At 33.7% G+C, this 72,089-nt stretch overlaps 1 protein-coding gene across 1 annotated transcript; it reads left to right on the top strand.

The window, feature by feature from the left end:
- The first annotated feature begins 21,052 nt into the window (after window positions 1–21,052).
- Window positions 21,053–50,659, top strand: LOC116272873 (leucine zipper protein 2-like). The gene is made up of 3 exons (XM_031661724.1): window positions 21,053–22,444; window positions 47,822–47,899; window positions 48,727–50,659. The coding sequence occupies exons 1-3, from the start codon at window positions 22,190–22,192 to the stop codon at window positions 48,829–48,831; spliced, it is 438 nt and encodes a 145-aa protein (XP_031517584.1). The 5' UTR covers window positions 21,053–22,189; the 3' UTR covers window positions 48,832–50,659.
- The last annotated feature ends 21,430 nt before the right edge of the window (window positions 50,660–72,089 follow it).

Here is a 72,089-nt window from a genome sequence, read left to right as displayed (position 1 = left end):
GTGCAATAAACACATGATCAAGGTTCTAGACTCTTGAAAATTTAACATATTTTCTAAAGTTTATCATTTTAACATATAAAAATGAGAATGACTCCACAGTAAGCTCCACAGTAACCTTCAGAAAGTCACAGAAAGGAGCAATAACAAAAAAAAAAGAATGATTTGACTTTGGGGAAAATTATGGTCTAATACCACATATATTATTTTGTCTAGTGCTACTGATATCATTTGCTAGACCTTTTTTTATAAGAAATTTCTGGCCGGGCGCGGTGGCTCACGCCTGTAATCTCAGCACTTTGGGAGGCCGAGGCGGGCGGATCACAAGGTCAGGAGATCGAGACCACGGTGAAACTCCGTCTCTATTAAAAAATACAAAAAATTAGTCGGGTGCGGTGGCGGGCGCCTGTAGTCCCAGCTACTCAGGAGGCTGAGGCAGGAGAATGGCGTGAACCCCGGAGGCGGAGCTTGCAGTGAGCCGAGATCGTGCCACTGCACTCCAGCTTGGGCGACAGTGTGAGACTCCATCTCAAAAAAAAAAAAAAAAAAAAAAAAAAGTCTAAGAAAGACCATTTTCCATTTGACATATGTCCCACATTATAGCATCGTATAGAATTTATCTTCATTTTACATGACAGTAAACTGAATCTATCATATAGAATTCTATTACATGAATCTATCATATAGAATATCATACGTCATCTAACATATAGAATTTATCTTCATTTTACATGAGAGTTTACTAATACATTTAGATATTTACTAATAAGTTGTGATCATTCACCTCCCCATTTACCCTGTTGTCTTCCAGAAAGGCCAGCTACACCCTAGCCTATTTTGTGAAGCTGGACTTGTAGCTTATTGCAGCATGGACTGCATCTGAATGAAGATTTTAGGACAAAGTTCCATTCTTCTTAATTTGAGGAATCATTCATTCATTCTTGCAGCACTATGCATCCTCTTATGTTTCACTAGTCACATCTTTCTGTTGTCATTTTTGTAGAGTTATATTCTTGGTGTCATTGTATATAGCAATAAATTGATTCTATTCAGCTTTGATTCTACATTTAATCACCTGAAAACATTATTTTCTTTCCTGCTACTCTAGCACAAAATTATCTCTTAAGAATAATTTGAATTTTTAGATATTTTTTGATGCCTCATACATCTCTGTAAAATATTAGGGTCCTCTAATAAATAATTTTACTTGGGGTCTAATTTTAATAACTTTTAAAATTATTCTATTGATTGTATTCTGCTATCTATGATAGATAAAAGTTGTAATAGGCACATGATAATTTATATTCAACAGAATAATTTGAAAAGTTATTAAATTAGAAATATGACACACATTTTATAATTATGAGGGGACATTCTGAGTACAGCAGAACAGAAAGATGAAAAGTTCCTCCATTCTGGTGACATTGTTGAATTGCAAAATTAAACAACTCTAGAGCTCCTCTGCTTGAAAATTTTATATGTGAGATGATAAACACTTTGTGTTCAACCTCTTGTTAGTCGGGGCTGATACAACTTGCAGGTAAATAGTTTCTACCTGTTAGAGATGTTTTATCACAGTAGGAAAAACATAACTAAACTGATTAAAAATAAATGATAACCATGACAAAATCTATGAAAGCACAAAAGGTGAAGAGAATGTTGATGGGCGAGCATTCTAGGAGAGGCTTATTAATGCAGGTTATATTCAAATGGTGTTTTCAGGGATAATTGGGAATTTGTCAGAAAAAAAGAATGTTTTGGGAAGTAGAAGAGATAGTCATGCACAGAAAAACAAGATCAGGAAGAAACTGTTATAAGTAGTGCAGGACACAAAAATATTGTCCATGCATGTGCACACAGGGGTGTGTGTGTGTGTGTTTGTGTACACATGCAGGTGAGAAAGAATGAGAGGGAGAGGACGAGGTAGAAAAACACACACAGAGAAACATAGACAAAGACATAGGGACAGTAGGTGTTTGAGATCATGATTAGCATGTGTTTGAGGTGTTAATGGTGAGAAGAATAATTGAGCTACTGGGCAGGGATAGAAAGAGAGATTAAAGAGAAAGTTTTGAAACAGCTTCTGTTCCAAGACCCGGGAACTCATTCATGTTAATTGAATGTGGAAGGGAGCCAGTATAGGAAGAGTATCATGAACAGCTTTAGTTGTATCTTTTATTATGTTGTTCTGTCAGTGTTTGAAGAATGCAATGTAGGGGAATATCGAGAGTCTGTGAATGGCAGTGACAGAGAATGATGGAATTGGAGGCCATGGAGATCAGATATAAAGCTACTGCTCTCTAATGTGAATGACTCTGGGGTAGGACTAAAATTCAAAGTGAGGAGAGATGATTAAGGAGGCATTAATGAGACATTCATGTCTTCCACTCCAACTGTATTTTTCACCACCCTTCATCCTTCTCCAGGCATATTGCCGTCTTTTGGGTCATTAACTTTAGAAATGTTTCCCCTCCTCAGTCCAGAACCTATTCTTCTCTTTCATCCTGGAATGCTCTCCCTGGACTCCTTATCTGGGAAACAAATGCTTATCTACTGGGTCTCATTTTTAATGCCCTTGTTTGGGGGAACCTTGGCCCCAGGTGGGTCAGCTAACCGTATTAATATTCTGTGTCCTCAGAGTATTGTAAAATGTTCTTTCATTAGAATTATTCAAGTTGTATCTAAATAAAGCTTTGTGAACGTACCTCTTTTACATGTAGTTCATCCACTAGACTGGGTATTCCATGAATACAGGGACCATGTCTGTTTTGTCACCTGCCATGTTCTGACCATATCATGCTTACCCAATAAGTAGTTTGTGAAAAAGTAAACAAATAAATGTAACATTTGTTACTAGCCTGAAATGGAAAAGTATGTATAAAGCATTAGGGTTGTGGAAATACTTAAATAGGGAATGTGATTTACATCCATTGTCCTTCATCATTTGGGATTTTGCAGACTAATAATTTTATAAAAGCAATGCGATCCCTTCACCAAAAAAATCTGTAATTTAGTATCAGTTAACATCAGTTTAAGAAATCTCATTTTAAAGACTATTATTATTAGAAAATTATCCAATCATGTTTAGAGTGTAGGAAGATAAAAGTTATCTAGGAAATCTGTGTTCCTAAATAAATAGTACTGGACAGAGGATTACACATTCTCTATATTTCTATTAAAATAAGATGAGTGGCCCATTCAGTATGATATTGGCTGTGGGTTTGTCACAAATAGCTCTTATTATTTTGAGATATGTCCCATCAATACCTAGTTTATTGAGAGTTTTTAGCATGAAGGGCCGTTGAATTTTGTTGAAGGCCTTTTCTGTATCTATTGAGATAATCATGTGGTTTCTGTCTTTGTTTCTGTTTACATGATGGATTACGTTTATTGATTTGCACGTGTTGAACCAGGCTTGCATCCCAGGGATGAAGCCCACTTGATCGTGGTGGATAAGCTTTTTGATGTGCTGCTGGATTCGGTTTGCCAGTATTTTATTGAAGATATTTGCATCGATGTTCACAGGGATATTGGTCTAAAATTCTCTTTTTTTGTTGTGTCTCTGACAGGCTTTGGTAGCAGAATGATGCTGGCCTCATAAAATGAGTGAGGGAGGATTCCCTCTTTTTCTATTGATTGGAATAATTTCAGAAGGAATGGTACCAGCTCGTCTGTGAATCTGTCTAGTCCTGGATTTTTTTTTTTTTGGTTGGTAGGCTATTAATTATTGCCTCAATTTCAGAACCTGTTATTGGTCTATTCAGGGATTCAGCTTCTTCCTGGTTTAGTCTTGGGAAGGTGTATGTGTCCAGGAATTTATCGATTTCTTCTAGATTCTCTAGTTTATTTGCATAGAGGTGTTTATAGTATTCTCTGATAGTAATTTGTATTTCTGTGGGATTGGTGGTGATATCCCCTTTATCATTTTTTATTGCATCTATTTGATTCTTCTCTCTTTTCTTCTTTATTAATCTTGCTAGTGGTCTATCAATTTTGTTGATCTTTTAAAAAATCAACTCCTAGATTCATTGATTTTTTTGAAGGGTTTTTGGTGTCTCTGTCTCCTTCAGTTCTGCTCTGATCTTAGTTATGTCTTGCCTTCTGCTAGCTTTTGAATGTGTTTGCTCTTGCTTATCTAGCTCTTTTAATTGTGATGTTAGGGTGTCAATTTTAGATCTTTCCAGCTTTCTCTTGTGGGAATTTAGTGCTATAAATTTCCCTCTACACACTGCTTTAAATGTGTCCCAGAGATTCTGGTATGTTGTATCTTTGTTCTCACTGGTTTCAAAGAACATCTTTATTTCTGCCTTCATTTTATTATTATGTACCGAGTAGTCACTCAGGAGCAGGTTGTCCAGTTTCCATGTAGTTGAGCGGTTTTGAGTGAGTTTCTTAATCCGGAGTTCTAGTTTGATTGTGCTGTGGTCTGAGAGAGAGTTTGTTAAAATTTATGTTCTTTTACATTTGCTGAGGAGTGTTTTACTGCCAACTATGTGTTCAATTTTGGAATAAGTGTGATGTGGTACTGAAAAGAATTTATATTCTGTTGATTTGGGGTGAAGACTTCTGTAAATGCCTATTAGGTCCACTTGGTGCAGAGCGGAGTTCAATTCCCGGATATCCTTGTTAACTTTCCATCTCGTTGATCTGCATTTCCTTTGAAAACTGGCACAAGACAGGGATGCCCTCTCCCACCACTCCTATTCAACATACTGTTGGAAGTTCTGGCCAGGGCAATCAGGCAGGAGAAAGAAACAAAGGATATTCAGTTAGGAAAAGAGGAAGTCAAATTGTCCCTGTTTGCATATGACATGATTGTCTATTTAGAAAACCCCATTGTCTCAGCCCAAAATCTCCGTAAGCTGATAAGCAACTTCAGCAAAGTCTCAGCATACAAAATCAATGTGCAAAAATCATAAGCATTCTTATACACCAATAACAGACAGACAGAGAGCCAAATAATAGGTGAAATCCCATTCACAATTGCTTCAAAGAGATAAAATATCTAGGAATCCAGCTTACAAGGGATATAAAGGACCTCTTCAAGGAGAACTACAAACCACTGTTCAACAAAATAAAAGAGAACAAAAACAAATGGAAGAACATTCCATGCTCATGGATAGGAAAAATCAATATTGTGAAAATGTCCATACTGCCCAAGGTAATTTACAGATTCAATGCTATTCCCATCAAGCTACCAAGGTCTTTCTTCACAGAATCGGAAAAAAACTACTTTAAAGTTCACATGGAACCAAATAAGAGCCCACATTGCCAATACAATCCTAAGCCAAAAGAACAAAGCTGGAGGCATCATGCTACCTGACTTCAAACTATACTACAAGGCTACAGTAACCAAAACAGGATGGTACTGGTACAGGAACCAAAACAGAGATATAGATCAATGGAACAGAACAGAGCCCTCAGAAATAATACCACACATCTACAACCATCTGATCTTTGACAAACCTGACAAAAACAAGAAATGGAGAGAGGATTCCCTATTTAATGAATGGTGCTGGGAAAACTGGCTAACCATATGTAGAAAGCTGAAACTGGATCTCTTCCTTATACCTTATACAAAAATTAAATCAAGATGGATTAAAGACTTAAATGTTAGACCTAAAACCATAAAAACCCTAGAAGAAAACCTAGACAATACCATTCAGGTCATAGGCTTGGGCAAGGACTTCATGTCTAAAACACCAAAAGCAACGGCAACAAAAGCCAAAATTGACAAATGGGATCTAATTAAACCAAAGAGCTTCTGCACAGCAAAAGTAACTACCATCAGAGTGAACAGGCAACCTACAGAATGAGAGAAAATTTTTACAATCTACCCATCTGACAAAGGGCTAATATCCAGAATCTACAAATAATTTAAACAAATTTACAAGAAAAAAATCAAACAACCCCATCAAAAAGTGGGCAAAGGATATGAACAGACACTTCTCAAAAGAAGACATTTATGCAGCCAACAGACACATGAAAAAATGCTCGTCATCACTGGCCATCAGAGAAATGCAAATCAAAACCACAATGAGATACCATCTCACACCAATTAGATGGCAATCATTAAAAAGTCAGGAAACAACAGGTGCTGGAGAAGATGTGGAGAAATAGAAACACTTTTACACTGTTGGTGGAACTGTAAACTAGTTCAACCATTGTGGAAGACAGTGTTGCGATTCCTCAAGGATCTAGAACTAGAAATACCATTTGATCCAGCCATCCCATTACTGAGTATATACTGAAAGGATTTTAAATCATGCTGCTATAAACACACATGAACACATATATTTATTGCGGCACTATTCACAATAGCAAAGACTTGGAACCAATCCAAATGTCCATCAATGATGGACTGGCTTAAGACAATCTGGGACATATACACCATGGAATACTATGCAGCCATAAAAAAGGATAAGTTCGTGACTTTTGCAGGGACATGGATGAAGCTGGAAACCATCTTTCAGAGCAAACTTTTGGAAGGACAGAAAACCAAACACCGCATGTTCTCATGCATAGGTGGGAACTGAAAAATGAGAACACTTGGACACAGGGTGAACATCACACACCAGGGCCTGTCATGGTTTGGGAGGAGGGGGGAGGGATAGCATTAGGAGATATATCTAATGTAAATGACAAGTTAATGGGTGTTACATATGTAACAAACCTGCACGTTGTGTACGTGTGCCCTAGAACTTAAAGTATAATAAAAAATAAAAGTAAAGTTAAATAAGATGAGAGGCAATCACTTGAAGTTATAACAGAACATTTTAGAATATGTATGAAAATTGAATGCTTAACATTTGGTATTTACAAACTATCCTCTAGAGATAAATTATTACATTGTGAATACTGTTCTTTCTTATACGCTTCATAGATGCTGTGTTTGGAAAGTAGAGTGTAAGAAATGTAGGTTAAAAGAACCTTATTGCCTTAAAATGTGATTTTTTTTTCTAATTAATTTTTACCAATGTCCAATGTTAACATTGACTAATTAAGGGGTGATTATTTGAATGGGCTCTACTATTTACTTGCTTTGTTAAATTTGGACAAATTTCTTAAACTCTGGGTTGTAGTTCCCTCATTTTTAAAAGGTAGCATGATTGGTTGCTATGATACAGTGTACATAATGAACTTATATGTTTCTGACACATGACAAGAGTTCTGTATGTAACAGCTATCATTGCCATCTGCCCTATCCCCCGAGAAAAGGAGAAAAAGTAATTCAGAGGATTTTTTGTACTATTTCACCTTTTTAAACCAGTAAAATTTTGACCCTCTCCTAAATTAAATTCACTGTCCCAGATTTTAATTAAACATTTGCCTGTGTTCTTCCATTTGCAAATAATTCACCTATGAATACAGATCACAACTATCCACAAACATACTATCAACTGAGTTCCTTAATTATTATAGGATCTTAAGTTTTTTAACAATACCATTGTATACAAGCAATATATTTACTGATCATTTCTCAGAGATTATTAGCAAAAGAAAATAAATTATTGCTAAATTAGCTCCTGTAATGTAAGCAAGGATTTATGTTATTTTGAAATATTAATATATACATTTATTAATAATAGGGTAATTATTAATACAGCTTAATATAGTGATATTTATCTTCAAAACACTTTGGGAGTGCTAATATTCTATTTCTCATGATTAATTTAGAATAATTCTCCTCTTGAATAAATAATATGTGTCATCAGTTACATTACTTATACTTTATTTATTATCAACTTTATGTTAGTTAAAAATTAAGTTTAGAAGCACCCATGAAGTTCTTCATTGTTCTTTTCTCTGTCTTCATAGTTTTTATTTTTAGTCTATATAAAATTTTAACTGAATCATCTGGCAATTACTGAAGTTATCAGTATTAACTCTATAAGTTATTATTTCTATAGCTGTTGCAAAGTTAAAAATTAGCATTTAGGCTGGGCGCAGTGGCTTATGCCTGTAATCCCAGCACTTTGGAAAGCCAAGGCAGGTGGATCCCGAGGTCAGGAGTTCAAGATCAGCCTGACCAAGACGGTGAAAGCCCATCTCTACTAAAAAATACAAAAAATTAGCTGGGCATGGTGGTGGGTGCCTGCAATCCCAGCGACTCGGGAGGCTGAGGCAGAGAATTGCTTGAACCCAGGAGGCAGAGGTTGTAGTGAGCTGAGATCACGCCACTCACTCCAGCCTGGGCGATAGAACAAAATTCCGTCTCAAAAAAAAAAAAAAGTGTTTAGATTTAGGTACTATCAGTGTTTTCCATTGGTTAGTGGATAAAATCTAAGTTCCTCAGTTTGGAGGTCAAATCTATCAACTAGTGTTTGATATAATATACTTTCCTTCTATTGGAACTTGCTACTTGGAGAATATTCATATCCTAGTTTTAATTTTTAACTTATTTTTAATTATTTTTTAAATTTTTGGGTTCTAGTAGGTGTGTATACTTACAGGTTATATGAGACATTTTGATACAAGCATACAATGCTTAATAATCACATCAGGGTAAATGGAGTATTCATCATTTCAAGCATTTATCATTTCTTAGTGTTATTAACATTCAAGTTATACTCTTTCATTTATTTTTAAATGTCCAATAAATTATTGTCGACCATAATTACCCTGTTGTGCTGTCAATTACTAGCTCTTATTCATTATATCTGACTATATTGTTGTACCCATTACTCTTCCCCGCTCCCTCTGTCCATTACCCTTCCCTCCTTATGGTAACCATCATTCTGAGTGTCCATCAACAGACAAATGGATAAAGACAATGTGGTGTATATAATAATGAAGGATCATTCAGCCATAAAAAAGAATGAGATTTTTTTCATCTGTAACAACATAGAACTGAAGAATATTATATTAAGTGAAATAAGCTGGGCACAGAAAGACAAACTTTGCATGTTCTCATTTATTTCTGGGAGCTAATAATTAAAATAATTGAACTCTATGTGCTATTTTTAATTAAAAAGTAGAATCATGTACCATTTTTTTTAATTTCAGTAGAGTTATGTACCATTTTTAATTTACATGATTTTCTTTTTTTTTTTTTTTCCCACTTTCTCTCCATTTTATATTAAGTGAGATCTGTCTCATTTGAAAATCCAGTTCATCCATAAGATAGTCCTAGGGTCTAGTTTCTAGCCTCAATTCCTCTGTCATATTCCTAAATTTTTTCTTGACTAGAATTAGTCTTGTTCTTACACACAGTATTTTATATTTTTTAAATCATTTTTCTTATTTGGAAACAAACTATACCATATCAGGCAAAAACTAAACAAAAGGCAACAAAGAACTTAAAAGATCATTAAGTGAAATAAGCCAGGCAAGGAAAGACAAAGATCACATGTTCTCACATATTTGTGGGATCTAAAAATGAAACAATTGAACTCATGGACATAAGAGTAGAAAAATGGTTACCAGAGGCTGGGAAGGGTAATGGGGACTTGGGGAGTAGTTGGAGACGGTTAATGGCTACAAAAAGAAAATAGAAAAAATAAATAAGACCTTGTATTTGATAGCACAAGATGGTGACAATACTCAATCATAACTTAATTGTACATCTTTAAATAATAACTTAAAGAGTGTAAGGGGATTCTTTGTTATTCAAAAGATAAATGCTTGAGGAGATGGAAACCGCATTTGTCATGATGTGCTTAGTACACATTGCATACCTGAATCAAAACATCTCATCTACCCCATAAATGTGTACACCTACTATGTACTCACACAATTTTAAAAAATAAATTAAGAAGAAATAAAAAACAATACTTCAAATATGAACGCTTAAAATAAAAAGAAATAAAGAATGTATAATCGGCTGGGTGCAGAGGCTCACACGTGTAATCCCAGCACTTTGGGAGGAGAGGCAGGCAGATCACTAGAGATCAGTAGTTCGAAACCAGCCTGGCCAATATGGTGAAAGCCCATCTGTACTAAAATTACAAAAATTAGCCTTGCATGGTGCCGGGTACCTGTAATCCCACCTACTTGGGAGGCTGAGGCAGGAGAATCATTTGAACCCGGGAGGCAGAGGTTGCAGTGAGCCAAGATTTAGCCACTGCCTTCCAACCTGGATGACAGAGAGAGACTCTGTTAAAAAAAAAAAAAAAAAAAAAAAAAAAGAAGTATAATTATTTCAAGAAGGAAAAAAGTATCTTATATTTCATTTTTTCTCTCATAAAATTTGCTTTACATACACACATTTTTACAGGATACTATTGTGTATGTTGTTTTGTGATACATTTTATTTTATAGAAGTATAAATAATTGCCATTTTGTAACTACAAAGTATTTATTTTTTTTGTTGTTTTTATGTAAGGTGTGTACATAATACAATAATAAAACAAGCACACATAGATTTACCAACCAACACAACCCCGTTGGGGCATTACCAAGATTACTGACATTAGTTGGGAATTCATGCGAAATGCTTGTCCTAAATTTTGTGTTTATCATTCCCAACCCTTGTGTGTTTGTGTATTTGTGTGCATTTTCTCCCATGTACGTTTGTCTTTAAGAAATATAGCTAGTATTGATTATCCTGAATTTTATAGAATCAGTAATATTCTCTAATTTTTGGAACTCACATTTTTCACTGAATATTTATTTCAAGGATATCTTTGTTACTTGTAGTTGTAGTTCAATTAAGTCTCATTGACAAATTCAAGTATGAGATAATACTATAATTTATTTCTCTCTATTCTCCTATTGATAGAAAGGATAATTCAGCTTTTGCTCTTATTTACAAAGGAGCTAAAAGTGTTATATTTCATATCTCTACAGAGATAGCCTAGAATATATAACTAGAAGTGAGTTGTAAGATCAAAGACCATGTGTCTATCAATGTTAAGAAAATTGTCAATTTTTTTCCAAAAATATTTAAAATTTATCTATATAAATATTGTGGATGATCACTCTTATTCCATTCCACATGCTCAACAATACTTGTTATTTTAAGCCTTAAATTTTGCTTAATTTTGATCTGCTATAACATGGTAGCTCACTGGGTCTTAAGTTGCACGTTCTTAATTACATAAGAGATAAAGGTGGTGATTGCTCTGGGCAAATAGCATTGATAAAATTCATGATTATAGTCAGGAAAGAAAGCAAATTGGAAGAGAAATATCAAATTGAATAAAAGCACAGAAAGGATGGTATAGGGTTTATTCAGGAAATCATAAATTCCCATAGTTGGTTGCAAGGGGGCCTTATACAATACATTAATTTTTGATAATTTTGATGGTAATTATCTTACTATATACCACTATTTATCCTGAAGTTAGACCAAAGAAAAAATTGAGAAAAATCCAAGATTTTGCTAAGAATCAAGACAGCTATTCAACTTTTAGGGAATTATTTGTTGTATTTAGAAATAACTCTATTAGTGAGCTCATTAGGAGGTAAGGGGACACTGGCTTTTTGAATTTCCAGAGTCCTTGCTCTGACTATTTCACTTCTGGAACAACTGGTATTTCTTTAACTGTGGTGTAAATTGAATATAGTCAGTTGGCTTTATTTCTGGAACCTTTCATAGGGCTAAAGCTCTGTACAGAGTCTTTGTTGCTGAATTCTTGCTCTTGGTTTTGCAGGGAGTAGAATTAGTAAAGTGTTTTTTGGTGTTATATTTGGACTGTAATCAAATAGATGATACTTGAGAGCAATGGGTGGTTGATACGCTCTTAGCTGCACAGCGTCTTTGCATATCCTCGCATTCGCAGCTGTGTTCTGTGGTGTAAATGGGAGAGAGGTGACCCCCTCACCAGGTCCACTCCTTGGTCTTGAGGTTTGAGAAAGACACCTCTGGTCACTAGAAATGTGCTTGCAATTTTTGTTATTGTTGTTGTTAGGTTTTTCAGGCCATGGGGCTCCCTTGGGAATTGGACCTGAGCTGGTGGCCACAGCCCTGGGGTTCTAGGATCTGTTTGCAGCTCCCTTCTTTGGATACTTGAGGTTGAATTTTGGGTGTACTGGGGGATCCAAAGGGCTTTCAGGTTGCCAAAACGCAGTCAGGTGGAGCAAAGGACCCAGGGTATGCAGTTGAGGTTGCACTGTGTACATGCACCTTGGGATAGCCAAGCAGAGGCCCTAGGTGGTCCTGGTAGGCAGGTAGGCCTATAGGACTGATGGGCCCCAGTCCTGCAGGGAATCAGGCCCTATTTTACCCCTGGCAGTTAGCTGGGGCTAAAGCCTCTCAGAGGGAGATAGGAGCTCTGGTGGGAGGGGACTTATGGCCCAGCTCTGCCAGTGCTGACCCATACTGAAAGGTCCCCAAATCCATGTGTGCTGCAGCTCCATCTCTGTCTCATCTCTGGGGAGATCCCCCTGCCAGCTCACATGTCCATGGGGGTATGGAGACTCCTGCAATTAAGATCCTAGAGGTCCACAGTGAGGTGAATAGTCCCCCAGTTGCTTCACTCCTATCTTCCCGAGGCACCATTCAGAGTTGGAACAGTTTTTTGGTTTTTTGTTTGTTTGTTTGTTTTTGTTTTTTTGTAATTTAAAAAAAATTTTATTGTAGCAAATCTCTATTCCCTGAGAATAGAGAGACAGGTAGAGCAAGGACAAGTATTGTCCCTTTTTTTTCTTCAAACTCTGTAGGTCATTTTTGTCCAAAAAAAATATTTTTAGATATCACTACAGATGCTTTCTCTGATCACACTTTTTCTCACTTTATGTGCATGAATTAAAGTCAAAGAAGGGATGATTTTGGGAGGATCATGGGTGGACCACATTCATAACCCCTCTATATGACTTAATTTTATCTAGTAACAACCTATAAATATATAAAACTAACAGAAATTTCTAGAAGACCAAAATTAGTAAATCTATAGGAGAATCAAATAATATATTTGGCAAACTTAATTCGATAAATGCATATGAGCATTTGCATTCTCCACACAGGACTTGATTTTTCATGCCCATTAAATGTGTGTTTTATTTTCTCAAAGCAATTACTTACTTGGCCATAAAGCAAGCTTTAATAAAATTAAAGTATATGTTAGCAAACTGTACTCTATATGCATAGTTCTCTGTAGAGAGCCACTTTTCTTTCTTTTCCAATTTTTTTTTTTTTTTTTTTTTTTTTTCTGCTAATAGCACAGAATACCCCGGGGAAGTCATTACATAAATCTGATTTCAAGAGGGAACTTAGGGTGAACAGTAACAAATTCTGTCAACCACTTTCAGACAAGTAGAAAATCACAGTACCTGGTAAGGTGCAAGTCAAAGAACAAATAGATCGGAATCTGACAGCATGGGCTAAATAATTAGCTGTATAATCCAAATGCTATTTGATTTTCCTTACTCGGTGGACCTCTCAGTCTGTTTTTATACCCTGAATATGGAGCTAATAATACCTGTCTCATAGAGTTCAGTTGCAATATCCCAAGAGTTCTGTGATGTTTTAAGCATCTTCTTTTTGTCAGCCTTAATGCTCAATGTGATGAGTTGTAGAGATGTAAGGGGCATTGTCTTTGCCTTTAAAAAAGTTCATCATCTCATTTCTGTCAGGGCTCCAGGAAATTAAATGAAGTCAGTTAAACAAAATGACTATTCCAATCATTTCATTCATCTGCATGATCCTTACTATAGCCCATGGTTTGACTTCTGAAGAGTCCGTTCCATTTGTGGACTTTGGAAGAATTGTATTGCTACCAAAGTTGGTCTTTGGTACCCATCATTTCTCACTGTTTTAGCTCTTGACTGCCCTCATTCTGGCATCTAGTTGCTACAGGCTATGTGCCCTTCATTTGTGTCCTTTCTCTCTGGAACCACTATTCCTCCTTACCTGTTGTCAGTTTTCTTAATACCATCGTTTATATTTTGTTCATTTTTTTCATGGTTTCAGGTGAAACAGAACAGTAGTCTCTCCTTATCTGCAGGGGATATTTTCCAAGATCTCAACTGGATACCTGAAACTGGATAGTACTGAATCCTCTATACACTGTATTTTTTCTATACATACTTATGATAAAGTTTAACTTATAAATTAGGCACAATAAGATATTAACAGCAATAATTAATAATAAAATAGAACAATTAATATACTATAATAAAAGTTAAGTGAATGTGGTCTTTCTCCTTCTTTCTCTCTCTCTCTTAAAATATCTTAATATTTTCAAAACTTGGTTGACCTCAGGTAAATGAAATCATAAGAAGTGAAACCACATATAAAGGGTATTACTGTAAATGTGATTATTGTAACTTCATCTTGGTCAGAAATAGAATCCGTCTCATTCTGTTTTAAGACAATTAAATAAAATGTTGCATTTAAAGTGCTTACCAATCAGGTGAAATATACAAATTGATTATATATGTATATAAAGTGATATATATCTTATATATGTAATATGTATTGTTTTATACACACACACACACACACACACACACACACACTCACAATTTATTATCACTTTGAAGACCCCTGTGGGTCCAGGATCAAAAAATTTTTCTCTGTTAGCCGCTTTTACTCTCCTTGAGTATTCTTCAGTGCAGGGGTTCCCAGCCATGGACCAGTACTGTTTCGTGGCCTGTTAGGAAGCTGGCTGCGCAGCAAGAGGTGAGCAGCAGGTGAGCAAGCATTACCACCTGAGCTCTGCCTCCTGTCAGATCAGCGGCAGCATTAGATTCTCACAGGAGGGGAACCCCTATTGTGAACTGTACATGCAAGGGGTCTGGGTTATGTGCTTTTTATGAAAATCTAATTCCTAATGATGTGAAGTGGAACAGTTCCATCCCGAAATCATCGTCTCCCCGTTCATGGAAAAATCGTCTTCCACAAAACCAGTCCCTGGTGCCAAATGGTTGGGGACCACCACTTGAGTATATTTGCACCGCTAAGGAAAAAAAAACTTCATATATCAGTTTTTAAAAATGTCCCCATGTTATATATTAAAAATATGCACAGACTATAGAAAAAAATCAAGATAAATTAGAAAAAAAGCCACTTATGTAATATGCATGCTATTTTTTTTTTTTTAATGGCACAAGAAAAAGACTAATATATTTCATTTATTCTGGAATTCTGGATTTTACAGTTATCCTCTTAGGGATTTTTATTTCATCCATTTACAGAACAGTTAATTTAATTGAAGTTTTCATAGTGTTTAACGTGAATTCTGAGTACCATTTAAAAGATGTAGGCTTCAAACTTTTTATCAGAAAAGGTAAGAGAAAGTTTGGATATTTTAATGAGGGAATATTAAAGTATTTTGCCTTGTGTAGGATTATGAAATATAATCAAGAGCTAGGAAAATGAGTCTCTAGTACATTAGAAATTACTAGAAGAAGTAGTTGTTTTAGTTTTGTATTGCTATTGCAACAAATACCACAAACTTGCTGACTTAAAACAACGTAAATATTTTCTCTCACATATCTAAAGGCTAGAAATGTGAAATCTGGCAGGACTACACTTCCTCTAGAGGTTCTAGGGGATAATCCCTTCTATGCCTCTCACAGCTTCTGGTGGTTGTCTGGGGATACCTGGGCTTGTGGCTGTCTATATGTGCCCCATTACCACCTTGCCTTCTATTCCATGTTTCTGTGTGAAATCTCCCTCTTCTTCTGTCTTATAAGGACACTTGTGATAGCATTTAGGGCCAACATAATAATCCAGAATCCTATGGAGTAAAATCTGTTCTCCCAAAATTAATACGGTGAAGCGATAACCAACACGGTATAGGGCCTTTGTGAAAGTAATTAATGTTAAATGAAGTCATAATGGTGGGAGCATGATCTGGTAGAATTAGTGTTCTTGTAAGAAACTAAACCAGAGAACATATTTCCTCTGTGCTGTGGGGATAGTTCTAAGATGGCCATCTGCAGGCTCGGAGGAGAGTCTTCATGAGAAACTGATCCTGCTGGACCTCGATTCGGGGTTTCTAGCTTTCAGAACTGGGAGAAAATAGATTTCTGTTGTTTTAAGTCACCCCGTCTGATTTTTGTATGGTAGACCAAGCTGACTAATACAAAGGGTATTCTATTCATCTTAATAGCTTTAATGTCATCTATCCTTTGCCATATAAAGTAGAACATTGACATATCTTTTGGGGGCCTCCACATTCTACCATTTAACCCACTACAGTGGTCAATCTCTTTTTATCCACACCTCCCTAGAGTAGAGTCAAGTAAATGGTACATCTTCAAATGAAAGCTGTGTAACAGATGCCAGACACTACTTCATATTCAATTTCTCCCTTCCTAAAAACAAACAAACAAATAACAACAAAAGCAAAAAGCACTCTGCAATTTAGCTACTTTTTACATCATGTGACAGAGCTGCAGAAAACAGAGGTTCTGCAAATATATATATATCTCTCTCTGAGACAATGTATATATGTATAAATATATATATATATCAGACTGTATATAATATTTATCATGTGTATATATATTTTTCACATGATGTAAAAAGTACATAAATTGCAGTGTGCTTTTTGCTTTTGTTGTTGTTGTCATTTGATTGTTTTTGTAAAATGGGTTTCAGAGTATGTATATATGTATAGTCTATATATCAGATATATAGACAAAATATATGGTCAGAGATAAAATCCATCTCATTCTGTTTTAAGACAATTAAATAAAATGTTGCATTTAAAGTGCTTACCAATCAGCTGAAATATACAAATTGATTATATATGTATATAAAGTGATATATATCTTATATATGTAATATGTATTGTTTTATACACACACACAATTTATTATCACTTTGAAGACCCCTGTGGGTCCAGGATATATATGTATCAATATATATATTGTTGAGCCTATTATTGCTCTTTTGAGCTTTCCTAACTGGTTTAGGTTTTCCTTCTGGAAGGTTTTATGGTGAAACACTATCTCAGAACTTGTGTTGTCAGTTTCACTTTAGTGATTTGATTCCCTGTATCATCCAGGCCTCTGTGGTTATATACAAAAAATACTGATCTTTACCAATTTTAGTAAAGGGGATTTCTTGGTTGACCATCATAACTCACAGTATTAGCAAGAAGATGGGAGAAACAAGCCTGGGCACAGGCAGAAATAAACTTTGCTTCGTTAGATTGGGACACATGAATCACAAAAATAGTTTTATTGTAGAAACAGCCTGTAGAAGACACCCTGCTGAAATTAACAGATTATATATTAACAGTCTATATGTTTATATGTATAGTCTATATATCTCTGATATATAGATTAACAATCTATAGATCGGATATATAGACTATACATATATACATATAGACTGTTAATATATAATCTGTTGATTTATATATCAGATATATAGAGAGACTATACATATAAACATTGTATATATAGTCTGAGGCTGTATGTGTACTATATATAGTCTCTGTAGATAGATATCTATATATCTATATATAGAGACGATAGATATAGATAGTCTGAGGCATATTTTATTTAAATACTGATCCAGAATTGAAATCCACATTCCTTTGACTCCAAAATACATCATCTTTCCCTAAATTCAGTTCTCATTCTGGTGTTAATCAGTTTCAATAAAGCTTCTTTCCACAAGGAGCCATCTCACTGATGGCAAAGGCATGTATGAAGGATGGTATTTATCATTTTTGAAAACAAGCAGTTAATTAATTAAATATTAGGTTTTTGAATGAAAAAAATTAACTTTTATGCTTTGGTGCTCACACTGGTGAAGAAATGTGTATTTTCTTCCTATTGTTAAAAGTAATTTGTGTATGTACATGATTTAAAGCAAAATTAAGTGAGATAACATTAGTATTTATAACAAAAGTAGTAAACCAGACAATCCAGTTTTCTGATAGATGAACACAAGGGCAGCCTTTCATTAATTTATACAATAGGAAAGTTACACTGTCATTCTTTTCTCCTTGCTCTTTATGAACTTAATAGTGAATGAAGCCCCTTTTGTCTTCCATCTAAAATATCAAAGACCCACAAGAATAAATTATAGATAGATGATAATTAATTTATTTTCAATATATTATTTGCCTCAGCCTTACCTTCAGAATCTGGGCACATTTTAATAAATGCACAATATTTGCATGAGAAAACATAATTAAATGAGCATGAAAAGAATCCATCTGCTACATAGTTTTATTTTTAAGAATTTATTGAATACCTATGCTAAAATAAAATTTCCATCATTGTTGAGCCTGTTATTACTCTTTTGAGCTTTCCTAACTGGTTTAGGTTTTCCTTCTGGAAGTTTTTATGGTGAAACACTGTCTCAGAACTTGTGTTGTCAGTTTCACTTTAGTGATTTGATTCCCTGTATCATCCAGGCCTCTGTGGTTATATACAAAAATACTGATCTTTACCAATTTAATAAAGGGGATTTCTTGGTTGACTATCATAACTCATAGTATTAGCAAGAAGATGGGAGAAACAAGCCTGGGCACAGGCAGAAATAAACTTTGCTTCCTTAGATTGGTACACATGAATCACAAAAATGGTTTTATTGTAGAAACAACCTGTAGAAGACACCCTGCTGAAATTAACATATCTAACCATTGGTAGCCTGCCTTCAATCTGGTCAGCTAAGTTTCAAGGCTTCTAATGACCTAACTTGGATTATGTATGTGCCCATATCTTGAATTGGTCAGGAAATTAGATGCATGAAACAATGCTTGGTATGTACCATACCATGAGAGAAAAGTAATCCTCCAAAAAAAAAAAAAAAAAATGAGTCAAGGATTATTAGGAAAATAGAAGGAAAGATGAGCAGCTACTGAGGAGCAAATGGGAGCTCTTTGAGATACAGAGCTGTTTCAAATATTTGATTCCATTCTAAACATAATACTGTTGTACAGCGGATGCATAATACATGTTTGTTTATTCATATTGGGAAACACAATTTAAATTGCTACCTTTTAGAAAGATTTCTCTCACAATAAACATGCCCACTACCCTTGCTTCAGTACTGACCCTAATTTTTACCTTCTCTTAATCCTAAAAGAAATCGTAAATAAATGGTGAAAAGGAAAAAGAAGGAAACAAAAAATTATGAATAAAAAATATGTACTAACTCCCAAGATGAAACAATGAATAACACATGATATCTTCCTTTAAGGAGCCCGAAGCCTAGGATAGCCTGATGTTTGGATCAGTGATTAGAATGATAGGAGTTATGCAGGCTGGTACCAGGAAGGTTAATGTTCACCAAAATATTATCTATAAAACTCCAAACAGAACATTTCAAAAATCTTCAACTATAATACACATTAAAAAAAAAAAAACCTTATAATTTTTTAGACCTGTAAAGTAGAGCTACAAATCATATATACTATCATTTCATGTTATATGTCACAGCAGAATAAAAATGGCATGGACCCAATTGTGACTGTGTAAGATATTCATGCATGTGGATATTAACAACTCTGGGAGGGTTACAGGAATAAAAGTAGATTTGCTAGAATAATGGATGTGTTTTATTTTTTAATTTCCTTTAATGCCACTATATGTGAAAGGAAATTTACAAGGAAATTATGGGACTATTTCTTCTGTCATCTGATTGTTTAGAAACAAAATACATTGAAAATGTCCCCTGCCTGTTAGTGTGATTCAATCCATTCTTCATGATTTTGCAGCTGTGGTTCTGGCTGTGACTGCCAGGGGAGACTTCCAGTATTATTATTTATTACTCTTGTTCTTTTTAACCTGTTTCCTCAAAGCATCTGCAAGTTGGTGGTTATGGGAAGACAGGTGGTGGATGTTCTGTGTATCTTAGCTAGAATAAATAGCTGTTTTGACTCTTGTTAAGGATAGTATTGTTTTTAACACTGATATCCAATAACACTTACCTATTTAGGAGTTGCAAGTGCTTTAAACTCTTGATTAGGAATATAAAATCGCCCTTCTTGCTAAAGACATACATTTTCTTCAGTTTCTATATTTCAGAATTCTGTATTACATAGAATTCTTCAAATGGCATATGTTCTAACCCTTGTTCAGAACATATGATTACTATTCAATCTCTTGTATCACCAGGATTGACATCTCGGTTCAGCTGTTGTTGCCATATACCTGGTCATTTTAATTGCTTCTGTATTAGTTTCCCCACTCTCATGTTCTTCTGTTTCATTTTTGCCTATGTACTGTTGCCATATCATTCTGACAGGGGCTCTAGCCACATCATACCTCTGATTTGAAATATCCAAGGGACCCCCCCACCCCCACTTTGGGTTTTTTTTTTTTTTTTTTTTTTAAGTTGGAGTCTATGCCAAGCAAGAATGCAGTGACACAATTACAGCTCACTGTAGCCTAGAATTTCCGGACTCAAGCCATCTTCCAGCCTCAGCCTCCTCATTAACTAGGATTATAGGTGTAAACTACCACATTAAAAAAAACTGTAGAGACAGGAGACTCATGATGTTCTCCACGCTGGTCTTGCACTCCTGACCTCAAGAGATCCTCCTGCCTCTGTCTCGCAATGTGCTGGAAATACAGGCCTGAGACACTGTGCCCAGCCCTCCTTTGGCTGCTAAATTAAGTATAAACTTTGTAGCTCAATTTTGTGATCTCCTCTCTACTTTTTAGTATTTTTAATCATGCTTATTGCCCCTTCTGCCCTATAGAACAACAAATAAACAACTGAGTCTCATTCTGTTTGTTTGCTTAAATTTTTTCCTTCACCTGGATGTCCTCCGTCATTCTTGCCGTAGTTATTCAGCAACCCACTTCAAAAATAACCCTCTTCACTAGAACTTTTCTTATTACCCCAAATGGAATTGACCATCAGTCTTTTAAAATATATACAAGTCTGTTCTGCCTCCTTGTATTTAATAAGTTTTATATTAGAGTTACTTATGTGACTAACAATCAGATTAGGTGAATTCTATGAAGACCCAAATGCTCCCTTTGTCATCTTTGTATTTACTAAAGGCATCTGACACAGAACACTGGCTTGTTCATTGGCTTGATTTAAAGGGCAACTCCAAAGCTTATTGAATAAATTTAATAGGATTAGAAAGAAGAACTTTTGTTTTCCTGTTTAATTTTTTTTTTTTTTTTTTTTTCCTAGAGAAGTTAGAGGGGAAGTCAGATGTAGGATTCCTAAACAAAGGAAAGACAGGAAAGAAAAAGGGAGTATGGGAGGTGGAAAACACTAAATGCCTTCTGGATTTCACCCAATGAAGTTAAACTTCTTTAGGTATAAATAAAGAAGAATGTATTTACTTTTTATCTATTTATTTATTGTTATACTCAGAGCCCAGCATTTGGGTGACTTTATATAGGATCAATTTTAGTGAACTTAGTTACTTTATTTTCTACTGTTTTTCTAATATTCTATTTGCTTTGTTCATGTTCTTTTTTTACATTTAATATTCTATCAGCTTTATTAACTATTCTTGGATTTTAGTTTTATAAAGATATTGTTTTTGTAAAAATGTTCTCCTGCTAAAGAATGTACTTGCCTGTGAAAAACCAAGAGAGTGCTGTGTAGAAAGTAGTACAGGTAAAAACACCTGGGTGAAATTTGAGTACTCTCTCCCGACCGTGTCTTAGTTTTCCTTCACTCCTGATGGTTAGAAACCCAATTTCTTCCTCTCCTGTGATGTATTGTGATCAAAGTCTCAGACGCAGGCAAATTAGCATTTACTAGTTTATTTTTTGTGCCCTAAAACAGTACCCTCGTGGATTGAGGAGCTGAGTGTAACGCTAATATTCAAATCAGCTCTTCCCAAGAAACACATGCACGTTTGAATGGCTAATCTTAAACCTACCTATAGTGGTACTTATATCCAGCAATTATGGTATACCCTTCTCTGACCAGAAGTAGGAAACAGCTTTTTCTTTTCTTTTCTTTAATTTTCTTTTCTTCTTTTCTTCTCAATTGTGTTTCTAGAGAGATGAATTCCACAATAATATTTAGGGTTTCCAGAAATATAAAGCAGAGTTTGATTAGTTAGTAAAGAATTTGAGTTAATATAATCAACTATGTAAATTATGAAGTGTTACGAGTCATTTTCTTCCTATCGAGAAAAACAGGTTATTTTCATTCTCATGTATTATTTCTACGTATCCTGGGGGTTAAAATAAAAAGAAAGGACAGGATATATACTTTGTGAGGGACTAGAATCCTTAAAATAAAATCTTACTATGGAAGAAATAAATATTTTCAGTAAGAAAATAATCCCAATGGACATCACTAATGTAAAATTAAATATAATTTATTTAATTTCAAAGTTGAGAATTTTTCAAGGTAGATTTTATGGTCTCTGATATATACAAATTTCCATTTTATTGTTTTATTTTGATTGCAATGTTACTACAATATTATATCATGTGTTACAATAATGATTTGGATCTATTTGTTCAAACTATTTCTCTTGTATTTAATGATCTCTTTCTATCTCCTTTCGTCTCTTCTAAGCCTCAACAAAGTGCTTCTGGAAACAATGAGAGCTCTCAAGTTGAGTCAACAAAGGAAAGAAATCCACGTACCACTGCCTGTGACTCTCAAGATGTAAGAAAAACTTAAGATGGTTTTTACAGTATTAGACATGAGAACAAAGCATAAGCATTTTAAGAATTCTAATCCATGCTACCATGAAACTTACTACTTATATGTAATATCTACTATCTAAGGATTGTACTTTTAAATATAAGAAAGTAAATGTTCTTTTGGTCTGAATCAAGTAGGTGTTCCAGTAAGCATTGCAACCAGATTCTTAGGACAACTATGAATATGAGTTGTTAGAGAGGTAAGAGGATGACCACAGGCTAAGCAAGGTGGTCATTCCCACAGTTACATGATAGAAAGCTGTTAAAATGTAAAAAACAAAAACCAACAAAAAAAACTTATAGGATGTATTTCTCCATGTAAAGCAAATACACTCAGCATACAGAGACATCATGGTAGAGGAAGGGAGATTCATTTCCTTCAAATGATAGGAAATATGGAATTTGTTCAATGAGTCTTTTCACTCATTAAAAGTGCGATGGAATTTTATTTGTTTTGAACTTTGGCAAAATTAAGCTAATGGATCTATTATATTTAGATTTGAGAACCAGCAAATGACAGCAATTGTGTTGAACAGATTCAAAATTAGGCTTCAATCCAACTTGAAAAGTGTCTGATGAAACTATTTATGCTTGAAAGAAATCAGGCTGCAGCTAAAAATATATGATAATGATAAGGAGGAACAGAAAAGTAAGTTAAACAAGTGATCTCTTTTTTCTCTTCTGGCTGCCAAAGTGGATTAAGAAAAATGAATTACTCAACAGTTTTACCTTCAATTCTTTGTTTATTTAAACATGTATCCAAACTGTACAATTTAGAAGATAAAGTTAATAAGAAGTATAAACAAAATGCTTGAATTTTACTTCCAAAGGAGGAGAGAGTCAAAAAGGCTTTGGGCAGGAAGGAAGATTTTTACTGTAGTTTGAAGCATGGATAGGTCTTTGACAGTGAGCAAATTTGCAGAGGTAGGAGACTATCACAGCAGTATGGCTAAAAATACATAGTACCCAAAATGGTGGGATATGTGCCTACAACAATCACTGAAGACTAGAGAGTGAGGGGCCTTGGATTCCCAAGCTGAGATTGGTTTGGACTAGGGAGCTAGTTCAGGTTTTCAAATGCTTGTATTCAATCGAGTGATAAGACCATGATGTTAATTTTAAGGATGGTATTTTTATTTCTTGATATATATTTTTGAAACTCCATAAAAACATGTTCTCACTGGAGGCAAAATGGAAAATTTATGTGTGGTTTGCTAGGATTCCCCAAAGCAACATTCTGGTCTACTTTTCTTATTGAAGCCTGCTTCAAATCATAAATTGTTTTATTCATACATTATTTGTTTCTCTCTTCTACTTTTGTTGTTCTCCTTTGTCAGTGATAATTCTTCTGTCCTCAGTAAGTTCCAGAAGCAGCTACTGTCTTGTTCTGGTCTCAGTCTGGATCTGGGGCTCTTCGAAAAGCTGCCTCCACCAACACAAACATAAATGTTCTTTCACTAACCTGACTTCTGTCCTCTAGACTTGTGTTATTGGAGTCTCTACTCCTAAGAAGCTACACCTTTTAGTACATAGAGTGTTCAGTATTCAGAGCCTGCAGATTCAATTATAGATAATAATGAAGAAAGTAATACAATGAGTGACATAAACCAGGTGTGAGTAATAGGAATTAGTGGGACATGCATGAGCATCAGTTTTCAAGTTCTAGACCAGTACTTCTTAGCTCTGTCTCCAGAATAGTATCAAGTGAAGAGTACTTACAAAATACTAATGCCCACGACCCATTGCAGAAAAATTACCTCAGCACCTCAGTGGGTAAGGTCTAGACATTAGTTGTGTCATTCCTCCAGATGATTCAAAGATATAGGTTATTTTTCACTAATAATAGATTTACCCATTCATAAGAACCATCTGGGGAGCTTTTAGAAAGTCAGATTCTGAGCAATTAATCTGGACATTTTAAATAAATAAAACTAGAGAGACTTTATTTTTTACCTTGTCTAAATTTAGCCATAATATTCTGATTTGTATTAAATATCGTGAAATGTATTGCTTCCATTTAATGTAGCAATATAAAAATACTGACTCTACCAACCTAGAGACTTAAGCTCCAATTTGGGTTGCTTTATTGAATGCCCAAATTGAATAAGAAAGCAGAATTTAATTTCAATTTTCAAAATCACAAAATAAAATTATTTATCACATTCCTACCTTTATATTTTATTTTGGGTGTGTTTAGAATCTTAGCCTATGCCTTTATATGATTTTCCTTTAATCAGATATTGAATGAATGCTATTTAGTTTTATACAAAGACAAAAAGTAGGATATAATGTAGTTTTACTTTGTTTTTAATGTCCTTACTTAATAATTAATTGATAGTAGCTTTATTCCTATTTCTTGTTTTAATTCGATTTTCAGTTGTAATGAATTCAGAAATCCAAAAACCACTGAATTAGCAAATTTTAAAAATAATTAAAGTGAGATTAAATAGGAACCTGAATTTAGACAATCAAGGGAACAACTGGGAGCAAGCAATGAAAAGTCTATTTCAAAGAGAGAGCCACAGGATTCTGTGATCAAATGAAGATATAGGTAACATGAGCCCCAAATATATGTTTTATTGACTGAAATAATTGCATCATCATTATCAAGAAAGAAAACTAGAGTAGGTGATATTTTTGGTTAACATTTTTCTATTTACTTCTGAACAGAAGAGATGGGTACTCTGTTAATAATTAGAATGGGTAAAAGGCACAATGAAGCTAATTGTTTTTGAAAAATATAATTTTTAAAATAGCTTTATTGAGATATAACTTACATACCATAAAAATTCACCCATATAAGTGCATGTTTCAATCATTCATCAGATTTGCTGAGTCCAGGACTGTAATCCAGTTTCAGAACATTTTCATCTCCCTAATATGATCCCACATGCTTTTTTTTTTTTTTTTTTTTTTTTTTTACAATGAGTCCCTGTCCCTACTAAGCCTCAGGCAACCACAAACACAGTTTCTTTTTGTATTTGTTTGTACCTTTTTATTGCTGGAAAACATTTTATTGTATGGTGTACCACAGTTCTTTATCCATTCACCAGTTGATGTATTTTGGCTTATTTTAAATTTGTAGCTATTATGAAAAAATGATGCTATGAACATTTGCATAAACCACTTTGTATATGTTTTAATCTCTGTTGAGTAGACACCTAGATGTAGAATTGCTGGATTTGATTATAAGTTTATGCTTATACTGAAAAATGGGTACATTCTTTCCCCCTTTGAACAAACACAAGTGGTGCTTCTCTATTCTCACATCTTCACTATTAAAACCTCATGGTTCTCTGAAAGGTAAAATTCTCAGTAGTGAGGGCTCACCCTACCTTAAACTAAGCCTCTAGGAGTTTTTATATTTCATGGTAGTCCATACTTGGCCTCCAGAAATGTATTAAACGTATTACAACAATGTTCCCATCAACTACTGGCTCCAGCAGCTTTCACTCAGGTAGCTTGTCTGTGTTCTGTGTATTCACGGTGTCCCCAGTTTTTGGGGTGGTAGTTTTTCTGCAACATTAACTCTTTGATACATCTAAGAAAAGTTATTAATTATCAGACCCTTCAAGCTTTTGCTTGTTGTGAAGGTGCAAGTGGAGACTTCTAAGACCTTTATGTGTCAGAGCAGTACCTGAAGTCCTAATTCGTGTCTTCTGAAACACAGAAGCTTTTAATTTCAATAAAGTTCAATTCGTCATTTTGTTCTTCATGCTTTTGATATATCTAAAGAAATATTTACCTGTTTAAGCATACAGTTTTTGTTTTGTTTTGTTTTCTCATGGTTTCTTTTATAATGTGTTTGCTTTTATTTCTTACATTTAGATCAATATTCTACTTCAATTTTGTGTGTGTGTGTGTGTGTGTGGATGGTGTTAGGTAAGGTTTTGCATTTATTATTTGCATGTTGTTATTCAGTTGTCCCCGTCTTTATAACATGTTTTTAAGGAATACCTTTTTTAAAATTGAACTTCTCTAGCATCTTTGTCCAAAAATAACTGACCACAACATTTCACCATGTTGACCAGGATGGTCTCGATCTCTTGACCTCGTGATCCACCCGCCTTGGCCTCCCAAAGTGCTGGGATTACAGGCGTAAGCCACTGTGCCTGGCCTACTCTAATCTTTTAAAATTTCTTTCAGCAATGTTTGATAGTTTTTCAGGGTGTAAGTCTTGCATTTCTTTTGTCTTTATTTTTCTGAAGTACTTTTCTCTTTTTCATACTATTGCAAATGTAATATTTTAATTGCATTTCCAGATTGTTAACTGCTAGTATATATAAATGCAAGTATTTTTTGTTTATTGATCCATCAGAATGAGGAGTTTTAAGTGACTGTGAGCTCTGAGTAAAACCGTGATGAGATTTGCACATCACCTATAGGTAGTTGCAGTGCTGATTTTAAGCAGTTATGATGCTACATCCAGAATAAAGGAGACAAATCTCTTATCAAATTTTGCTTATCAATCTACGCTGATAAATTCTGTCTCATTTTAGAAGTAACACTTTGAGGTTCAATAATGATGAATGGAAAGTGTTTTCTAACGCTTGAGGTAGAAGGCTGAAGAAAAAAATTAGAATTGAAGGTTTGTGTTAATTTATGTTTCAACCAGTTTCCAGCAGTGTAATCATGAATATTTAACCCTTTTAAGACTGCTTTTTCTCCTCTGAAAAAGAGAGATGAATATCTGTTGCTTAATATAGCTCGTCCAAAGGATCCAGTGAGATAGCACAGCTTAACAATTAGCATATGACTAGCATAGCAAGCTCTCAATAATTACTACTTTCCATTCCTTTATGCAAAGCTATACCTCTCACACAAAACCTCAATAAATATTTTGAATTATGTACTTTAATTAATTTATCAAATGAAAAAACTTAAAATATGACCAAAGCAAGCTTAAATACTGTAATTGTATTTGCAATGTATTTGTAATGAGTAGCCTTATGCAGTGCTACTTTACACAGCAGAACCAGATGCAGTTAGTAGGAACAGCTATAGGAAGAATAATATTTTAGTCAAATATAAAAATGAACTCTTTATGAAAAGTATCTGAAACTAGAATTAGCAGTTGGCAGAAGTACCATAATACGTGATAGAATAATGAAAAACAGCCATTCTGGAATATAGTCAGGAATTGAGGCATTAGTGTGGAAGAATAGACTGATCATGTTAGCATCTCTTTCAATTTCAGGATTCTATAATTATCAACAACCTCACTTCCCTGACAGCTGATAGGACCCCATGCAGTCTCTCAGTAAATAGATAAGAAAGATTACGCATTTTGATTCCTGTTGGTCATACCTGAGACTGAATAACATAGAAGATAAGGCATGGGAACTACATAAAATCTAGATGTGGATACTGACTTTGCTGTTTCCTAACATTGTTGCTCTGGGAAGGGACTTTGTATTCAGATCCCTTTATCAATATAAGGTAGAGGAAGATTTTTCAAATTTTAGCATACTAAGAATCACCAAGTCAACTGGGAAAACTGCTTATGTATTATTCCCATGTATTATTAATCCATTGGTCAGGGAAAGAGCCCAGGAATGTATATTATTGTAATAATCCCACATAGATTTTCTTCTGTCAATATTTTTTAATGTTAAACACTTTGAGAAATTGCCAGGCACCATGGCTCATGCCTGTAATTCCGGTGCTTTGGGAAGCCAAGGCGAGCGGATCACAAGGTCAGGATAGAGACCATCCTGGCTAATATGGTGAAACCCCGTCTCTTTTTGTATTTTTGTAAAAATACAAAAAATTAGCTGGCCGTGGTGGCAGGCGCCTGTAATCCCAGCTACTCGGGAGGCTGAGGCAGGGCAATCGCTTGAACCTGGGAGGCAGAGGTTGCAGTCAGCTGAGATTGTGATACTGTAATTTGAGAAATTTTGTTATTCATTTATTACAGGTTTATTATGATTATTATATAAATATATAGATATTAAATATGTCATGTTCAACCACATCATAGATATCCTTATTAGTTCCTTTTAAGAAGTAGCTCTGAAGTTTTAATACTCAAAGTCTCAAAATATTCTGTGGCCAAAGAATCAAACTTGAAATGATAAAACATGCTTATTTTTAGATATCTTTGTTGCTTTGTTCCACTTCCTGCCTATGCCTTATGTAAACCAGGCAGGGTCACTTAGGAAATGGCCCTCAGATTCCTTGTTCCTTTTTAAAGAAGACTTAAGAAACTTGAAATGGATCGCTAAATTCTTAGCAGCGTATTTGACTATCAGTTTGGGGTATGTACAAGTTACTCTAAAAGCTGCTTTATTTAAATTATAATATTGGAGTCACATTGAGAAAGCAAAGGATGTATCTACTCCATCCCATTTTCCTGCAGCTTGCAAATGTGCCTCATATTGTTTAATAGCATATCAAGAATTAAAGACATTGAACATTGTATTTTAATTTTCATTTAGGAATTAAGAGTTAATACTCAATGTAAATGTGTTTTGCAATATTTCTGACTTCTATAAGTAGCAAACATTTAATTTTTCTTACTGTGCTGAGGAAATGAAAAACAAGGATGGCTTATGTTTAGCACTGGGAGCACTAGCTCAATTTCCTGCCGTTACATCTGCTTGCAAGTCCCTTACCAAAGGGAGTCTATTCAACAGAAAAATATTGCCTAGGGAAATGAGAGGAGAAAATGTGCAGAAAATAAATTCTAGAGCTGCAAGTAGAAAATTATGCCAGCTTTTTCATGTTAAAACAATTTTGGCTGAGATATAAGAAATCTAGTTCGTTATTATATCCAACATGCATTTTGCGGCATTTGATGGTCTGGATGAGTTGTTGGTGGATCCAATGCTTGGTTAACATAATTTTCTAGGCAGGTCATGCCCTGCTGTAATTGGACTTAGAGACCACACACCATTGTTATTCTGGGCTACATTCCATCAGACCATCTGAAGAAGTTGGCTTCTTTAAAAGCATTTTTTATTGTCCTACTGTGCTATTTTTTTCAAGAAGAAGCAGGAATCCCTCCAAATAATGTAGGAATGATAGATAGCTTCCAATGGTCTTTGGAAAAATGTTATATTTTATTCATATAAATCTCCATGTTTACTTTTCTATAACACCTTAATTTAAGCATCCAAACATGTTAACCTAATTTGGTATATTTCCATAAATAGTATGGAAAGCTTAAGAAAAATGGTTAATCTATTAATATGGTAAATGAAAATAACCCAGTAACCATGTTAATATTTATTATAAAAATCACTGGCCAAACAATAACGTGAAAACACAAAGCATAATCTGATAAATAATTATTTTACCCCTCCCATTTACCTATGAGACACATAAGGACTTCCTTCTCTGGGTTTCAATCATCCTTGCTGGATGAATGTATTTTGTCCATTATCACAGTACACCTTGTATTTTGATTATTTGTATAAGGTTCTCATTTTGAATTAGATAATATGTAATTTGAGGGCAAAGGCTATAGTAATATTTGTATTGTAAATTAAGGTTCAGAAAGGGAGTGTGACTTGCCCAGAGGCACCTGCTTCGGGGACATTGATGTCAGAACTTGCCTCGCTTCCAGTCGACCACTCCTACCATTGGCTCCATCAACTGAATGTGGAGTCATTGTCTTGATTTAATGTTACATTCTCAATCTTTTGACTTCTTGCTTTTCCGTTTAATATTAACTTATTAAACCAGCACTAAAATATTTTTCTGTAATAAATGTAAAAAATCAATTTCCTACATAAATTGGCATCACAGAAAAATTCAGCCAAAACATATTGGTGTCTCTAATATTGAGTAGCATGGTACTCAATTTAACTTTTTTTCTCTTTTGTAATATTATAAAAATTTTGCTTACTTTTAGCCTATAGCTTGTCCCGTCTCTTATTTAAATATGGAGAATGAACTGGATTTTTGTATTTGTCAAAAATAGTTTTTGTTGGTATAATTTCAAGTTTACCAGTTGTATATTTGCATTAATTATTCTGAGTTATTTTAATCTTTTAGAGTAAGAGCATAAGAGATATGACTAATCTCTTTAGTGAAGTAAAAAGAAGTGTTTAATAACAATAACAAAGTCATAGCAATTGGCAAGGTCAGCGATACAAAGTAAATGAAAATTTGACAATGAATTTCTGAAAACGTATTCCATCTGCTTTAATTCTTAAAGTTTTATTCTTTATTTCTGAGGGCAGGAATAGAGTATAATTAAAAATAAAAATAAAAAATAAAATAAAGCAAAAGAGAACATTATCTTTTTGTAATCATTTCAGTGATTGTAAATTCAGTCATCATGACCTTTTGAAAAAGTCATTCTAAATATACTACTTTATTTCCATAAATAATTCCCAAATGGGATATCTGCACTGAAGGCAAACACATACATGTATCATAATGAAAACCTTCTGAAGCATTTGAATGCCGTAGTTAAATTAGATGGGCTGACTGAGCTGATGTTTCTGCTTTCAGTGGGGAAAAAAAGAATAAAAGTCATCCTTCAAGGTAAAAGTTACTCAAGGCAGGATGAATGCTTGGTTACTGACACGATTTTCTTACCCTGTTAAATCATAAACACAAATGGAGGAGAGGAAGAGAAACAGAGAACTGGGGGGGAAAACTCCAGCAATAAATTCTTTGGCAATATCAAGATTTTGTAATGATCAGAATTAATATGTTGACCACAGAAGTGTAAACTTAAGTGAATATCAGTTCCTTCTAAGATAGGAATCAAACTTATTGCCAATATAGAGAAATTTTGATTGAAGGAAGGGAAAACTGAAAAAGGGAGGTGAAAGATAGAACCTAAATTGAGCACCTAATATATGCAAGATATTCCATTAGGAACCTTGGCATGTTTTTTAAAAATGTAATCAACTCTCCTGGCATCTGATTGAGGTGGGTATTATTTTGTCTAGCTTACAGATAAAAAATCAGAACCTCAGTAAGTCGAAATAACTTTCCCAAGTTCATACAACAAATGAAGATAAAAAGAATTTGTCTTCATTCATTAGAGTTGCTATAACAAAATACCATAGACTGGGTGGTTTATAAACAATAGAAAATTTATTTCTCGCAGTTCTAGAGGCTAGGAAATTTTCATTCAAGGCACTGACAGATTTGGTGTTCGGTAAGGCCCACTTGCTTAGGGAAAGCCATCTTCTCACTGTAATTTCATATGGCAGAAGAGGTAAGATGATGTCTCTGAAGCCTCTTTTGTAAGGGTGCTAGTACCTTTCATGAGGCTCTACCCTCATGACCTAATCACCTCCCCAGGGCTCCAATGCCTTATCCCGTCACCTTGTGAGTTAGGATCTCAACATATAAATTTTGGGGGGACATAAGTATTCAGATAGTAGCAAATTTTAACCTAATATGGACTATCTCTTTATTCACATTGCTGTGATTACCTTTATTATCTCATTTCACTGTGATATAAACATTTTGAAGGTAACTATCATTATCATCATCTAACAAATGAGATAAAATGAGATTAAATTGGTATTTCTCACTTTGCCATAGGCAAATGCTGTTCTGTGATGAAGTTTTCAACAGTATAAATAAAAAGAAAAATGATATAGACTAAAAAGCCAAATAACTAACATATTAGTGGATTTACCATTAATCTTTTATCTTCTATCTTATCCTCATCCTCCTCTTTTCCCCATTCCTCTTCTTGTTTCTTCCTCTTCTTTTTTCTATTTCTCCCTCACTCTATCACAGGATGATTTATTTTGTCATTGGATGTTTTGTCTGTTTTGCAAATTAAACTTTTATCTGAAATATTGCTGAAATATAGTAATCTATTTTTTGTTGATTTATTTTCTGCAATGTCAAAATTTGACTTTTTCTATTTCATTGTTATTGGTATCTAATTTTATTTTCCAATAAGATACCAATGTTCATGAACTTACCCACATTATCACAGATAGTAGGAAATAGAGTTTGGACTCAAGTTCATTTGTGCATGACTCCAAAGCTTATTCTTGCTGCCTTACTGTGACTAGAGACATCACAGGATTAGAGTCTCCTGCGCTATGTTGTGACTGTGTGTTCGTTTTCACACACAGAGATTATGTAATTGGCAAGGTTTGTCTCAACTACATACTTTTGTTGTTACAATGATTGCTTTTGTGGTTATATGATAATATTGTGTCAGTTGGCAGTTTATTACCAGAAATCACAGAAACAGGTTATTCTAGAGCTGTTGGTGAAGATGTGTATCTGAGAGGCAGTGTTTAATCATTTTAATAGATGTATTTGTGCCTTATCCCACTTTATAATTTACAGACCCAGCTGTGTTTCTCCCTAGCTCTCCTGTATAATTAAATGGGTGAACTGCATATTGAAGCAGTTGAATTTGTGCGTGCTTTCCTGATTAATTTTCATATTTTATTACTTGAATTTCCAGATCTTGGCTACTTTACTAATTAGGTTGAATTTTACTTAATTGAGATGATGAAGGTATGTTGAAGACTTGTACTACTCTTTGTATTGTTTTAAATAATTCTCTGGACTAATATTTGATATTTTTTTCTTTTTTTAGACAGAAAATGATTCTTTTGAATAATTAATCCATAATTCACTACAACTTATTACATCTCTATCCATTCTTTCCCAAGTAAAATTATATTCTTTAATTATACATGCATAAAGAGAAATCATATCTGAACTTTTGCTTTAGTTCAAGAAAAAGAATTTGAGTTTGAAATGGATATGGAATGAAGACCTTAAGTTTTTAGGCTCTTTTCAAATTTAAATGTTATATTTTTATGAACCTGTATATTACCCCATATGCCAGCTGTACACAGATATGCAGTTATTACTATAGATGGTAATATATCATTGGAAAGTGACATATCAGTCATGCCCCTCAAGAAAAGGGAAAAAGAAGAAAGGAAAAACAAAAAAAAAGAAAAACAGAGGGATGGGAGAAGAAAAAGGAGGGAGACAGGAGAAAGGAAGGGAAAAAGGGAGGGGGAAGAAAGGAGAGGAGGGGGAAGAAGGGAGAGGAGGAGGAAGGGAAAGAGGGAGAGGTAGTAATAGTGGATATAGAAATGATAAAGACAGACATAGACAGTTACAAGAATGGCCAAACAGATAGGTAGGCTTTAAGTGTTATTTTGGAACCAACCTCCAGGGCCAAGCACGGTGGCTCATAACTGTAATTCCAGCACTCTGGGAGGCCTAGGTAGGCAGATCACTTGAGTACAGGAGTTTGAGACCAGCCTGGGAAACATGTTGAAGCATTGCCTCTATAATACAAAAAAAAAAAAAAAAAAAAAAAAATTATCTGCATATGGTGGCATTTGCCAGTACTCTCAGATACCTGAAGGGTTGAGGTGGGAGGATTACTGGAGCCGGGGAGGTTGAGGCTAAAGTGAGCTATCATCACACCAGTGCACTCCAGCCTGTGTGACAGAGCAAGACCTAAAACAAACAAACAAACAAACAAAAAAAAAAAACAAACAAAAAAAAAAAGGAAGAAAGAAAGAAAGGAAAGAAAAGAAAAGAAAAGAAAACCAACAAAAAAGTCAAAGCACACCAATAAAGTTGTGTGCCTTTCCCTCTCCAACTTTATCATTGTGCTATGATATTTGACAATGCTGAGTTTAATGTATTTTATTTTTGTCAGTCTTATATACATTTCTTGCTTTGTATTAGTGTAATATTTTCTATATAATTTCATATTATATGATACCAGATTAAGCAGTTTTATATTAATAAACATTCTAAAAACATTGTCTTCATGACCACAAAATATTTTATCATTATTTAGTCAGCATATTTTTATTTGACCAATATCTTGTTTTATTTCTGTTATACAAATCCCCATAATGAATACTTCTTTGTGCTCAGTTTATTTTCTTTTTTTGTTTGTTCATTTAGTTTTGTTTTAAATTTTGTATTTTTTTTTTTTTTTCAGAGAGAAAAGACCCCAAATTAAAATAAAATGGGCCTTCTGTTTGCCTGGGTTTTACATCTGTGGATTTAACCAACCATGAATCAAAAATATTTGGAAAAACATACAACAGAAAATAAAACAAATAAAATATAGTATACCAACTATTTACATCACATTCCTATTATATTAGATGTTATAATTAATCGAGAGATGATTTAAGGTATATAGGAAGGCATGTGTAGATTATATATAAATATAACATCTTTTTATTTAAGAGACTTGAGCATCCATGGATGTTGGTATCTGTCTGGGATGATGAAAGAAATCCCCAGATACATTGAGGGATGACTGTACACTAAATTGTGAAAATATTTAAAGCCATTTATCAGTATTTTCCAAAATATCTATGTGAATATATTTTCACACCAACATAGTAAAAGAGAGAAAGGGAAAGAGAAGAGAGAGGTGTCTCCTTCAGCATGTTATAGCCACTAGTAATATATAGTTATTGTTTGTTTATATGTTTTATAAGAAAAAGAGTTTATCATTTTAATTATTATTTATATTTGTGTACAATTGGATCATATCATTTTATTCAGTGTCATGTGGATGGCATTGCATTAATGCAAATGCATCTGAGCAAGTTAAGGTAGAACAGCATTTCTTCCAAAACTGAATGGGCCACATTAATCGTTATATAAACAATCACCACTTGTTCAATATCTAATTTCAGAGAGTGTTCCATGATAATAAAAATACATATGATTTCTTGAACATGTAATGTGTATCTGGGGCTTTATTCCAGGTTCTTTGTCTTTATTTAACCCTCACAAAAATTCCATGAATACAATTCCCTTTCCCTATTAAATAAATGATAAACATGAAGGACAGTCAGACAAAGAACAGGTGAAGAAACCAGATTCAATATTAAACTTTCTTAATGCAGATCCTGTACCTCTCACTGCCTAGGGACTCAATTTATCTTCAAATATCTTGTAAGATGAACATTATTACTTCAACTTTATATATCTTAAACAGGAAGAAAATGTAGCCTGAATATACTCCCATGTCTCCCTGTTTACAAAGCACATGTTCTTTCCACTAGGTTATACATTTTCAATTCACATACCATATAGTTTATTTTATTGTTTCTTATCATGCCACCTGTACTGATTTCCTTGATGAAAAAGAAACATATACAATTATTATTTCCTGATAATATCTATATTGGCATTCATATGTAAAACACCATTAATATTATGCACCCTACAGAATTGTGTTGACATTTAAATAGATGGTGTATATTAAATTATGTATCTACTGCTTTATAATTACTTGTTAAATACAGATTTCCTGTGTGATTAATTTTATTATCTCTTTATGTGTTAATGATGACTCTTAAAAAACATGAGCAGCATGTAAACTTCGTTATTCAAATTTTCAGCAACTTCTCATGTAGACTTAAAAAATAAAGCATCATTGTCAAGCATTAGAAAATAACTTGTGAAACTTGAACACTAAATTGGCATACCTACTCTATTTCATAAAATCTCATGGAATTTCAAATTTGGTGTAGGTCTCAGAGGTGACTGAACCCATCCATTTCATGAAAATAGCCTAAGATTGTGGCTGTTTTGGTTTAATATCAACATTTCCAGTTCATTTTATTTTGGACTGTCTCTCAATTTAAGACATGTTGTTCTTTCCATTGTCCCAGTCTGACCTCTCTCTTGTCCTAGGCACATCATTCAAGGAATAGATATGCCTAACCCTTCTCCCTGCATGATAGCCCTTGAAACATTTGATAGTACATCTTAATTGTCCATTTGTTGACATTTATGACCTCACAAATTTCTAATGTTCATCTGAAAGATAAAAATCTCAAAATCTCTAGATATTGAGATTTAATATGTTAGCATTTAAAACCATAATCATAACCAACTACTCAGACCAATCTCTAAATCAGTGCTTTGTTTGGAGATAACATTGACAGCCATACTAACAAAGAGAAACATGTTCTGACTTCCTACAAAACATAATTCACTTAGTGAATTTTTTCTTAAATATTTGAGATCAAAATATGTGTCTTAAACTATGGGAAAGCTGCTTGAAAGAGCCAAATGTTCTTGTAGTCAGTGATGATTTTGGTCTGCATTGTCTCTGGGTTGTTCTCTACCATGTACCTGGGTCCCACAAAGCACCTGGCACACAGTCATCACCTGGTACATCTTTATTAAGGGCAAAGTGAGTGAACCTTGTTAACATGCCTGCTGCTGTCATTATTGCCTATATATTGATCCTTATGTTCATCATTATCATTGCTGCTACAATATCTAATACAGATCACAGTGGGTTGAGTGGCACTGAGATAGGTGTTTTAAATATATTTCCTCATTTATTCCTTACAAATATTGATGAGCAAACTTGTTCCTCGTTTTAAAAATATGAAAATTGAGATTAAGGAAAATTGAGTCATCCAAGGCCACAAAGCTAGTAGATTTAAGAATTTAAATATTGACTAAACATAGATTCCTTCACCCATGGGTTTTAACCTTATTCTTCTTTGTCATGAAATCTCTTATGTGAAACAGCACTATTTGTCTCTTTCCAAGAGTCACAATTCCATTTCAGGTTTTGCCAGGAAGAATTAAAAGAACGAAATTTCAATAATTAATCCAGGAAGAGGAATGAGGCAAAGAATACATCAGTGTGATAAAACTTTTTGTGTTTGTGTATGTATTTGACAGCCATAGTCAAAAGATTATCTATGAGTCAGAGAAGGTGACAAGCAAAGATTCATTATTTTCATGCTCACTCATACACCTTCACTATGATTCATCAAAGTTAATCTGTTGACCACGTTCTATGACACATCTTATTTGTTTAAGAAAACAGTCTCCAGCCTTCTAATTTCATCCATCTTCTCTGTCTGCCTCTTCATTTGTCATGCTTAGCACACAAATAGTAAGAGGAACAACAATGAAAATTTGGCAGAATCTGATTTTTTATAGTAACCGTAAAAACCTTCCAGATTTCCAAATGAGCATTTGTTGGAAGGAGGATTTCTAGGGAAGCTAGTTCAGAATGTTATACAACATTTTGTCTTCTTGGGGGATTTTATTTCTTTTATTTTGTGACTGGAAAATCTCCCAGCTCTTCCTATTAGTTATGCATCACCAAAAGGCTATTTGAAGATGAGTCAAATTTTCATTCACTCTGGCATTGTCCAGTGATGTTCTCAGTGGAAAGGGGAGGCAGGAGAGTTGGGAGTATAAAATGACTGCATAGAGCTTTTCAACACAAAATTTATCATCTTCGGGGATTTATAACTTGAACTGCTTATTAAATGATACTTGGGAGTTTATAAAATAATATTTTATGATCATTTGGGGGCAAAAAGAAGCCTGAGCAAAGATTTAAAGTTATCCACTTGCTCATCAAGTGTGAAGAGTAAGTAAAAACCTGTGACAATGACATTTGCTAAGGGGCTCTAAGTGTAGCCATATTATGAATGATCTTGAGTACTATTTAACTAAATTCATGCTTTATTCTATAGGCAATGGTAAGTCACATATTTGTGTGTGGGAGATATTTTTTCTTGTTTGTTTTGATTGATTTTTATGCAGTGAGTTAGAATGATAAAATCCATTTTAGGAAGACATTTCTGGAGGCTGATTTGTTTGGGTTGGAAAAAGGTGAGGTTAGAGTTTAAAGTCTAATTCAACAATCCAGCAATGAAATAAAAGGGGTAAATGCCATTATCTTTGAAAGAGAAAGGGAGACTATAACGTGCTGACTTGTTTTCATGAAAAATTGTTTACAGCTTACCCACAAAAAGGTTGTCTGTTTCTATCATCTGCAAGTTTCATTTTCAAAGCTGAGATACCATAATCCTCAAATCCTCTGAGTTGAGATACTGAATCTACATATGGCAATTAAAAGTACAAAAGGTATTGTCCTTGTTGTTGTTTCTGGTGAGTACATGTAAAGGGAAAACTCTGAACGTCTATTATCCTTTGGGTTGAGATTCATTATCATTAAGTAATAAAATTATATTTTTGGTATGGGAAGTTAATTATATTCTGATTACATGTAGTTTTAGGCACAGAGAGACTGAGTCATTTTAAAAAGGAACTTGAGAGAAATGTCTGTTCATATCCTTTGCCCACTTTTTGATGAGGTTATTTTTTTCTTGTAAATTTGTTAAGTTATTTTTAGATTCTGGATATTAGCCCTTTGTCAGATGAATAGATCGCAAAAATTTTCTCCCATTCTGTCGGTTACCTGTTCACTCTGATGGTAGTTTCTTTTGCTGTGCAGAAGCTCTTTAGTTTAATTAGGTCTCATTTGTCAATTTTGGCTTTTGTTGTCATTGTTTTTGGTGTTTTAGTCATGAAGTCTTTGGCCATGCCTAAGTCCCGAATGGTATGGCCTTGGTTTTCTTCTAGGGTTTTTATGGTTTTAGGTCTTATGTTTAAGTTTTTAATCCAATAAGACATTTATGTGACCAACAAACATATGAAAAAAAGCTCATCACCATTGGTCATTAGAGAAATGCAAATGAAAACCACAATGAGATGCCATCTCACACCAGTTAGAACGGTGATCATGAGAAAGTCAGGAAACAACAAATGCTGGAGAGGATATGGAGAAATAGGAACAATTTTACACTGTTGGTGGGACTGTAAATTAGTTCAACTATTGTGAAAGACAGTGTGGAGATTCCTTAAGGATCTAGAACCAGAAATAAAATTTGACCAAGCAATCTCATTACTGGGTATATCCCCAAAGGATTATAAATCATTCTACTGTAAAGACACATGCACAAGTATGTTTATTTCAGCACTCTTCACAATAGCAAAGTATTGGAACCAACCCGAGTGCCCATCAATGATAGACTGGATAAAGAAAATGTGACACATATACACCATGGAATACTATGCAGCCATAAAAAGGATGAGTTCATGTCCTTTGCAGGAACATGGATGAAGTTGGAAGCTATCATTCTCAGCAAATTATCACAAGGACAGAAAATCAAAAACCACATGTTCTCACTCATAAGTGGAAGTTGAGCAATGAGAACACATGGACACAGGGAGGGGAACATCACACACTTGGACCTGTTGTGGGGTGGCATCTATGGGAGGGATAGCATTAGGAGAAATAGCTAATGTAGATGACGAATTTATGGGTGCAGCAAACCACTATGGCACGTGTATACCTATCTAACAAACATGGACAGTCTGTACATGTACCCCAGAAGTTACAGTATGATAAAAAATAAAATAAAAAAATGAACTTTTATGCATTTTTCTTTCAGTTTTATAATTTAATTTAGTAATAGAGTCATGAAATAATCTTTGGAACTCTAACTCCAAATATTTGAGTATTAAAACTTAACTTCTAACAAAAGTAGCCAAGTTTCAACTTCTTGTCAGCCATGTGGGAGAAGAAAAATGATGCTGCCTTGACAAGATCTGGAAGTCAGAGAGGGATACTTATAAAAATCATATAGATTACAAATCTTTCACTGGAGGAAGAGAGTCGTACTGATGACATGTTTGGACAAGTATTGTATGTAATGATCACTGTAGAGTGCTGTTCATAAATCTCTTTAGATTCCAACATAGAGGAAGCATTGACTTCTTAGAAACATAGGCATGTTACTGCAGGATATTTACAATGTAATTGTCACTTAATGTCTGCCAGATTCAGTGTAAACATTGCTGCTTGAGCTACCTCAGAGTTCCTGAACTGTACCTACTCTACTCTCAGTATTTCCCATTTCAGCTTACCTCAAAATTGCTACCTTTGATGCATCTCCCTCACTTACAGAATGTTTACTTCTGCTTTTTTGTCCTCATGACTTTACCTCAAAAAACTTTATTCATCACTCAAGCCTCAGTTCCTCCTTCATGAAGAAATCAATGATTGCCCTAATTAGCCATGAGTGATATTGTCTTCTTTTCTGGATAATACATCTCAGTGATTCATCAGGCCCAAATGTGTACCAACCATTTACTTAGGGATCTTGGTAGAATATTGCAAAAGTATATTATGAGAAACATTTTTTGGTTTTGTCACAAACTGTCTTGTTACCTGAGACTGCAACCTGTGAGGTGCTGTCAAAATCTAAAATATTGTATAGTTAAATAATAAAATGGGAGAAAGAAAATATGAATCTTTGCAAGATCCCAAATTTGCAGCAAGAGACTTTGCCTCAATTGTAACAGCAATAGCTTTATGACTTTGAGGATGTTATGTAGCTCTGTTAATCTTGTTGTCCTCATGTGTAAAAAAGACAAAAATATCTGAGTATTGTTATGAGGATTAAATCACATGAAATATATATCAAATCAATTACAGCATCTGGTACATAACAGATACCTGATAAGTTATACTGTACTAATTCATAAATTAACATTTATTTATTTTCAATTTTCATACTCCAGCTACACATGCAACACCTGGAAATAATAACAACTTTGATCACTTGAGCATGTTATCCCAGTAGGTAATACACAATATATGTATTTTATGTATATATTAGTTTGTACACCCACACACACAGTATGTCAGGCAATTATAAATTATAAATCACCTGGCAGTATGTGTGTGTAGGTGTATAAACTAATATATACATAAAATAGCAGAAAATATATATTCTGAAAAAAATTAATAAAGGAAAATAAAAAGTGATGGTATACATGTCTATATGTCAATATCTAAAATCTAAAATAATATCTAATATCTAATATCTAAAATTGCATACCTATGCAAACATCCAAATGGGAATCTACTCACTTAAGGATTCAGTTGAATGAGAACTAAAGTGATTAGATAATAAAACATTAAGAGAAGAGCATTAAGAAACACAGAATTTTAAGAAATGAAAGAGCCAGCAGTATATGTAGCAAAAAGAAGTTAAGGAGAAAGACAAATGAGGAAAAGATTAACTTATCCTTTCACCTAAATTTATCTATATATTATGTTCACAAAATTATTTAAATATTACCTATCTCCCAGAAGTGTATTTGTTTACAAATTATCCAGTGTCCACCTTCAAAAAATGTGGAGCCAGTAAATAGACTGCAGTTTAATAATCAAAGCAAAGGCAAAGCAAAAATAAGATATTTATTATCTTTCTAGGTTCAACTGACAAACCAAGTCCATCTAGATAATCTCCATTTCTATTAAAATGCCAACCAACTACCTGATCACAGGAGTTATATATACCATCATATTCATAGGGTCTGCCTGTGAGAACCTTTGAAGAGGAGGGTGTTATATAATGTTTGCACACCAGCGGATGAGAAACATGGGGACTATCTTAGAATCCTGCCTGTCAAAATATCCCAGTTAAGTCCATAACTAGCATTTGAAATTTTTAGAATATGTGTTGTAAAATAATTTTTTCCATAGATTAAACAATTTAAAGATCATATGTTTCAGATATGTAATTTCATATATAAGTTTGATAATAATGGCATTGTGAGTGACTATGAATGGTGTGTGTGTATATGTGGGTGTGTGTGTGTTACTGAAGACTAAAGTTATAAATTGCCTGACAAAATTAAAAAGAATAAACTTTCCTACTGCCCTTCAAACTTTTCTATTTCCCTTCAAACTTTCCTATTGCCCTTCAGTTCACATCATGGAAAGTTTCCCTTCTTTTGAATCACCTTTAGTTGTGACCTTGAAGTTTTTTCTTGTGGCAGGGTCCAAAAATTCCACTGATGAAACACAGAGCCCTATTCATGTAAACTGACACTGAACCATTCAGGTAAAACAGATGTGTATATCTTACATTTTCAGCACAATTAACAATGGCCATGTCATGCAATTTTATAAGTTATGAACCTACTGAGGTATGATCAATGTGTTTTATGAAACATACCTCTTTTGTATCCTGATATCACTTGACACAGTTATAATCTATAGTAAATATGTAAACAGCAATTAAGTTGAAACAGAATTATCATCCTTAATTTACTTCACATATATTTATGTGTCTATTTTACATGTTAAATCACACATGATGGAAAAGCATATAAACTTAAAAGCAATGGAAAGAAAAAAAATGTAACTGGTTTTAGGCACCTGAAATAATTAAACAAATGATTCTTATGCATCTAAAATATGTCACGCAAATACACTAACATATTGAATTTATGTTTAAAATGTATAGAAATTGTGTGTGATGTATATTAATATCCCTATTTTCAGTTGATGAAATTAAAGTCCAAAGAGGTTGCAGAACTTCCCCTGATAGATAATTAGTAGGTGAAAGAACTGGAGCTTGAACATAGATATGCCTGACCTCAAAGCCTGTGCTCTCATCTTACAGAGGTTACCTGCAGGCATCTTCCAACATTATACTTAAATCTCTCTGATACTCTCTTTTATATGTTCTTGTTTATGTATGTATTTATGCTTTCTCCACTAGAATATAACCTCCACTGACATCAAAGTCCTTGACTGTTTTTATTGTTCTATTTTCTGTCAGTGCCTGACTCATAATAGAAACTCAGTAAATGTTTGTGGAATGAATGATTAAAGTATAGAACCATTTTAGAAGCTCAATTTGACTGTCAGTGTTGAGGCAATTTAAGGATAACAAAGATAATTTATTAGATTGTCTAGGTTTCATTTGTGTGGCCATAAAGGGAAAAACAAAATTATATTTGCATAAGCAAAAGTTATTGCAATAGTTGTCTAAAAAATTATATTTACTCTTTAGATAACATTGGCTACTCTCTTTAGATCTTAGCTATAGTTGCAGTAAATGCCTGTTTTCTCTCAGTGACCCCACCTCTTACTGTGTAATGTAGCGTAGCTTTTTTGAATGAAGAGGTTTTCTTTTAAGAATTAAATTCTGTTGTTTCCAAGGGAACTTCCCTAGAAGTAAGTCCATTGGTTTAATTCTATATTCAGTGATTCACATTATAACTCTAAACCCATGTTTTATTGGATAAATCTTTAAATATATAAACACAATTTGGTATCATCTTGAAACCTATATTTTCTCAAACATTTTTTCTTTCCAAAGCAAAACATTAGTATCAAAAATTTGTTGCAGAATCAGGAGGATCAGAGAGACCTTGGGATACAGCAGGATCTTTATTGAGTGCACTCAGACCCAGTAGATTTAACATACAAACACTAGGCCCAGAACAACGACAGCACTTGACTTTTATACACACTTTAAAAAGAGGGTGGGCTAACTTGAAGCAAGCTTACAGTTACAGTTGAGCAAAAACAAGGATACAGAGGCAGAACAATTAATTAAATTGTGACAAGTTCATAACTTAGGATTACACATGACCATTGCCAAGCAAACCAGATGTCTGTTATCTTGGTTTTGCTTTAAAGAGCCTTGCACTGGTTTATCTTATAACCTTCACTATGGTGCCTAGACAGCTGTAGTTCAGGCCTGCTCAGGCTTCATGTGACATTCTCTGTACTTTTTACATAAACAAAATACTTGAAGTTACTAGTTACAGAGAACAAGAATCTATAAACTCATATTATAAAACAAAGGAAAATTTGTTTTTTTTCTCGCTATGTTGAGAGAGTGCTGGGAGAGTCTCCAGAGCACATTCCTTTGTGTCCTGGCTTCTTAGATAGTATTATCAAGACGTTCCCTGGGTCTGGGCTGTGCCTGTTGCTGTGTCTCAAACAAGTTAGCCTAATACAGGAAAGCTTATTTCTCTTTTTAATTTTGTTTTTTTTTTCTTTCTTTAATTTCCCACCTAATTTTTTTTTTGTTATATTTTACCTTCATTGTTAAAGAGAAGCATTAGTAAGAAATGTTTTGCAGTACCTCTACTCAGCACTTTCTTTATTTCCTTTCCTTCTCTTCTCTCTACCTTTCCTCTTATTTTTCTATATTTGGTAATTGCATCGCTGTTGATTCTGTGACATAAAATAATGTCAGTATCAACTGATCATAAGTATTGTTTTGTAATCATTAATGATAGTGATAACAATAATCAAATGAGGAGAAAGAAAAGGAGTGATTACTATTTGTTAATCTATGCTGAATACTTGTTTATGTTTTCTTATTTTACCCTTAAATCAACTCCATAAAGAAATAGATCCATTTTACAGCCAAAGAACCTGAAGCCCAGAGAAAAATAACTTGGTCATCAATGGATAAGTATCAGAGCTAAAACATAAACCAAAGTCTACTTCACTCCAAAGCACTTTTAACCAATAGTCAAAACTACTTTTATACTACAGTGTTGGTAATGGGCCAAATTTGTCCTGCCTTCCTTCACAACAGTTCTCTGGAATTTTTGATATTCCAGGGCCTATTTGCAACAGAGTGAGGGAACTCTATGAGAAACCCACCCTTTGTGTCTCACCAAATTGAGCTCTATTTCAGCAAAGGTTTAAGTGTAGTAAAAGGCTTTATTAAAGCACAAAACCTATGCAGTATAGTACTGTGGCCTTATCTCTGGTGTGTCTCTGAGACTCACTAACAATTTTATGAACCATCTTATGAAATTTCCACAATGCCTGTGAAGCACAGAAAGAGTAAATTTAAAGATACTATTCATTATGAGATAAAAGTATCAAAAAAGCTACAGCTGTCTTCTAGCCACAAAATATTTTCTTTAATGTTGAAATGTAGTAGGTTTTCATTGTTCAGATGATCAAAGACTTATCTCAAATAGTTGGTTGTGCTAACATTAATGAAATATATTCCATAGCAAATCCCATAGTGTCTTCCTCATGACAATGACCTCAGTGAAGCTTTATTCATAAAGAGTTTTAAGTCAAAGATATTCAAGAAATATGTACATTATATCTCCTTCTTAGAGATTTATAACATATTGTGCATTATGAAGTGAATATCAAATTTCATAGGTACATTTGAATTGCTAGCATGCCGATTAAAAATGCAAACCCCATATTTGTAGGACAGAATTATCACCCTGGAGTGGTTTTTTAGCAGTCATCTCCTGTGATTATGTGATCAGATCATTCAAGATCAAAACTTTAAGATATTGTATGTTGAGGTTTCTGAGAAGAACTACAATAAATACAACTGTTTAATGTTGAAATCAATTTTTCCCTAAACTTAAATGACATGAACTCCACTCTTACCAAGTGCATTTTGGGAAATCCTACACTATTCAAATGACTTTCTCTATGAACTACATTTTTTGAGCTTGATTTTTTACAATTAGTTAATTTTCCAAAGGGTAAATGCAAGAATAATAAAAACAACAGCCAGTTGGTTTATTACAGCAAAACAGAGTAATTATAATATTCCTAGAGAAATGTGAGGCTCCAATTATAAATTATACCACAAGAAAAAAATAAAAATATTTTTCCTTAGGCAGGGTAGAAGACTCCTCTATGTATATAAAGGAATACATAATATTTAGAATACTTAAAAAATATTTAGAATTAGGTAGTTTAAAAGTATTTAGAATAAGCTAGTTAAGAATTCAGCTATTTTTAGTCTTATAGTGACAATCTCACTTTTTCTGTATACTGTAGGCTTATTTAGAAGAACCAATTGTGTATAAAATGTGCCTAAATATGGCCAAAGAAAGCAGGCATTTGTGAAAATTGCTGCAGCACACCAACATGGCACATGTATACATATGTAACAAACCTGCATGTTGTGCACATGTACCGTAGAACATAAAGTATAATAAAAAAAAAAAAAAGAAAATTCTAAAGTATTGAACTATTACATGGCCAATATTTTAAAATTATTTATTATTTATTTAGAGATTACATATCGACCACTTTTTGGTAGGCATCTAGCTGTGATCTAGTGGCGATAAATGTTGTCTCTGTCTTAAAGTTATTCACAATATATTGGGGAGGCAGGCATGATTACATATATAAAAACAACGGTAAGTGCTAAAGTTGTTATAAGCATTACTTTTACAGCCCAGAAGGGTGACTGAGTCTGTCTAGCAGTAGAAAAGATGAAATATGGCAGAAATGAGTAGTTGGTTTTCAGGGGCCTGCAGTGAAGGAAGTGGGGTAGCACACACATGGGCAAAGAAATGTACAGATACATGGTTTGTGTTCAATTAAGAGCAATATAATATGAGAATAGAGGGAGCATGTAAAATAACCTTTAAAATCTGAATTAGAGTAGGTTTAATCTTCTGTAGGCCTTTTTATCTTCTACTCAGAATTTTCAGAGTTTAAAGTCAATTTAGCTCTCTATCCCCTGGTTCATTGCTTGGAAAGAAACTTATTTTTTTGATATCAGTGGGCCAGTGGTCTTGAATTTTATATATAATTATATATATATATATTCTTTTTTGATACAGGATCTCATTCTGTAGCCCAGGTTGGAGTGCAGTGGCATGATCACAGCTCATTGCAGCCTCAACCTCCCAGGCAGAGGTGATCTTCCCCCTTCAGCCTCCCAGGTAGCTGGGACCACAGGCATGTGCCACCACCACACCCAGCTGCTTTTGCTTTTGTTTTTGGAAAGAGGATGTTTCACCATGTTGCCCAGGCTGGTCTCAAACTCCCGGGCTTAAGCAATCCACCCACCTCAGCCTTGCAAAGTGCTGCAATTACAAGTGTGAACCATTTCACCTGGCCTAGTGTTCACAAATTATTAAACTGTTAGGCTCTGTCTTGCACATGGAAAAGATTATGAGAAATCTAACACACACACACACACACAAATGCAGATTCTTACACCACGTATGTTGCTGTTAATTTAAAAGTATGTATATAATAAAGAAGAAGAAAGACAGGAAGAGAGGAAGGAGGAAAATTATCAGTAAGTGAAAAAAGGAAGGAAGAGAGGAGGGAGGGAGAGGGGAGGGAGGGAGGATTGAATATTTTAACCCTGGTTAAAATGGAAGTGAAGCCCAAGTGGATCTTTTTTTTTTTTTTTTTTCATTGCTAACACTTCATCTTCCTTTAAACTGTTGAAGCTAATAAGTAAGATCAGATATTCTGGCCAGTAAAATTCCTGGGATCTTAGTTCCAGAAATATTATCTTTCAAAAAAGATGATGAGGATTTTATGCAAGACAGATTGGTGGTCATATTAGTTACATTGCTTCCTAGCTTGCAATATTGATGTTCCTACAGGCACTCAAATAATTGACATGTATGAATCACAGAGTCTGGATTCATTGCAGATATAGTAGTTTTATAATCTTTTACTTCTTTTTAAATGTTTTCCAGGGAAATAATTTTCCACTGGAATCGTACTTCTTTGTAGTAGCTGACTGCCATAAGCACCACTGTGATCCCCACACCAGCCAGGAATGTTTGATCTCTCCTTGAAATCCCACTGCTGTGGTGAAGATTTTTGTCCGAAGCTTTTGATTTTTCAGTATGGATCAAAGTGATAGAATCTTCTCAACAGGAAGAATTCAAGAGAGTGTTTTTACCCCCCCGCTTTCTTTATTTAACTTCACTGATGTATTTTCAATTACTATTTTTGTAGGAAGGCAGAACCTGTTCAATGACGCACAAAGAAAGTCCTCCAAGTAATGCCACTGCAGAAACTGAGCCTATCCCACAGGTATGTGTTTGTTTTATTTTGATTATGTCAAAAAGCACTTCTTGAATCCATTGTATTTAACATTCTTCTCTCTTGCTCTAGCTGGGGCAGGATGTTGTACTTGCTAATACTATATAGCTAATACTATATACTATATAGTGTCTTCACCTGGTGCCCCTGGGCTTTTCCAAGGCTGCTCTGCTTTCTACTAAGCTTTTGGCTTGACTATGTGAGGCCTTCAGAAGGTCAAGGGAGAAGGGAGTTCTCCCTCACTTGCACCCTCCCTCTCACAGACCAGGAAATAAAACAAAAATAAACAAGGATGATCAAACAGGCCTATATTTCTTTTTGGACAAAGTAGATTAAAGAGGATTTGAGGAAGCAGACGAGGTGAAAAGAAGTACATATTGCTTACAAAAGCAAACAAAATAAACACAAGTCGAGAGCTTAATTCTGAATTTTTATTTGTAATTTATTATACTTGACCAAAAATATTGTATCATTGACATTCTTAATATTTATTTCACTTAATACTAAAATGTTGAGTTAGATATAACTTATTCTCAAACTTTGAATTAGATTAAAACAGAATTGAATGGTTTGGGCAAAGTTTTCTCAAAATAGTTTTTGAAACATTTTGCTCTTTTTAGACAAAATATTGTTTTGTAGTTTTATGGAATATAATTAACATCTTTACATTTGTTTCATTTCTGTCCAGTGTTCATTTTCTCTAAGGTATTTGTTGAGATCTATGAATTTTCATTCTTATTCTGTTAGACTTTTCAATTTTTACCTTAACATGTATTTATTTTGATTCTTTTAATTGTCTTTTCTGTATTGTTTAACAGAAATTGCAAATGCCTCCTTGTTCTGAATGTGAGGTGAAAAAAGCCCCAGAAAAACCATTGACCAGCTTTGAAGGGATGGCAGCTAGAGAAGAAAAAATACTGTAAATACTAAGAAACTGTGTTAAAAACGTCCATTTGCTATTGTCTTCATACTCTTTTTAGACCACAAGCTTGATGGAAATACTAAGTTTCTAAAGCATGAAACTTTTTCACAATTTTATGTAACTTTATAAAGTAGTCTACAAATTTTCAAAGATTCCAGACCAATTATGATCCTTAAGCAATAACCTAATTGAAATGAATATCCACAGTCATAAAAATTTTGTTGTCATCGGTAAATTGCCCCATATAAATTGGTCTGGTTTAACTCAAATGCTATCTAACATGTAATTCTCCTGGTTCGTTTGGATATCTAGTACTTCTATGATGTAGTTACCAAAATCAACTGGAGGATAATAAAATATTGTGGGTTCTCAGCATTCTTAGAATCCAAATTACAATCATATCTATAAGGGTTTAGTCCACATGAGCCAACTGAAGTCACTTTCCTCAAGGTTGGAATTTGTGCCAACCTAAATACGTTGTTTCTTTGATGGTGTTTATTGCTATTGGTATTATTTTGAATTACTAACAATCATTTTGTCTAAACAATGCTAAGATAATTCTGGGTCAAGAATTTTGTCAGCTAACATAATTCATTAAGTATTTTTGGCATCATATAGACAAAATATTTGGATGAATGACTAAATTTCTGACAAGATTAAATATTTTGGCATTCTATAGACACATCTCTTATGTATGTCTACTGCAATTACTCCAAGTTAATAACCAAATTGTCTGAAATACTTGGCAGGATTTTTGGTATGAAGTTGGGTAGCGGAGTAGGGAATGAAGAGTGAGTTCTAAAATACAAATATGAAAGCAGGTAATACCTATTACAAAGCAGGGGTTTGATGAAAGTACAATAGCCATGTTGATTCAATAAACCCAGTTGCATATTTTTTGAAAACAAATGTGTTATTGAAATAAATCAATGGCAGTGTTAATCCTTAAGAGTTCTGATTTTCTATAGGAATATCACTAATCAAATAATTGCACTCATGAATAATTGGAAAGTAGCTCACAAGCAAGTGGAATTGACCCTTGAATAATTATCTGGTTAATAGGTTTCATAGGACATTCAAAGTTGCAGACTCAGTTAACGACTACAGTTAAGTTGTCTAAACTGAAAAATCATTTCTTTTGTTTAAAACCTTTTTGCAACTGTAGAATGCATATTAAACCATTGGTTTTACAGGATGGATCTGTCAAACCACAATATATACATTTGGATCAGTGTATCCTAGAAGATAATTAATAAAAATATATTAAAGGAAATGTGTAATCAATAGATGAACTTAGATTCTGAGATTTAATGGCATACCTCTGATCAAAATGGCATATTGAAATAGATTTAAAGTTTTGGAGAATTGGAAAATATCATTAGCTGTAAAAGTAACATTATCATGTATTTATGTAGCAATTCTATTTTCAGAATGGTTCAGTGTCATTTATTAGCACAGACAGATGCCAACCACAGTGGTTCAACTTAATGATTTTTTGATGATTCCGTGAAAACTTCATAATTTCTACATACTTTAAATTTTGAATTTTTGTTTTTTGTTTTTTTGGAGGGCTAGTGATACATGGTCCATGAGATATTCAACATTTTATTATAAAATAGGGTTTGTGTTAGACAATTTGCCCAACTGCAGGATGAGGTATATGTTCTGAGCACATTTAAGCAGGTTTAAGTTAGGGTGGGCTATGATTTTCCATAGGTTAGGTATCTTAAATGCATTTTAGACTTACAATGTTTTCAACTTTGGATTTGTTTATCTGTATGTAACCCTATTGTAAATCAAGGGGCATTTGCATTTTTCATAAAACCAGCTACCCAAGAAAAAAAGATAATTAGCTTTATGGATGATCTATAGAGCTTTCAGATGAAGTCACCAGGATAAAATAAAAGATCAAGGTCTGAAGTTTCTGCTGACTCCTTCATATTTCTAAAAATAATTTAATTATAGAAACTAGAATACTGCTAGTCTAGCAAGTCCTGTTCCTTGGAATTTTCCCACTGTGCTCAGTGGCCCTAACCATCTCCATAGTTTCATGACAGGGAAGCAGATCATTTATTTTTAATTTATATTCAGTCTCCCACCTCCACCCTGGGGCCCAACTTCCCTTGTAGGCCCTGTGGGTCCTATGGAAAGTTATTCACCATGTCATCTAGCACAGCATGTTTTGAAGCATCTTTGGAATGAAAAAAAAGGAGAATCAGGCTGTTATTTTCTGAAATTGTCATGAGAGATAACATGTTGAACGGTAAGAACTCAGGTTGATATTAATCACGTTTTTATCAAGCTTCATTTTAAAGTTGTTTATTTTCTCTATGTTCTAAATTTCTTTTATTAATTCCTGGCTTGATCAAGTGGGCTTTGGATCCATATGATTTTTTTTTTTTTTTTTTTTTGAAATGAAGTCTCACTCTTGTTACCCAGGCTGGACCGCAATGGTGCGATCTCGGCTCACTGCAAACTCTGCCTCCCGGGTTCAAGTGATTCTCCTGCCTCAGCCTCCCGAGTAGCTGGGATTACAGGTACCTGCCACCATGCCCGGCTAATTTTTATGTTTTTAGTAGAGACGGAGTTTCACCACGTTGGCCAGGCTGGTCTTGAACACCTGACCTCAGGCGATCCACCTGCCTCAACCTCCTCCCAAAGTGCTGGGATTATAGGTGTGAGCCACCGCACCCGGCCAATGTATTTTTTTCCTTTAAATATATATGGCATTATACATCCAGCAAAGTTTACTATGTTATATTCATTGCATCATTTGTTTTAAAAAACAAAAAGAAACTTGTAGCAGGAGACCTTTAAAAATATTTTTAGGAGTTCCTTTTAATAGCTAAGTTTGAGATTCTTTTTTAGTATATTCTATGACTGTACCTTAATGAATACATTTTATTTATCTCAGTTTCTAATTGCTTTAAAATATAATCAGATAAGTTAAAAATGTTTCTCTTACATTTGTGAATTTGTGTATGAGAAAGGGGCCATTTCTTACATCTTTTAATTAACAACTAAATAAACAGATATTGTTTTAAAGGAATTAACACTTAAATCCCAACCGTCCTTATATGGAATAAAATATCAACCTAAATGTTGATTATAGAGAGTATAATTCTATTATGTACCTGTAATGATAAGCAGTGAAAGATTACTTACATTTTGAAAAATATGTAATTGATTCTTATTAAGAAAAAAGATATTTTCCAATGGAATAACTTGTTTTAATAGAGATGCAACCAGAACCAACAATTGTATTTCTCTATAGTTATTTTAAAATAGTAATCAATGCTATGTATTTGATGTATTTGTTTCCAAATTAGAAATTTCTTTTAGCTTTGTGTTTTCTTTTATGTGCATTAAATATGTAAACTGAACCTGTTCCTAAAATGCATTAAATTTAAATGAGTGCTGTGTCTATCCAATGCCAAAATTCTCAGAAGAAAAGTGAATAATTCAGTCATTCATCTGGATGTGGTTTTCTGTGTAATCTCAAGTATCTGAATATTGAAAAAACTAGGTTGCTAACTTTTTTTCATTCCTTATGCAGATGTTTAGCATCATAGTGCTGTTTCAGATACAGATCTGTTTCATAAAATGTCCTCAATTACAAGTCTAAGACAGTTATATGTAAAGAAAATGTACTATTTTAGATGAGCAATGTGGATAACCGAACTAAAACAATATTTGTGAACTTTGCTATAATGAAATCTTTTATTTTTATAGCTCAGGTATTGTAATTAGCACTAATTGCAGCAGAGGCTGAAATAATTATTGACACCATAGCGTACCATAGAATAGGTTGAACTGGCCAGACCTAGAGAGTGAAGAAAACATATACTGTTTACTTAGGAGACATTTTCTTAGTCGTGTGTATAGTCCTAAACTTCCCCAAACTATGTGTTCATTTGGATTGTGTTATATAATATTAACAGTCGAATGATGAAGAATAAAAGATGCTGAAAGATGGCCTATTTTTGTTCAATAAAGATTGTTACAAGAATACAATGTATATTATCTTACATAAACTAATTGAAAAAGCAGATATGAACATTAAAAATGGTACTTGCTTCTGTGTATCAGGATCTAAGAACTTTTCTTAAATAGCATCTTGAAATTTTCTTTAATCCTTCTTTGCCGGTGCCCCCAAAATCTTTTATTTTGCATGTGCTTTCTTTAAAAAATATAGAGTTCCATGGTGACAGGGATTTTGTCTTTTTTTAATTTAAATTTTTATTTTTAATTTATGAATTATTATTGTGATATGTAATAGGTACAATGTGATGTATCTCTATATATGAACACACAAGTAGTGGAATGATTATATCAAGTTAATTAACATATCCATCACCTCACAAATTAATCTCAAGTGCTTAGAGCTAGCTGCCTCATAGAAGATGCTCAAACATTTGTTGAATAAATTAATTTAGATGCTGAAACAGCAAGGGAACAAGCAGGGGAGCAGCAAGGGAGCATGTATTGGCATGAGGACAGAGAACCATAAGAACCAAAAATAAGCATTTTGTTTTGTTTGCTGTGTTGTTTTGTTCTTAGACTATCTTTTTTTTTAACTTTTTTTTTTTTTTTTTTTTCCTGAAAGATTTAGCAATAGGCCTGTGGCTGGGACTTTCTAAGCAGAGTAGATAAGGCACTCCTGGGTAAATTTTGAAATGTAGGTCAATGCAATCAAAATATTTCACGTGGACTTTATGAGTCTTTAATTGACACCCACTTCTGACACACACTTGGACATGCACAGGTTACTTCTTTTAGCATTCGTTTCCTAACCTATTGGGTCTTAAGCAGTTGGCTTAAAACAGAGATTTTCTTCTACTTTCTGAAGAGACCTAGCCCTAACTCTTTAGTAGAAATAACTCTAGGGCTGCCGAGAGGTAAATGAATATCAAGAGGATAGGACTCTGGATTTTTTTTTTTTTTTTTTTTTGAGACAGAGTCTCACTCTGTCGCCCAGACTGGAGTGCAGTGGCGCGATCTCGGCTCACCACAAGCTCTGCCTCCCGGGTTCATGCCATTCTCCTGCCTCAGCCCCCCAAGTAGCTGGGACTACAGGCGCCTGCCACCATGCCCATTTTTTGTATTTTTAGTAGAGACAGGGTTTCACCTTGTTAGCCAGGATGGTCTCGATCTCCTGACCTGGTGATCTGCCCATCTCGGCCTTTCGAAGTGCTGAGATTACAGGCGTGAGCCACCGCACCCAGCCCAGGACTATGGATTCTATAATCCCTTCATCTTCAACTAAAATATTTATTATTTTACATAATTTATTTGTTGGGCTTATATAATGTGCATATACTTTTATTGGAGAAAGGGTGTCCAAGTCTAAAGTAATTTGAAAGTCACAGATCAAGAGGATCTCTATGATCCCTCCTTCCTATTTGTTCATTCAGTCAGCCATTCAATCATTCAATAAATATTCTTTGAGATTCTGATATGTGCCTGGCATTCTACTTGTTACTGAGGATCCAAATGTAAGCAAAAGTAATAGTTATGAATACCAGTATGTTTCAGTTACACCATTCATTCTTTTAGGTGATTTAAAAAAATGTATTAAATATTCTCAGGATTCTTTGAAATAGACATTACAGTTATCATTATTTCACAGTTGAGGAAATTGAGATAGAGAAGTAGCAATTAAATTACCCCAAATCATACAGCTAGTAAGAGGAAGAGGGGAGATATGGACCTGGAAATGAGTTACTGGAATCCATGCATTTAACAACTTCAACATGCAGGCTCTCCTGCAAAGACTGGGGCCCTGCCCTGATGGAATTTCAAGTTTTAAAAAAGAGAGACAATGATTAATGAAGGAAGCATACAGATAAATGCATTACCGCAACAAATACAAATGTGAGTTCTCTTTATAGCATACCATAGCATAGAGTCAGGAATATCTGAATGTCTTAGCTGTGCACAGGCTTGATGGAGAAAATGATATTAAGCTAATTTTAATAAAAATATGATGTTTGTATGGATGTTCAAACCTTCAAAAAGGAAATTTTCTGGTATGAGATACTAGCTAACAATATTTGAAAGTGCAAACTTGAATTCGCATAATTAGATATTTGCTAATTAGGGCTGTGCAAAAAAAGGAAAGCATCATATGGTAGAATCATTGCTTCCTATTTCCTGCAAGCTATAATATCTGGCTCTATTAGGTATAAATGATCCTGAAATGTAGGATTCTTCCATAAACCTTAATTTCTAGGGCTTAAACTTGTAGTATTCTCTCTCTCTCCCTCTCTTTGAAAAGCCCTGAGTTTAATATTAAAATTATTGATTGAAGTTGTCTGTAGAGTGGTTATAGCATTTGCATCATCAATCAGTGTGGTGTGAATGCATTTCCCTTTTCTCCCTTTCTTTTCTCTCCCACTCGTAAATTCCTTAATTATTTTGAGAACACCATTTCCTTTCTTGGCTTGTAGACACAATAGAATCTTGGGAAAAAACAGAATATATTTGTTCACAGAAAATCCAGGATGATTTGAAAGAAGCTCCTGGAAGAAGCGGTTGACCTCTATACCTGGTTAACTGCGGAATGAGCATGCCTTCCTGGGCCACATCTCTATCCAGGATGAGAACAAGAGAAGGCACCCTGTAGTGGGTCATGAGTAAAATGTGATGCTGACACTCGGGACATAAGAGTCACTAAGAATGACAAGTCTGGGTGATTTTGACAGATCTTGCTGAAGTAGATGGGTCATAAATAAAAATGAATTATTTACTAGATGTGTTTCCAGTCATTACTCATTGACCATGTAGGTGCTTTAATGAATATTAGCCGAATTAATAACTACAAGTTTGAAAAAGTATGTGATAGATGATAAATGTTCTTCAAATCATCAGAACTTGAGATCAGCTAGGTGTGTCCAAAAAGTAAATTAGATTATTAAGTTGACATAATTAATTCTAATACCCTTGAAAGAGAATACGCCTTCTCACGTTTTATTCTCTTTGGAGGAAAAACAGCCTGTTTGTAAGTATTCGACTTAATATGAGTAAGGGAATAAGAAGGTGGTTGAGGTTTGGGGCAGTATAAACACTGAGATACCCTCACTTTTTCCACGATGAATACATAGACTGGTTTTTGAATGAGGAATTAGAGCAGATCTTTCTCTACAACATTAAAAAACAACAACAACAACAACAACAACAAAAAAACACTCTGTCATTTCCTCTTTCATTATCACTTCATTTAGGGAGTTTGCACCTAAAGGCTTTTTGGTATTTGAGTCTCCAAATAAGTTTTAGATATTCCTATGATGCATTTGTTTTACCCATTGACATGACATCTATTAACTGAAACCTAATAACTTTTCATGTATGTTCCTATGGACAAATATGTGCATTGTTTGTGCTTGTGCATATTCTTGTTTGCATAGGCCTGTTGTAGGCATTATTATAGGAATTCCATACACATTTGTGCTCTCTGGCATTTGTACACATTCTTATTTGTGGATGGGTAAATTTAGCATATAACTAACCTCATATGTTCACATCTCTCCACATGGATGTACATGCCTTCATGATGTTCATTAATATTAATTCATCAAAATACACATACACTATATGTATATTTATGATATGTTATATGTGTTGAATACATTTCATATATAGATCAGTTGAGTACCTTTTTATACCCTGATTCCATTTACATGTTTCATAGTATTTGAACATAGGAATTCTAAGAGCATAGTAGGTAACTGCATATTTATAGTTAAGTGAGAGTCCAATGCTGTTGCAGTGAGCACACTGTGCTAATTCATGCTGTGGAAGTGAACACACTAAATTAGCATACCACTTCAGTTACTTGATAGGGTAGCCATCCTCAGTTCTCAAGTACAAAGGCTTGGTTCATATGCCTCTTTATGTTTTCTCATTCATCTACACTTAGACCTAGACCAGAGAGTTATATTTGGAGCTATTTGCTGGATGCACTAAAGCGGGGGATTCCTTTTGGCATGATTCTGCATGCATGTAACCTCAAATGGATTTTGTAGATGATCTTCATTGTTACCAAAACATTTTTTATTTGAGGAAAATTTTGCAAGTATTTACACTAGATAATATCCACTGTGACTATACTGGAACAAAGGTATTCTGATAGAGAAAAAAAAGAATGTAATCATAAGATCCAGGAAAGAGAGGTATTTTATTTATCTTAACTGATAAGAAGAGAATGTTCTAATGACAGGTATTTGCTGTAGAAGTTTCTAGGCATAGCTTACCCTGAAATCAATACACTTTTGAAAATGTCTGTTTATGAGGAAATACATTGCTAAGGTTTTGTCTTATTGTCTTTATAAAAAATAAAATTATGTTACTTTGTTTTCTGTGTTTTATTTGAAATTTGGGTGAATTACAATAAAATCCATGTTTATAATGTACAGAATAAAACACTAATTAATCCATGGTGGAATTGCTAAGGTTAATGGGCTTTTACTTAAGATGTGATGTGCTTTATATAATTTTATTTTCACAGATAAACAGAAGATAGATATGTCTGTTTGATTCAAATTATCTAGTTTCTATCAACTTCAACTTTACCAGGTGACCTGGTACATAATTCTTTTTTTCCAACACATCGTAAGATTTAATATCTCCTACTAGTCCATGAAATATGAATAAACAATGCAAACTCACAAATTATTTTTTCTAAAGGTTGATGCATGTACTTAGGCCAAAGGCTAGAGTGGATATTGTGGTGGTAGACTTTTAAATGAAATACTCAGAAGACTTCTTGAACTTGGCTCTCAATTCTGTGTCTTGAAATACACTATTTTAGGCCAGATTTTCTAAAGGTTACTTTGCTGCATACATATGTCTCAACCTTGAGGAGTGTACACATAACTGTCCATAGAAGTGGTAAAATATGTTTATAAGCAAATGCTTTGGAGGTAGACTGTTAGCATTACATTTTTAAATCAGTTTTTTATGTTTGTATTCTCAATTAGCTAATCTCTGTGTGTTTCAGTGCTTCCATCAGTAGATTGGGAATAATAAGATAGCATACCTCAAGATAGTAACTATTTCATTTAAATATTAAATGAGATTATATGAATAAGACACGCAGTAAACATTTAATAAATGATCATTATTTATGTTTTAAGGGTATTTACACATATAGGAATGCATTTGCAAATGCATAATAAGAAAATTATCATGCATTTGGAATTGGATATGTGTTCAGTCTGTGTGTGTGTGTGTGTGTGTGTGTGTGTGTTGGAGGGTGTCTATATGTAGTGAGCAGGAGATATGATGTGTCTTATTTCTAAAGAAATTATATTAATGTTTATTATCTAAAGTAAAAGACTGGAGTTATCTAGTTATACTTATGTTGAACTCATATTTCTTAAGAGTAAAGAGCTAAGATATGATGATAATCTTCTTAAAATCCCTGAGTAGTAGCATGAAGTGACTCTCCATCTTATATACTCAATATTGTCACACTTTTTTTTTCTTCTAAAAACATCTAATTTTGTCTCCTGTTGTGAGTCACAAATACTAATTAGGAGAACAGAATTCTGTTTACTTCTTTCCCAAGATTTTATAAGAATGTTTCATTTCCTTTACCTTCCGGCATAAATTATTTTCTAAATTTTGTTTTCTTATCTAATCTTAAGTGATAATAAATAACATCTGTGGAAAAATGACAAATTGATTTATCCTTATTTGCAATGATATAATTTTAGTAAGATGTAGTATAGGCTATAATCTAAAGTGATTTGCAACAGTTCATTCTAGAAATTGAGTAGATATAGAAATAAAAATGTTATAAGATTTAATGATATTTTTATTGAATAGAAAATTCCAAATTGTTTTTTTGCTTTCCAAGTTTTAAACATGCATTGGTCTAGTACTAATTCTACAGAGACCTTTAAAACACTAATAAAACATTAATCAAAACCAAGCTTCATTTCAGGTTTTATGGTGGAAATAATTTTACACACATTCATTACTTTTTGAAATGAGATTCTGATTCTCAATAGGGAAATAGAAGCATCAATTTTCCTTTTCAATTTTTCTTCATCCCTACTTCAAAGCCTCATGGACTTCTTTATGCTTTCCCTTTTTCCCATTTTTTCTTTATTAAAGAAAAATGTGTGAAAAGACTTCTTCCGGATATGCCCGGAAATTCTTTTTGAGAGTGTAAATGAGATGAGGTCTTTGTGGAACTGAAAGCCCCCAGAAAGTTTGAGATTTATATATCCAATATACTTTTTAAATACAAAGTTTTTACACTTTTGAACTACCCTAATATTCTGCTCAACTGTCACTCTGTGACACCTTTGTCCATGCAGTCTATTCACCACATGGTGTCCATACTGATTCAAAAAAAAAAAAAAAAGTTACATCATGACAATCCACTGTTTAAAATTATCAAATGGTTTCTAATCTCATGAGAACTATGCTTAAAATAATGAAATCCTCATCATGGCCTACCAGGCCATACTGTGCTTGACTTCTCTCTCGGCCTCATTTTCTGCCACTCTCCCAATGGTTTATTTTCCTCTAAGTACACTGGCCTCCTTGCTGTACCTTACATTTGCTGAAAAGCTCTTATTTCAGGGTCTTAGTACTTGCACACTGACTGGGATGCTGTTTCTTTAAATATTTATGCAGCTTACCCTTCTCTGTTCTCTACTGAAATGTCACTGCATAAGAAGGATTATTCTTGATTATTTAAAATGGCACCATTATCCCCACCACTCTGCCCTTACTTTGTTTAAAATTACTTTGTGGCATTACGTCATATATAATGACATGGCAACTTTTAGCAAAATAAATTCATTTTTACAGTAGATTGGTTTGCCAGATTAAGAATGCAATCACCCCAATACTTTAGGTGACTTATCCAAAGTACATGATACCAGAACTGGGATACAAATTTGGAAGACAGTGCATCCTTACTCATCTAGTGTTTAATGTATACCCTGAACCTTATCTTAGCAGGGTTAGGATAACAACAATAGAGTTCCTGGACCATGCGCTAGAATCACTAAAACAGATTTTCTCATATTGGATCAAAGGAGTCTACTTTTTATAAGAATTAAGATGAACCTACACAAACTTAGGTTTAAAAGCTCTGAAGAATGCCTGACTTACTGCTTATATAACTACTATTAACATCTATAGCTGTCCAATTCTTCTCTTATATGAAATCTACCTCGTGAGGCAAATGTTCCGTGTTCCAATGTTCCTCATTATACTACACAGATATTATGACAGATTTTTCTACCACATCCCAAATACTGCAGCTTTTCAGCCTGTAGTGAAGCAAAGATGCTTTTTTCCCCCATTTCTGACTATTTCTTATACAGCAATCAGCATGTCAGACCAGAATCTCTCACTAAATTGGCAAGGTAATGGCTTTGTTTTCCCTCTCCACTGGATGTATTAATATAATGAACATGGTAATTGGTGGCTAATAATACTTATAATTACTCTAACAATAATTATGTAAGTGACTGTCATGCAGACTGATGGTAATAGGAACTCTATAATTTTAATTTCCTTTAAAAGTAATGGCAAAAAACACAATTACTTTTGTACCAAACCTAATAGCCCCTTTTGGAAGCTATTGGTTTCATTATTTTTATGCCATTGTTCCATTTCTTTTGAATTGTAATTTTATCTCGCTGCCTATCAGGATAAGGTGCTTTCGAGTTTGGTGATAGATTTTCGATGTGACTGGAACCTTCATACATCTTTTAGTAGAGAAACAAATCTATGGCGATAGTCAGGAAAAGAGGGATAAAGGAGCTAGAAACTATTGGAGCTAGAACTTTGCCTCCACCATCATCCGATAAATGATGTGAAGTAACAAGTTGGTTATTATCAATGATTTTAAAAGAGGTTATAAAGTAATAATTTTCAACAAGTTTGCTCCTGGGTAGGTCATTAAGGAACCTGAACTTACCCATATCTCGAATATATTATAGTGTTAGCCTCAGGCCGTTACATGCTTTCAAAGATCACAGAGTAAAGTTGGCCTGATTCAGGGAAGCTGCTATTTTGCATCCCTCAACAAGCAGCAAGAATTCAAGCATTTACTTTTATTTATTTTTTCTATGTAGTCTCTAAGTCATGATAATAGCTTAAATTTTTAATAAGGAGATGGGAGCTAAGGGAATTAAATGCAAATCAGAATATTTCACTCTTTGTTCTCAACTTTTCCATTACTTAGTCTTTAAACTTCTCACCAAGGTTCGCAATGCCATACATGATCTGGCTTCTGGCTCAACAGCTGCATATCAGGTACAAAGATTCAAAAGTAAAATAACATCAATTCTGCACAATTTCAGAAAAGGGGCAGAACCATTTGCCAAGTCATTTTATGAGGCCATTACAACACTAATTCAATAACAAGATGAAAACAATACGAAAAAGCCAACTACAAACAAATGTCCCAAATTATTATACCCAAAAACCCCTAAAATATGGAAACAAATAAAATGTAACAATATATACAGACAAGAATATACCATATTCAAATGGAGTTTACCTCAGATATACAGTGACGATTGAATATAAGAAAAGCAGCCAATTTAATATTGTATAATAAAGTCTAAAAAGAAAAAAAAAGATTATATCAATTGATACATAAAAGACATTTCACAAAATACAATATCTATTTATGATAAAACTCTCAGCAACTGGGAAGACAAGGAAATGATTAGTTTATAGATAAATGTCATCTACAAAATGCTACAACTAACATCACACTTAATAATTAAGAAGTGAATTGTTTATTCTAAATTTGGGAGCAAGAGAAGAATGTCCATATTTACCACTCTAACATTATACTGGAAATCTTCACGAGTCAAATAAAACAAAACAACAACAAAGTTAAGCAGATTAAAAAGAAAAAAAAATGATAGTAACTCTATTTACAGATATTATGAGTGTCTGTGTAGGCAATTCAAACCAAATGAAAGAACAACAAAAAATCTCCCAGTAATAAGTGAAAATTATAGAAAACAATGTCAACACAGAAAAGTTAATTTTATTTTTGTATATGTAAATGGAGATAGAATGTTTAAAACAACATTTCCAATGAAACCAAAATAAATTGGGCAAAAATCTAAGTATGTACAGGATTTCTATGCTGAAAAATGTAATGTCAATGAAAGAAATTAAATAGCATTGAAGTACACAGAGAAACATACTCTGTTCAATTGCAAATCTCAATATAATATAAATATCAATTTTCTCCAAATTCATTTATAGATCCATATTTGTGTCTACCACAGTATCCATGACCAAATGAATTAGCTTCTTTCCCTGTTCAAAAGCAGCAGCTAGAAATCCTATTTCCTTTCAAAACACAGAGGGATACAAACGTAACCTGAATGCATGGCAATGTCATGCCAGAGCTCACTAGTGCTTACAAAAATGCTATAACCTGATAAAATTAGCCTTCTCTTAGACAAATGTAGATTTATTATACCCTGTAACATTCTGATAGTCAACTCAAACTTCCTCTGAATTCCAAAATGTTTTTGTTTCAACTTCCTTTCAGCTCTCCACATATCCAATATATGTGTCCTATCTTCCATATTGTCTTTATAATACACAATTCCCTTCTTGTATTTATTCCCAAGAGTAGCTTAAGAATTTTAAGAGTATGTAAGAAGATGTGATATTAGTTGCTAATCGAAATAATTCTTTTTTAAGTATATTTTTATAAATTCACCCAGTGAAGGCAAGGGCACTGTTTGGCATGTAATATTCATTAACCATATGTTGGATGAAAGAGTGAATTAATATATATTTTGTGACTACTGACACCATAGAAAGGTAAATTTATTATGCAGCAACTCTTATGGGTCAAGCATCATTGATACTATTCACATTATAATTATGTTTTATTATTTATATTTGTAGATATTATATTTCAACATTAATATCCTTAAAAATATTTGAAATGCATAGAGAGTAACTAACTTGTCCAATGTCACAATACCTGTAAATGACAGGACAGTAACTTGAATGCAGAACATCTTGTTCCAATTTTCAGTTTAGTTTTAACGCAACTCACAGTTTAACTGTGCATGTATTATTGTCCGCTGTTCTTCCAATTCATGTGTATAATAAAATTTTATATCTTAAGAAAAACTTTAAATACTTAAATTCTACTTGGAAAGTGATATGATGATTTAGCATGGAATCGTGGGGCTGGTACACATTGCTATGTTGTGATTAAGGGTTATGTTAGAATGAGGGTCTTGAATCATGATAATTCCCCAAAAAGGAGCCTGAATTTCCTGAAACTGAAGGTCTAATAAGCGGGAGATGCTATAAATGTCATTTCACAGGTGAGCCAATAAAAAAGGCAGGTAATGATTAAACTCTGCATTTTTAAAATTATGCTTAAGCTAATTTGTTGCAAATTATAGTCACTTCTTCTGAGAACTATTTTTAAGGAACTCATTCTTTTGAAAATTGCAGCTGAGAAAATGGCATAAGTGTGACATTACATTATCCATTTTTAAATTGAAGTTTTAAAGATGAATATTATTTGGGAAGAAAGTCATTAAAAGAAAATTGTTCTTCAGAGTAATTTCAGCCTGAATTTCATAGGCGTTTCAAAAGCAAATGTTATTTCTGGATTGGACAACCTAAGGCAACTAGGGTGCAGGCAAACAGAATCATAATGATTTCTATTTATAAAGTGAGTTTCATTTACTTATTAATGTATTTCCTTGACTCTACATAGTCAGGATTTCTCGTAACATACATACTTCAAATTCACAGACCAGATCGCCTAGGGAAATAAATGTGGGTAAATTACTAGGCCACAGATCAATAAAACGAAATTCTGGGGAGATACTGCCTTATACTCAGTAGCTTGGGGTGCTCAGAGAACTAAAGATTTTTGGCAACTGTCTAGGGCCCCATATTTGGTAGGTCAGCATCAACCAGGCAACTGCGTGTCATAGAAGCTCTGTGAGTGAATCTATCAGAAAGACGCTACTCTGCCCACACAAGAAAAATAAGCGAGGAGTTTATTTCTTGCCCCATCAGCAAACAGAAGGAAAAAGAGGTGCTAACTCAGCAGCTAATTTCCTAAAGTAATGATACAAAAATCGCCCCAATGATAATAATGAATAAATAATATAAAATGCTATCTGTGTCCTTGGCACAGTGCAATCATAACATCTCCGTGACGGGGTGCATTATTTTCCAAATTTTATGTATAATAGAAATAAGGGCACGGTGTACCTGACAATATTGAACATTACCTGAACCCTATTCTTCTGAAAAAGGATAGTTATGAAATCCCCCACCATTGTGTTTCAGGAAATAGCTCTCCAGATGATTTATACAACAGGTGGACACACTTTCTCATGACTCTCATAAGATTCACAAATGACTCCACTGTTTACCTGTGACAAGGCAGAACAGACTTTTCCCATTTTGCCTGATCTGACAAATACAGCCAGCTGAATCAGCTGAACACAGCAATAAATGTTTTCTCTTTAGTGACTGATTGAAATTTCTCCTGCACATCACTCTTCCTTTAACTTGTACACTCATTTCTATAAAAGCATAAGGCAAAACCACCCCCAGAAACACTCTGTTTCGGATATTGGATCCTTACCCTATTGCAATAGCCATAATAAAGTCAATTCTCTTAGGTTTTTTGTTTGTTTGTGTCTTTGACATGCTATATTAATCTGTTCTCACATTGCTATAAAGAACTACCTGACACTGGGTAATTTATAAAAATAAGAGATTTAATTGACTCACAGTTCAACCGACTTAACAGAAGTCATGACTGGAAGGCCTACAGGAAACTTACAATCATGATAGAATGTGAAGGGGAAGCAAGAAACTTCTTTGTAGGCAAGAGGAGAGAGAGTGAGTGAACAGGGACGTGCCATACACTTTTAAACCATCAGATGTGCTGAGAACTCACTATCATGAGAACAGCAAGGGGGTATTCCACGCTCATGATCCAATTACCTCCCACCAGGTCCCTCCTCCAACTCAACATGATATTTGGGCAGGGACACAAATCCAAATCGTATAACTTATCTAATGTTATTTTTTCACTTTGATATGAATTATAATTCTATCCGCAGTTCCGTAGTATATCTCATTTAAGCCTTAAGTTATTCATTCTAAAGTCACAGAAACTGGGTGATCTGGTTTGGCTGTGTCCCCACCAAAATCTCAATCTTGAATTGTAGTGCCCATAATCCCCAGGTGTTGTGGGAGGGAGCTGGTGGGAGATAATTGAATCAGCAGGGAGATTACCCTAATGGTTTTCTACTGATGGTGAGTGAGTTCTTATGAGATCTGATGGTTTTATAAGGTACTACTGCTTCAGTCAGCTCTCATTCTTCTCTCTTCTGCCACCTTGTGAAGGTTGATGTGTTTGCTTCCTTTTCCACCAGGATTGTAAGTTTCCTGATGCTTCCCTAGCCCTGCAAAACTGTGAGTCATTTAATCCTTTTTCCTTTATAAATTACCCAGTTTCAGGTATTTCTTCATAGCAGCATGAGAACAGAATAATACACTGGGTTCAAAGAAGTTCTGTACTTGTGGAAAAGTATTTCTCATTTCCAATAGCTGTATAGAATTTTTTTTTTTTTCCTGAAATATGTTTGAGGAGGTTCCCAAGCCTTATCCCATCTGTACATTGGTTCATTTCTCTAAAAACAGAGGCTATTAACTTCAAATCTAACTTATGCATCAAAAAGAACAAAACCTCTTAATCTTCAGATTTTGAATGCTTGGTCAGTTGTCACAGAAACGGCAGATTTGAGTGGTGTGAAGGATTTTTATTAGTGGTTCAATTGTTCATCAAAATCTATCATTATTACTTATAGGGTGTGGTTTAAGAATAATTACAGTCTTTACGTTTGGCCAACTGGCTTGAGTAAACTTACATGTTGTGTTTAGCAATACAAATAATGGTATCTGTTTTATTCTGCATTAATAATTCAGTGTAAAATAAGAAGTTCATCTTGGCTTGTGACCTAGGATAGACTACATCCTGCATGTCATGGAGGAGGGATAGGACCATGCTCTGTGTGATTTACACTTTAATTATTGTGAACTAGGTAAAAGAAATATCAATAAATTACAATTTAGTCTCTTTAAGAGAGCAGACACTTTTCACAAGGGTTTCTCTTTAACTGGTACAGAACCAGAACTTAGAACATCTTATAAGTAGTAGTTTTGGCACGTAATGAAATCTTAATATAACATCTTATTTCTTAGGGCCCGTAGAAATCAAGCTACAGAATCAGGTGAGCACCTTAATTATAAAACACCAGGAATGTGTAGAAGAAATCACAATTTTAATGGCAATGTCTTTACAAAGTGTATTATTACACAACACAGAATACCAATACATTCTTACTATATTTTAATACCATGATATATATTTAAGATACTAATTATTAATTCAATTAAAAAATATTTTTTCTAATGTTAAATGTAGGCTTCACCAAGGATCACTGGTGCAAGACCATTTTTAAATTAAACAGGCAGTTGATTCCTATCTCATAAAGATGCATATGTATCAGATGTATAAAGTGGTTATAATATTACAAAATGATAGGTTCTTATTGTTACTTGCCCTTATAAATTATTTATTTAAAATTTTTAAATTCCAGGTTAACCTAATTCATTTTCTTCCATTAACTTATTTCAAATAGCAATATATAATACAGCCAAAATGAGCTTATTATTCAGCATACTGAAGCATAACAGAAATACTTTAAAATGTTAATTAATGTATTCACATACCTTCCATTGGTTCATTCAACGTCTACCTAACACTTGATAAATGCAAGTCATACAAGACACTTATAACTGGGTATACACTAATGGAAATAATAGTCACAATCTTTTGATGTCAATGGTTTCATGGAGTTTACAATCTTTGGTGAATGTTAAGAAATAGGGAGGAACACACAGCAAGTACATAAGTGAAAAATAGCAGCTGAAAGAGTGGTAAGCAATATGTGGAAACTGAAGTTGGAAATGCAGATAAGAAGTATGGGGGTGGAATTTGATACGGTAGAATGAGTGAGTTGGAGAGCCGTAAAGATAAGAGTCCAAGACTATGATGAGTGTAATAATGCATGGCCACATAGGCTGTTTATTATGACTTTTGGTCTTTTATTCTGAGTGAAATAGAAAACTGTAGATGTTTTCGAGCAAAGGGTTGCATGATATAACTACATTTAAAAGCATTACTTTGATTGCCTTCTCATTCTGTTATTTTCTTTACTGTGCAGAAGTTTTAAAGTTGGATCTGGTCCTACTTGTCTATTTGGTTTTTTGAGAAGGCTATTGTAATAATCTAAGTGGTAGATTATAGTGAAACTTAATCCAGGCAGTAGTAAAAACTGTCAACACCTTTCATTCTTTATTTAAAAAATGTGTATATATATAAAATTATAAATATATATGTTATAAATGTATAAACATATAAGTTCTTTATATAAAATCAATAATAAAACTTTTTGAGAAATGTACTCTTTCATGCTGAATATTTTTAAACAATAGAAGTCATCCAGAAATATCCAACTATATTAAGATATGTGATGAAGCTGAATAAAATATAAAAGAGGGAAATATGAATTACTATGAGTTAATGAATACAGTGCCCATATACATACATATGTACACACACACACACACACACACATATATATATATATTTTCTTTTTTTGGAAACAGGGTCTCACTCTTGTCATCCATGATGGAGTGCAATAGTGTGATCATAGCTCACTGTAACCTCAAATTCCAGAGATCCTCCTACCTCAGTCTCCAAAGTAGCTAGGACTACAGGCGTATGCCACCACGCTTAGCTAATATTCTAATACGTTATATTTGTTGCTGAGATGGGGTTTCCCTGTGTTTACCATTCTGGTCTTGAACTCCTGGCCTCAAGAGATCCTCCTTCCTCAGTCTCCCAAAGTACTGAGATTACAAGTATGAGCCACCATGCCTGGCCAGTGCCCATATTGTTTAGAGGCCAATTTGCAAAATAATTTTAAAAGATTGAAAAAATAGATTTGTGAATATAATTTTGTTACATTTGCTTAAAATATGAAATACATCTTTATAATCATAGTTGTTGATCTTAAAATTAACTCTGATCACAATAATGTACTTTGTAATGAAAGTACATAGAAAGTTATGGCTATGGACTGAATGTTTATGTCTCTCCAAAATTCATATGTTGAAATCTAATCCTCAACTTCATTGTGTTTAGAGGTAGGGCCTTTGAAAGGCAGTTTCTCTCCCTGTCTTTATATAGAGAATATGTGTGTGTGTTTGTGTGTGTGTGTGTGTGTGTGTGTGTGTATAACATATAGCAAATGTATAATACTTATTTCTTTATGATACACATACAAATATGTATTCTGTACTAGAAAATGGAAACATTTGCCAAGAGCAGAGGACAACATACTCTTTCTATGACAACAAATACAACCAAAAACATTTACCAACCAATTTGTTAATAGATTTAAATGAATGCAGAGGCATATTTCTCAGCAATACCACTGAAAACACATCCTACTTCCCTTACCTCTTGCACAGATCCACTCTAATTCTGTTCCACTACTCTAGTGCATTTTTAAAAATGTCACCTCCACAAGACGTTCAAAAGAAGGGAGAAGAGTAATTTTGGTGGGATCTTTCTTTAAAGAACTAAAATTAGTTTGTATGCATGTGTGTGATATGTTTGTTTTTTTCCCTTTGAAGTATGTTAGTAGAGAACAAATATGAGCACCTACATTTAATCCTGGCTCTCAGAGTAGACACTTAGAACTTGTTACAGTTTTTCTTGGCACTATCCATTTTTATGTGAATAAGAAAACACTTTTTCCTACTGTTTTTCATAGTATGAACTTGTTATAATTAAATGGATGAGTTAGGGAATTCAATTTGCAATATCTCTGCCAATATTAATTAAAGTACAATCTGAGTGATAAATTAAAGCTTTCAGAGATACATAATATATATCAGGAAAAAAAACAATTAAACTCTTTGTGTAGCTTTATGCTTTCTTTGCTTTGAGAGTGAGTGATAAAATATTAAGAATGTTTAAACATATGCCAACAGAACCGTAATTGTGATAGGAAAGTAACAGTAATTATTCTTATACAAAAGCTGGATGCAACCAAAATCTGTATAATGCAAGGTGTGGTTAGGTTTTATAATGTTCATTAAAAACATTTTTATTATGAAGTACTTGAATCACTGTGAGATCCATAATGTCTCTATAGCAGGGATGTTCTCAGGGACATGGATCTATTTAGGAGAATTATTTTGTCTATCTTTTACAGAATAAATTTACTACATTTGATTAAGTCATAGTTTTAATTAGGATAAACTGGCAAGAAACCTGATGGAGATGGAAAAGTAAAAGCCTCCTGAGGTCATGCTTTGCTGCAGCCTGTGACATGTGGAAAAAATAATATAATTATTGTAATACTCCAAAGCTTTACAGGTTTCAAAAAATCACATGACTTCAGCTGCTAAAGTGATAGAATACATGTGTAAATTTGTGAGGGTTAAATTCAACAGGAAATAGTGAATACTTCAGGTAACAGAATGTTATGCACTCTAAGGAGTAAAAGTTAGTGGTTAAGAGAAACTTTTATTAACAAATGAGCACTCAATAAAAACTATGTTAAATATTATATATTTTTTTTTACAAAATATTGTGAGAAAAAAAAGTAAAATATGTTTATTAGATTTGCCAGGTAGAATTTAGTCTATCATGCATTCTTTCTAATCTGCAATCTCTAAATAAACTGTTTCAACACATAGTGTTTGTGTGTGCCAGCAAGAGTGGGCCTGTGTGCGTGTGTATTTGTATGTATGTAGTTTGAAACCCGATGATTGTGTGATAAATTTTATACCTTCATACAGAGGTATATTTTAAAAATGTATTTGTGCTTTAGTTCTGATATTTGTTTTAAAAATATTTGAAATTTTCCAGGTTCGTACTCATTTTTCTTTAGTGATTGATGAATATGCCATTGACAAGTTTACCTGTTATGAACTTTATATCAAGCTTGTCCAACACACGGCCCAGGACTGCTTTGAATGCAGTCCAACACAAATTTGTAAACTTTCTTAAAACGTTATGAGATTTTTGAGATTTTTTTTTTTTCTTTTTAGCTCATCAGCTATCATTAGCGTTAGTGTATTTTATGTGTGGCCGAAGACAATTCTTCAATATCGCACAGGGAAGACAAGAGATTGAATACTCCTGCTTTAGATGGCTTCTAATTTCCTTTTTCTTTTTCTAAAATTGAAATGCTAATACACCTTATGATACACATGTCTTGCCTACTCATTTGTTTTGTACAGATTTCTAGAAATGAGATTTCAAATCATAGCATACACATTTTCAAATTTTTGAAAGATTTTACTGAATTATCTACTAATATGTTTGCACTAATTTATATTCCCAATATATTTTTATGTATTTTCTGTCCTGTTATCCCAAAATGATGTGAATCAGTAAAACTACTGATAATTTAATGGAAAATATTAGATTGTTTGAGTTTATATATATAAATTATTCATGATAGTTAAAATTTTTTAATAATTTTATTGGACTTCTTGCTTGTATACTACTTACATGAATAATATAATTTAGTTATTTTTTTCATTTTTTGCCATGAAGAGTTTGAAAATGTATTCCTTCTTTGATTTAAAGACTTGCTTGGTGAACATTGAACATATAATTTGCCATTTAGTTTGATTCTTGTAATCTTTAAACATGCTCATCCATGTAAAGTGTAGAAACAACTTACTTAAAGTAATAATAAAACTTAAGAAAACTAATCATAAGAATTAGTATACTCAACTACATTTCACACATAGTTTTAATTGGAATGTTCTGATATATGTAAAACATAGGTGGGGTGTGGTGACTCATGTCTGTAATCTCAGCTCTTTGGGAGGCCCAAGAAGGAGGACTGCTTAAGGCCAGGAGTTCTAGACCAGTCTGGGCAACATGGTGAGACATCATCTCTGAAAAAAAAATAAAAAAGTTGTCATGCATAGTGGAGCTTGCCTGTAGTCCTAGCTACTGGAGACGCTGAAGCAGAAGGATCACTTGAACCCAGGTGCTACAGTGAGCTATGTACTCCAGCCTAAGCAACAGAGTGAGAACCTATCTCTAAAATAATAAATTAATTTTTAAAATAAAAATAAGCAGGCACATCAGCTCAACCTGTAATGCCAGCACTTTTGGAGGTCAAGGCAGGACGATCTCTTGAGCCTGGGAGTTCAATACCAGCCTTGGCAACGTGGCAAAACTCCATCTCAAAAAATAAGTAAAATAAAATAAATAGTAAAATGTAAACTATTCCCATTCTGTAATAAGGATATAACTGACATATTTCTATATAGAGCTTTCAAATTTTATCAACTGTATTCATAGAGGTTTTATAATTTTGTTCTTTTGAATTCAGGCATTCTCCTTTTATGTTTTGGATATAGTTATTTGAGATATTTACTGTGCATTAATGACTTCATGGTTTTGCAATTGTTTTTCTTGACTAGTTAGGGCAAGCATACATTCTATAACTCATTATCTCATTTCCAATTGTTACATAATTTTTTTTATTTTATTTTTTGTTGCATTATTTAAAAACTTTAAAATGCTCGTGAGAAGGGTTGATATAAAAGTCATTTTTCTGTTATTTTTCTTTGTTGGTACTTTACTAGATAGACTTTTAATGTGCTTACTCTCTTTTCTAGTTAACATTTTGTTTTAGAAGTTATAATCTATTATATTTTATTAAAAGTATAAATGATACCTTGTTTTCAATATTATAATTCATATAAGATTGATATTAAATATCTGTATAAAAATTAATCTGCTATTAATAGATAGCAGATAATATTTATGGTTGAATTATAAGTCATTTTACTCTCACAATTTAATAGGAAAAGTATTACTGTGTTTCTTATTGTTCAGTTATGTGTGTTTGCATTTCTGAAGTAATTTCTAATGTCAAATTTTGTGTTTTTAACAGATTTAACTGAGATATAATTCATATACCATACAATTCACTCATTTAAACTGTGTAATTCAATGGTTTTTGGTATATTCACAGATAAATGTAGCAGTAACATCATCAATTCTAAAACACTTAATCACCTTAAAAAACAAATAACTTTATTTCCTTTAACTATTATCATTTTCCCTTTGCCCCCATCTTGTACTTCAGCTTCAAGAAA

Source organism: Papio anubis, unplaced genomic scaffold (genome assembly GCF_008728515.1).
Source record: "Papio anubis isolate 15944 unplaced genomic scaffold, Panubis1.0 scaffold239, whole genome shotgun sequence".
Taxonomy (NCBI): Eukaryota; Metazoa; Chordata; class Mammalia; order Primates; family Cercopithecidae; genus Papio; species Papio anubis.
The sequence above is the reverse complement of the archived record's forward strand: the minus strand, read 5'-3'. Positions and strand labels throughout refer to the sequence as shown.

What these genes read in the sequence shown, in the direction of transcription:
- LOC116272873 (XM_031661724.1), top strand. Translation starts at nt 22,190, where the DNA reads ATGGTCTCTGATATATACAAATTTCCATTTTATTGTTTTATTTTGATT. An exon ending in CTGCCTGTGACTCTCAAGAT is followed by an intron (nt 22,445 to 47,821) that starts GTAAGAAAAACT and finishes CTATTTTTGTAG; the next exon opens with GAAGGCAGAACCTGTTCAAT. An exon ending in AAACTGAGCCTATCCCACAG is followed by an intron (nt 47,900 to 48,726) that starts GTATGTGTTTGT and finishes ATTGTTTAACAG; the next exon opens with AAATTGCAAATGCCTCCTTG.